The sequence below is a fragment of the Musca vetustissima genome, unplaced genomic scaffold, assembly GCF_032173495.1.
Source record: "Musca vetustissima isolate MV318-11 ecotype Yass unplaced genomic scaffold, APGP_CSIRO_Mvet_v1 utg8392, whole genome shotgun sequence".
NCBI lineage: Eukaryota > Metazoa > Arthropoda > Insecta > Diptera > Muscidae > Musca > Musca vetustissima.
Genome location: NW_026886187.1, coordinates 593,098 through 650,373, shown reverse-complemented (window position 1 = coordinate 650,373; position 57,276 = coordinate 593,098). Strand labels below are relative to the sequence as shown.

The following is a 57,276-nucleotide window of genomic DNA, read 5'->3' as shown; positions in this document are numbered from 1 at the left end:
GTAAATCCTCATTTAGAAGAAAAAAAAAACATGTGTGTATCCAGCCAGTTTGAAGATCAATGCCACACAAAAAAGATCCTTTCGAAAATATATGAAAAAAAAAACATTTTCGTTTATGGGTAGGTAGGTATGAATAAAGGATAAATAAACCACCCCTTAAAACAAAAGTACGTAGATGATGATGCTCAGGGGGATAAAACAGCACAAACTCACATGTTTCAAAGATACTACATCGAGCTCTAAAAACAGGAAACTAAATATCAAATTCCAACTTGTGAATGAATGTCTGCCTGTCTACCACGACGACCATAGGAAAAACGAAAACCAGTCGATGCCAGTTCAATGCATTTACGTATGGGGTGTGTACAAAAACACCATTATTGGGTGACTAAACGGTCTAGGCATCATGGTACGATGATCTGTGCACGTGTTTCTTTTTTTGTTCATAGCGGCGTGTGGATTCAAAATTGAAACACGTTGTCAAAATTTTGTTCAACAACAACCAGCCAGCAGAGCAGGCAGTTTAATGATTATTAAACAACAACAACACCAGTGCCAACCACCACCACAAACACCCTAGTACAAAAACCAAACACTCTCTCATTGGAATGCAGTTTTTACTGGCAAATTGGTGATAAGCCCGTTGTGTAAAAGCACATGGGCTGCTACAAAAAGCTTCTTTCTAGGCTATTAAAAATTAAAACACTCTCTCATTGGAATGCAGTTTTTGGCAACGTGAAACAAATTGGTGATAAAACTATCACGTGCTTTTTAAAACACATGCTACACCCAAAAATTTGTTTCTTTCGCAGGTTCTATTAATAACATAAATGGGTTTTTGAAAAAAGAAAAAAAATAAAAGAATGATATTAGAGAAGATATCTTAGGCAAGCATGTAAGTTACTATAAATTGTCCAGGCTAATTTTAAGTTTTTTAATTTTGGGAGGTGTGATATTGCAATGACCAGTAATGATTCCTGTCATTACTCTGAAATAAGAGTTTTGCTCAACAGGTTCAGCAGTGAGTGTGTCCTTTTGGTAGACAGAGTCGGCCAAATAGATCTTGACACATTGCACCTGGGTTCGTTGTGCCAAAGAACGTCTCAAAGTTGCGATAAAGATGACATAGTCGGGGGTTTGATTGAGCCATCAATTGCTAGATCTGTAGATGGAGATCCTCGTCTAGCTAATTCGTCTGCTCTCTCATTACCCATAATATCATGGTGTCCTGGTAGCCAACACAGCAGATAGCTGTAAGTAAGTTCTTCCAAAACTGTTCTACACTTGAGGACGGCCTCAGATTTGATGTAACAAGATTTGGTGGCTTTAAGAGAAGCTTGACTATCTACAAAGATAGTGACCGGTTCAACGTGATATCTGCATCCAGACTTTTTATCAATTCCGCTGCCTTCCAAAATCGCGAAGATTTCAGCTTGGAAAACACTACAGTTGCTATCCAGCTTTGTAGGTAAACTCAAGGCCAAGCCTTTCACAGTAGACCAGTAACCAGCTCTATACCTTCTTACATCTTGGATCTGTCTGTATCGAAAGACCGTCCAGAGGAGGGTTACTCCGGTTCCAGTCGTCTCTACTAGGAATGACGACATCTACACCGTAATATCTCAGGGCTCCAGATATATAGTAGCTTAGTTTTACGCGTTGGTCCAATGTCATACCTGGTTCGTTTAGGGTACAACCATGCCCAAAGGGGTACAACATCGCCAAAGATTTTATTCATGCAGCCTTAGGACACTATGCGCGGCCTGACACTTAATACTGAAGCGTTAAGTCATCCTGAACTTAGGGACTCTGCGTTCAGAGCTGCTTGTGGGGTGCTCTTCTTCGTGGCTCCTGTTATTAGAATCGAGGCGGCTCTTTGTTTGCTTGATATCGACTTGTGGCGCAGGCAGAGCCACCAAACCATAGGAAAGGATGGGCCTTACCACGGTGTTATACAACACCAGTGTATAGTCGATGGTTTTAGCCCTCAACTAGAGTGCAAACAGCCCTCTTCGCCCGTTCCACAGCGTTCCTTTTCCATCGTAATTGATAGCCCAGGATTGAGCCAAGGTATTTAGCTTCGGGTGATAGATGAATCTGCACTCCATCCAGTGTTGTGTCTTTGTTGGGTTTACACCAAGGGCGTTCGCCTTGGCCCAGCGTGACATCGTCAACAAAAATTAACCTCATCGACATATTCGTTTTGGAATCTATGTTTCTTTGGACCAAATCTGTTTCATACAATTGGGAGTCGATTTATAAGTGTCCGTCCGCCGTATGCCTGTCTGGGCGGCTGGTACGCACGAAAACTTTCGAAGGGGGCGGAAATACAATTGCTCAGTAGCTTTCCATTTGTTTTAGGAAATATGAATCGCTTCAAATGTCGTTGCTCTTTTTGGCGAACATATTCGAAAGAAAAAAAAAAACAGGTTTCCAACAGATTTTAGTTATGTAGAGGTTTTATTTACATCCTTTGTTTCGATTTGTGTTTTTTTTTTTTGTAATTTCGTAAACGTATTTGTCTTTAGATATTTTTTCATCATAATTTATATCGTATTGAATTAATACATATCAAAAATAAAATGTGGTTTTGTTTTTGTTGTCATGAATCATCATCATCAGGTATTTATTATTTTTTTATATTTACGTTTACTTACAGCAGCCACCGGCACAAAATGGAGGCACGGCCGAGGTACATGTCAATGGCATGAGCAACGGACACCACAGCAGTAGCAGCAGTAAACATAAATCATCCAGTAAAGACAAACATCGTGATAAGGATAAGGATCGTCACAAGAGTTCTTCATCTAGCAGTCACAAAAGCAGTAGTCGGTAAGTTTCTTGAGTAAAGCTCTTAAGAAGACAAAAAAGCTAATTTTAAATCTGTTTCCAGTGATAAAGAGAAGCATAGCTCCTCATCATCCAGCAGTGGCAAGGATAAACATCGCGATAAGGAACGCGATGAAAAACATAGCAGCAGTAGTTCATCATCGAAATCGAGTCATCGTGACAAGGATCGCGAAAAGGACAAAGAACGCAGCAGCAGCGACCGCGATAAACACAAATCATCTTCATCATCCTCATCGTCGTCGGGACACAAAAGTTCCTCCAAGGATAAAGAACGACGCGACAAAGATCGTTCTAGCAGCAGCTCATCATCAAGCAAAGACAAAGATCGTCACCACAAATCTTCATCTTCGTCGTCGAGTTCTTCCCGCGATAAGGACAAAGATCGCCATCATAAAAGCTCCTCTTCCTCCTCATCATCATCATCGTCTAAACATAAACATTCCAGTTCTTCTTCTTCATCGTCGAAATCTTCTTCAAAACATGATGTGGATGGTTTCGTTAAACCCGAACCATTATCACAGCCCCAAGAAAACGGTTTCAATAATGTCTTGGCCGACATTAAAATGGAAGATGTGGTGAAACATGAAATCAAACATGAAACATCATCATACACAAACTCGCACGACACCACCACCACAAATGTCGTTAAAAAAGAAGAAGTCAAACAGGAAATGTTTAGTCAAGATCCTCTCGATAGTAGCTACAACAATGGCTACCAAAAGGAACATTACGAAATGAATGCTCCTTTTGATGTATCGCAAGCAAGTTCATGTGATTATTCCATGTCACAGTTCAAAGAGGACGAACCGGCTTTTGTGGCCAAAGAAGAGGCCAGCTACAATGAGGAGGAAGATTCTCAAGAAATGGAACAAGATGAATCACAGGAACAAAACTATGATGACAATAATGAGGATGATGACGAAGATGATGATGATGAGGATATGCCATTGGCAGCTCGTAAATCCAAACAACAACACAACCATCACCAACATCAAGAAAACCACGACGAGAATGAAGAAGATGACGAAGAAGATATACCGCTAGCCAAGCGTAAAATCAAAGCCGAAGAAGATGAGGAGGATGATGAAGATGTGCCGCTGTTGGCACGTAAAAAACCCAAAAAAGAAAAGTCCAAGGAGAAGAAGAAGAAGCGTGTCAAGGAAGAAGATGACTATACTGAGGCGGTCAAACCGAAGAAGGCTAAAAAATCGGCGCCAGCTGCAGTGAAAACGGAGACAGCTTCACCCACCAAACGGACAAAGAAAGAAAAGAAGGACGAAGAGGAAGAAGAAGTATGGAGATGGTAAGTGAAGTTTTTTATTTATTTGTTTTATTCAAAACATTTAAAGTGGTTTGAAAGAGAAAAGACCTCGTCGCGGTTACCGAGTTAGACCGAATGAAACATTCACACAGTTGAAGGGATCTTGTTTTGGATTCATAATCATAAAATACGATCAGTCTCTGTATCATCTGTAAACCCCCGGCCGAATGCCGGTCACCCACAAACATCCATATTTCCGCAAAAAAAAACAACTATACCATTGTAATCAGGGCCCAAGGACTACATGTTGTAAACATTTCAAAACGATCCGCGAAGGGGCCCTAAACTATTTTCCCAAACAATCATTTCCCCAATCATATTTAAAACAAATGTAAGAAGTGGGTCCAATAATAATATGAGTGAAATATTCTCTGACTCATTATTTCTTATACCTCCACTCCCCATACATTCTTCTTATTCGCTTTAATTTTAATTTCCTGACAATTAAATATATCTCTATTGAGGTTATGTGCACGCTAACAGCTGTCAAAGCAGCTGTATTGCCGCTGCTGCTGTTGTGCTATCACTACATTGTGAATACTTCAAGAAAGAAGAAGAAAAAGCAGTTGTTCTTTTTTGTCATAACACACATGTAGCAGTAGGGTTATGTACGTCAAATTTAGTCCAGAATAAACTTGATTTGCGTAATGCATTTCACATTTCTTTTCATTGTTTTTGCAATGAAATATGGCAAAGACAATTGCATTTGCTGCATTAAGTTTGGCGCGAATAAATCGTCGTGTGCTACACATAGAGTTGGCCAGATTGTGTGACAGGAAATTTGTGTTAGCACCCACTGCCGCCACCACTGCAATAGTACAGGCAGGTTCTCCAGAGCTGTTCTTCGGTCGAACATTTGCGACAAAGGCAACAACAACTAATAAAAAGATCTCAAAACAAACAACAACAACGAAAAAGCAAAAAACTACAGCTAGCTCAACAAAAGTAAAATTAACTAAAACAAAATCCACAAAATCCCCTCGTTCTACTACATCTTCTCAATCTCCTCCTCTTAGGTGGGAAGAAGAAAAGCGTGAAGATGGTGTAAAATGGAATACTCTGGAACACAAGGGTCCCGTGTTTGCTCCTCCCTACGAACGTTTACCGCGAAATGTGCGCTTCTATTATGACGGCAAACCGCTGGAGCTGAGCGAAGAAACCGAGGAAGCCGCCACATTCTATGCCAAGATGTTAAATCACGACTACTGTACAAAGAAAATATTCAACGATAATTTCTTCAAGGATTTCCGCAAAACAATGACCAAGGAGGAAAAGGATATCATTAAGGACTTTGATAAGTGTAATTTCGAAGAAATGCACCGATACTTCTTGGCCGAATCGGAAAAACGTAAAAACGCCACCAAGGAAGAGAAACTCAAGAAGAAGGAAGAAAACGAAGCCCTGGTGAAGGAATATGGTATTTGTATTATCGATGGACACAAGGAGAAGATTGGTAATTTCCGTCTTGAACCTCCGGGTCTGTTCAGAGGTCGTGGTGAACATCCCAAAATGGGTATGATTAAGCGGCGTATCCAAGCCGAAGATGTGTCAATTAATTGTGGCAAAGATTCAAAAATACCCCAGCCTCCACCAGGCCACCGCTGGAAGGAAGTCATACACAATAACACTGTCACATGGTTGGCATCGTGGACTGAGAATGTTCAGGGCCAGGTCAAATATATTATGTTGAATCCATCATCGAAATTGAAGGGTGAAAAGGATCACATTAAGTACGAGACAGCCCGGCGTTTGGCTAAATCAATTGACAAAATCCGTGACACATATCGCAACGAATGGAAGTCGAAAGAAATGCGCGTCCGACAACGTGCTGTGGCCTTGTATTTCATTGATAAGCTGGCGCTGAGAGCTGGTAACGAAAAGGATGAAGATCAGGCCGATACTGTGGGTTGTTGTTCATTGCGTGTGGAACACGTATCATTGCATAAAGAGCTCAATGGCAAGGAGAATGTGGTGGTATTTGATTTCCTCGGTAAGGATTCCATTCGTTACTACAATGAAGTTGAGGTCGAGAAGAGGGTCTTTAAGAATCTGGAACTTTTCATGGAGAACAAGAAGACCGGTGATGATCTGTTTGATCGTTTGAATACCGCAGTGCTGAATGAACATTTAAAGGAACTCATGGAAGGTAAGTTCTAAGAAACATTCCATTTTTAAGAATCCAGATATAAATAACATTTTTCTTTTTCTTGTTATTACCACCACCATTTGCAGGTCTCACTGCCAAAGTGTTCCGTACCTACAATGCTTCAGTTACACTACAAAATCAATTGGATCTATTGACAAAAGACGATATGACAGTACCCGAGAAATTGTTAGCCTATAATCGTGCAAATCGTGCTGTTGCCATTCTATGTAACCATCAACGTTCCGTGCCCAAGAGTCATGAAAAATCCATGGAAAATCTCAAAGAGAAAATCAGACAAAAGCGTGAACAATTGGATGACGCCGAAAATGAATATGAGGTAATGACAAAATGGAAATTAACAATTTGTGAAAATTAAAAAATATCGAATTTTCTTTTTTTTTTAATTTGCAGGATCTTAAGAGAGCCGCCCGTAAAGGCTCGGTCCGAGAAAAGGTCAATGCCGATAAGAAGTTCAAACAAATTGAACGCCTTAAGGAACAATTAAAGAAATTGGAATTACAAGAGACTGACAGAGATGAAAATAAAACTATAGCTTTAGGCACATCCAAATTGAATTATTTGGATCCACGTATTTCGGTGGCTTGGTAAGTGTTAATTTTTTTTTGTGTACAATAGAAGCTCAGAACTTCGAACTGAAGTATATTGAGCAATCTGCAATTGTTATCGACAACTTTTCGTTATAGAAATGTTGTTATCGCAAATTTTCGCTAGAGAAAAGTTGTGGAGAACTTGTTATCGATAATACATCTTTATATTTTATTCTTTTTTGGTAATATTTTCTTATTTTATATTTATTTTCAGGTGTAAAAAGCACAATGTTCCAATTGAAAAGATTTTCAACAAAACACAAAGGACTAAATTCATGTGGGCTATACACATGGCTGATGAAAATTATCGTTTCTAAATATTAAGCTCTAGTAGAATACGAGATAGGGTAGACAGCAAAAAAATAATAATTAGACAACAATGAAAAAGTTATATATAGGCATATATATAGAAATAATAAGATATTAATCCCTTCTCAAAACAAAACAAAAAGAAAGCCCACCCAAAACAATTTAACTAATTTACATACTACAATACCAATATACCAATCAGGTATGGTGAAAAAAACAAACACATCCTTCCTCCAAAAAAAAAAAGAAAAATATTGAAAAATCAATATTATAAATGATGATGATTTGATATGATTTAGAACAGTGAGAAATTCAATTAAGCCATTAGAGAATGAAAATAATTATAGTGTTCAACATTTTATATCAAATGTTTGTATTTCAATTGAAAATTTGAAGGTTTACAAATTGTTTTTGCTGCCTTCATTTGGTTCAATTTATTTCTTTTGGTCTGTTTCATTCATCATAGTAAATTATTTGAAAACAGTTGAAAACAAAACAAAAAAAAAAAAAACTATTTGAACATTTCTATAGAAGATTTTAATAACACAATGGAAAAAATATATATATATATATATATATATTCGTTTTCAAAATTACTTTGGTTATGCAAATTGCATATCTTTGTAGTAACACAGCTTTGTCATAAGTTTATTTCAAAAAAAAAAAAATGTTTTTTTGAAATAATTCATAAATATTCTTATGACAAAGTGAATTTTTAATTTATATTTATAGTTTAATTTTATTTAAACAATTTTTTCTTAGAACATATATAATGAAGATTATATGCATCTGCAACAACAACACAGTAACAAGTTCATAAAATTATGTCATACATAAAGAAGATCTTGTTATAAAGAACTACATATATATATTTTATTAATCAAGATAAATTGATTATGATGATCCTTTAAAAAATAAGTTATAGCTCTATATATAATTATTATTAATATAATTTTAAACAATTTTATTTGAAAAAAAAAACATTTTGTGCATAAGAGTAATAATTAGTTAAAATGAGAATTTTGCAATAATTTTTTTGAACTAGACCCCCCTACCCCCACTAAACAAAAACGCCCAAACAAATTATATTTTCCTCTATCAATAACCTTTTTTGGATGCTTTAAGAAATTACCAAGAGTTTAGTTATTTTTTCGTTAATTTTCTCAACATTTTTATTTTTTATGTTTAAATAATCTTTTAAGTTATTTTTTTTTTCTTAACCATAATTTAAATATTTGTAATATTACTTTTTTCTTCTTATTATTATTTTCATTTCATATAAAATCATACACTGTGCAATTATTTTTTTATAATGGAAATTTAAAAAAAATGAAAAAAAAATTCTTATGTTTATGATCGATCACATCTTCCCCCTAAAATACAATACAAATATACCTAAAATAATTTAAATAAAAAATGTTTTGTGATTAAAACACAGAAAAAATATATGAAATTAAAAAAAATTATACACAATTTTAGTATCAATTATTTTGCCTTAGTTTATTATATTTTTTTAATTTTCACTTTTATTTTTATCTCAAAACTAATTTTCCTTATCCACATCTGTAAGGAAAACGGAAAGTGATGAAAATAGATTTATAAACAAAAAAACAAACATAGTGTTCTCTTCTCTTTTTGCAACAAAACAACAATTTTTAAGCATTAGAGTTAGAATAAACAAGCCACAACTTTACATTAAAAAAATAATACAAAAATATATAAGAATTAGAAAAGATAAATATTTTTTTCTTTTATTTTTTGGTATTTTTAAGTGATACAAACTACTGATATTTTAATAAAAAATATATAAAAGTAAATAATAATTTGAAGTAATTTCAAAACCACACAAAAACACACACATCCATATATTCATAATCTATAATTAACAAGACACATATTGACTTGTTTCAAAATAATAATAAAAAACAACAACCAAACATATTTCAATAAAAATAAGATTTTTTGAGAACAAAAAATATGTATCTGTGTACTTAATTTCATATTGAAAATTTATTGAACCAAATCAAATCATTTCACACTGAAATATATTGGCCAGAAGAAGCCTTAATTACTTAGCTGGCTTGTTACAGAATTCGTGAAGTCTTCAAGTGTGGAGAAATACTATGTGATTTCTCCTGAAATATTCTTCTTGTATTATTACGACTTCCAAAGATTATATGATTATATGCCGTTTCGGTTTCTCCGCAGTCCTCGCATAAGTTATCTGGTACCACATTCATTTTGGCTAAGGTGCTCTCTTGCAGAAACAGTGACCACTAAGGATTCTATTGATTTGTTTTTTGTGAAAAATAGTTCAAATTACAATTTTTAAACCACTGTGTTCTTGTCAGCGACGGAAAGATTTTATAAAAATGCTACTTGCACATAATCATTACCCTTTTCATCCCAAAGAACCTTAGCCATCTGATTGATGGCATCCGGCATTGGCCATTGTATTTCTAGAAGTGTTCCTTCATTGATTACATTTTTGGACGCCCTGTAAGTGTACGCAAAGAAATTTACCATGTTGATAAAGGCGTCAATCAGATAATTCATATGTTTTTAATTATTCATAGCCTGAATCCCACTCAAGCTGTCAGAAAGTATTGCACACTTTGTTGATATCATTGTTTTCGGCGTACTCCGCATTTTTTCCTGACATAGAAAGATTTAGTTGTTTGTGAATTGAGATGGTAAAAAGCAGCTCCGGTAATGTCTCCGGCCACTGATCCATCTGCGAAAAAAAGTTTATAGCCTGTATTTTCAAGATGATTTATTTTTTCCTTATCTTGATAGTAGATATAATATTGAAGTCCTTTGCCCTATGTGATAGGTCGCTGCATCAAATAATGGAATAATAATAATAAAAATGTTTTTGAAGTACAATGGTTCTTCCAACTGAATAGTCGTTGATAACATTAAGCTAATACACTGTTAGTTTTAAGCTTTTGGAGTAGTTTATATTTTGTTGTTTTTTGACCTTTTGGCCCTTTGGGCTAGCAATAAATTGAAATTGATTAGCCTTAAAAAAAAAAAGAACATCAGTACATATTTTAATAGATTTGAGCCCATGTACTCTGGTGGGAGCAATATTATAAAACAAGGTTTCAAATTTAATCCCTACTTTGGCATGGTTGGTGTTAATTTGTTGGGTATTTTTAATTAAAGACACACCTGGTAGGTTAAACCCAACACATTTAGATAGTTCCTTGACCGTAGCATGTTGGAACCTATAACTCGGAGGCAATTCCGATGCCAAGTTGTAATTAATGCGTAGGGGTTGACTTTATTAACCCTAAAGCTTTTCTTAAAGCTCTCTTGCATGCACGTTTTTAGTTTATTTTCATTTATCGATCTACGAGTCCCTGCATTTAAATGACTATTGCAATTTATACTTTGGCAACTCTATCAAAGTTAACGGTTTGCGAATGTTGGGTGATCGATCTTTGCTTTAAAGTGTTTGTTGAATGAAGATAAAGAACATAAAACAAAACTGTGTAAAATTTGTTATTAAAAATCAATTCCACAATTCTCATTGAAACAAATGTTTATAGAATTTTTGTGTGAAATGTAAGTTATTCGTGTGAAAAGCATCGTTTAAAAAAGGAGTGACGGCATATTTACGAATGTCGGTGATGGCGCTTTTACAAAATGGCGGCGCCGTGGCCAAAATACATAAAGAAAAACAAAATGCATGCATATTTTTGTCTATGTCGGTTTAAAAATATATAAGCTCTGGAGTGCATATTTTCGCAAAAGAAAAAAATTTAAAGATATCTTTTGTTTATAATTAAATTAAAATTTTTGTTTTGTTTTTAATTAAAATTGTTTTGTTCGTTTGGGCGACGACACCCGATTTCAATTTCGAAAGTTTGTGTATGATAGTATGTATGAATTGCGTATTATTGTTATTAACGTGCGTTACCTGACGGAAAAGAAAATTGAGGTAAGTAATTTGTGTAATTTATTTTTGATTTACTACACATTTTTCAATTTGAGAATTATTTCAATTGTAATTGGAACACGTCAAGATTGGGGTCTCCACTCGGAGTAGTCCTCTTTGAGCTGATTCCGCCAGTTCTTAAGACTTTCGTCTATGGACAAACGGAAAAATGACTACGCAATCCAAATCCTTAATTTTAAAATAAAATTAAGAGTTTTTAATTAGCCGGCCTTCAGTCGGGGCTTAAGACTTTTACCTATGGGCAGGCGCATACATGGCTACGTAATCCAATTTTTTTTTCAGTTTTATTAAATAAATCTTCATCTATTTTTAAAGCACTATCCCTAACTTTTAAAATGATACCCATATTGACTTCCTGGAAAACGTAAAACGGCTGATTTAAATAAAATATTCTACGATCTTTCAAGGCCCATATCTGGGGAACTTTGCATTTCCACCATATAAAGTAAATATATAGCTGTAAATTACGGTAAATATTTTAACGCGATCCGAGTGGAGCCTCTAAACTTAACGTAACGTAAGGGAAATATGGATTTTAGACACCATGTTTCCTTGGACCAAATACGTGTTAGAAAATTTGGAGTTGATTTTCTGTCTGTTCAAGTTTGAAAATGGGGAATATCGGTCAACTCCTTTTGGTATCACACACACAAAATGGTCAATATTGTGCTGAAAAATAATGAATTATCCCCTTTAACCATGCTTGCATAAGCCTGTAAGATGAGACTTACCGGTCCACTCCTTCTAAAAGTTCACCCACAAAGGGTAAATATTTGCAAATTTTATAAATCAGATATTAAGCGATTTGCGATGCGCAATTTAATACAAACATTACACATTGTAATATTTTTACCTAAATCATGTCAGAAGATAGGACTCATCGGTCCACTCCTTCTAGTACCTCCAACACAAATCGTAAACATCGTGAAAATTGGTTAATTCAACACAAAGCGAATTTAAAGTACGAGTTGATCCAAATCTTGCAAATCGTAATATTTTTAGCAAACCTGTGCGCAAATGGGACCTCTTGGTCCACTCCTTCTAATACCTCCCCAAAAAGTATCAAAATTTTGAAAATTAATTAATTCAATATCAACTGTATGGAATGTCAGATTGAATTCAAACTTTACACATCGTAATACTACTTCGTAATAATTTTATCAAGCCAGATCAAGTCCAAAGATGGTATCCATCGGTCCACTCCTTCTAGTACCTCCCCAACAAACTGCCAATATTTTGAAAAATTGTTAATTCAATACTAAACTAATTTAATGTTCGGTTTGACCCAAAATTTACGCATCGTAACATTTCTACCAATCCTGGATCGAGTCCTCTCCTTCTGGTATCTCCCCCACAATGATTCAACATTTTGAAAATTTGTTAATTTAATACCATGCGAATTTTGTGTATAATTATATCCAAACTTTGAAATCGTAATACTTTTACCAAATCTAGATCAAGTCTGAAGATGGTCGCAATCGGTCCACTCCTTCAGGTATCTCCCCCACAATGTGTTATTTGTGAAAATTTTTTACTTCTACACCAAGCGAGTTTAATGTTCGTTTTGATTCACTAAAAATGATAAATAAAGGTAAATTTTTTGGCTGCAATTTAGTTTGGTAGCAAATCCCTCCACTAAAAATTATAAATATAGGTCTATTTTTTCGGGTAGCCACATATAAGGGTATTTTTGGGGATCATGAGCGGATTTTTCAACCGGATTCGATTAAATTTGTGTTTTGCAGGGAAATTTGTTACCATATACGGTAACAAATCTCCCTCCCAAAAATTAATAATATAAATATTCGGCCCCAAGACCATAAACTCAATTTTCTATCAGAAAAATTGAATTTTTGGTATTTAATTTCTCGTGGAAAAAAAAATTAATTAAAAAATGAAACAATATTTTTTCATTAACTTTTTTCTTTTTGTTTATTAATAATCGTTAATAATCGGATTACTTTTGGCATTTTTAATTAATTTAAAAATTACAAATTTTCTAATTATACATGGGGATAGAGATTGTGGTAGAATATCGTCATGCTCTACATTTTAATGTCATTACCTAGAATGGCATTAAAAAAATCTCGTCATCTACAACAACAAATTAAGTAATTCGTAGGTCATTATTGCATTTTTTCATAAATTACAAAATTGTACTAAATGTCCACCACACACACTCAGCAGTCTCGTCGTCTTCGCCGTCTTAATTCCTCTAATATTGCTCCGACATTATTAATACAACCAAGGAACTCCATCCAGTGAAGGGATAACAACCTTTACCCTGACCCGTTGTATCATCATACTGTTCCCACAGGTAGCCAGTACGTTGGAACTCTTTGAAAATGTTATGTATTAGGTTTTCCCGCAATTCGGCATAAATATCACGAGCCAAGGCGGCATAGGGACCCTCCAGCATGCCATAGTAACGCAAAGCCTTAACTGCCAAATAATTGATATTAATCCAGATGGGACCTCTCCAATATGGAGGATCATGTTCGGTATTACGTTTTTGATAGAGGGGCGATGATTTCGATAGCGAACGTAGACCATAGGGTGTCCACAGCTTTTGTGGATCACGTATATCCTTTAAGAGTTTACCCAAATACGGAGAATCGTGATCGAGTATCTCCAATAAGAATGGGAATATGTTCACATAGCCAAAAGTGGAATCGACAAATTTATAATCCGGCTGTTTCAATGTTACCCTTACCATTTCCATTTGTTGGTGTTGATTACGTTGTAGATTTTTCTGTGTCAGCTGGGGACGTTTGAGTACCACCGAATCGGAATGCAAACCCCAATCGGCATAGGTTTCGGTGTAGGGACTTAAATGTTGTTCATTGAGGACATCGTTGTCTTTTAGATATCCCGCCGTTTCATAGTATTTATGATCATCTTTACCCAAAATGGTGGACAACTCAGCCATAACACTTGCCGCAAATGCCATCCAGCAACGGATATCAACATGTCTCTCCCGGCTGCTGGGATGGGAACTTCGTGGGAAATCATCCAAACCTGATGATAGGGTTTTGGGATTTAATTCCCTTTCCGTAGTGGCATCACGTCCACGCCATTGATATGTCCCGGGTATATCACCCCGCTGTGTTGTATTGTACCAGGCAAACCAGGCCTGCAGGCGTGGATAGATACGTTCCAATGTGTCCAGACGACTCTTTAAAGACAACTCCTGTTTGTGATGTTTTAGAATCTTCTTGAGGGTCAATAAAAACGTTGGCGGATTAGCATTGGTGTTACGTTGTATAACAAATTCATCAGGAACTTTGGCCAACGCTTCGACACCAAGAATTTGTTCACGTGGTATCCATCCCTCAATGTTCAATAAATCAAACCAATGACTAATAATGTCCAATTCGATGTCAATGTCCCACGAGGAAATCAATAGCCCATGGAAACCTTCATCCCAGAGGAAACCACGTGGAAAGAATGATCGTGACGGCACAGCTGTGTACAGGGCGGATTTCCAGTAGGGAACCGGATTGGTGGTGTAAACCGATTGAACCTGAAATCAAACAGAATTTGGTTAGCAGAAGTCAAGGTTGTGTACGATATGCGAAGGTTGTGTACGATATGCTATATGAAATGTTCTCTACTAACTAATATTGACATGTACGCAGAGGCTATCGAAACGGCTGTGAATATGCGGACGATACAGTGCCTATATGACTATATAGAAAATCTAGTGAGAGACGCACCCAATGAAGCGAAAGACGATCCGGTTGTTCCTGATCGGTGGATGGAGATGTTGGAGAAGAAATCCAATATGGCAGGATGGTTTAGGTCAGCCCAAAGGCAAATTGGTGGTCTTCAAATGGCATTGAAGGTGGCGCGAGGAAATCTTAGGTCAGCGAAGGTTGTGTCCGATATGCTATACGAAGATTATGAGGAACAATTGGAGGAAAAAATCGTGACGCGGCACAGTTACGTAAAAGAAATAAGGAGCTAGAAGCTGCTCTACAAACAACCGTAGACGCCAATGGTTGCCTTAAAAAAATGTGCAGTCGTTGGAGGCAAAGTTTGAAGAGCATAAAAAACAATTAAAAAATTAATTTAGGAACTTAAAAGTGAGTTGGTTGCGACTGCGTAGAAAGCCCAAGTAGCAGAAAAATTATGGGAAGAAGAGAAAAGGAAACTTTAGAAAGAACTGGCTCATTTGGAGAAGAGTAATTGCCGATCAGCAGAGTTCGAATGTGACGAGTTGACCAGACAAATGGGGTCGCCAATGCCAGTAAGCAGCGGTAAATGGTAAGAATATCCGCTTTACATCGCAGAAATAAGCTCCAGTTGTGGTGGCCATTGAAAAGAGCGATGCTGTGGCTGATGCGAAGGAAGCTGTTATGGAACAGGGTCGGGCTGTGAAGTTGAATCCAACGAACAAGAAGCATGCCCATAAAAGAATACCTGTTAAGAAGATTAAGCCGGCGGACAATGGCTAATGAACCAACAAGACAAGATAATTGAAATCACAATCGAAAGGGACGGTTGCGTTTTGGGAAATAGGAATGCTTATCTTCTGACTCTCGTACGTTCCTCCACTAATATATTCCTGATTTTGGGACCTAAACTTGGGGTGTTTTACCCTGCCCGGAGACCAGTTTGCACGCGCCGAATTGTCCACCTGTCTCTCGATTAATTCAAACACCATTTTGATTAAAAAATGTTTTTTTCCCAAAGATCCGTTTGACACTTTAAAGCAAGACTTGTATCAAAACCACCCTCTGACTTACCTTACTTGATCCATAGAAATAGCCGATACCGCCCAGCATATTACTCAGCGCATATTTGGCAAATTTAATTTCTTCGTTGGAAAAGCCCTTTGCCTTTAAATGGAAGGTATCCTCAAAACGTTTATCGAAAGCCGCAATGTGCGATTGCAGCGAATCAGTATAATCTCGTCCGGTTGGCGGCTTAGGTATCGTCTCACCCACTGAAAATCCCGAAGTCGATTGATATGTAATGTCCAGCGTAAAATCTACCTCTGCCGTTATTTGTATGGCAATGAAATTAGGATCTGCCGGCGCCTGACCATTGTGTGATATCATTTCCCCTGGCAAGCCGATATAACGATGACCCTTTTTATCGGTAAATGCACGGAAATGACTAAATACCGTTTCCTTTAGCTTACTGAGAGAAGGAGCAACTGTGGACAGGTATGATTTATGCAGTATGCGTCCCTTCACTGGATGGAAACGCAATTGGAATTCTCCAAGACCCAATGTTTCACCATACACCCCTGGCTCGGGACTTTTCTCATCCGACACATATTTAATATGACCATTGGTGCGTTCATCCAACGCCACATACCATATCAAAGATATCGAACGATCCCATGCTCGGGTGGTATTCTTAACTGAGATCCTGGCAGTCCAATCACCACCAAATTGTTTACCACTGGGATACTTTACAAAGGAGGTTTTCAACTCGAAGGGAAGATCGTGTATCTCCTGGACACCAAATGTCCGTCCATCATGATGAGTCCACCCGTATTTATCCAAATTATCACCCATATCACACCAGTGGCGTATACCCTTACCGCCGTGACCCAAATTGGAGGGTGTATACCACATTAGGCCCATTACCAGGGAGTGGGGATCTCTGGTTTTCATACCGAAATAATTCAGAGGGCGATAAGAGCCCCAATAACGTTCGGGATCATCAAGGCCAGCTCGTGTAACCATTTTCTGATTGTCAAATGGTGTATTTACACGTGTCTCCAAATAGCCCTGATAACAGAAATAGGCTGCCACCGCCATGCAGATACTGCCGGCCAATGTTTTCCATTTGTTCAGAACAAATTTCGATGTTGGTTCTTCGAATGTGGCCTTCTTGGGGTGCTTTCCCTTGGGCGGCTTATTTGTTTCCGAGGCCGCCGTGGAAGATGTAGTACTTGTCGTTGTTGTACTACTCGATTTTGTGGAATCGGCATTTTCAATAACATTGTGTTGTTGTTGTTGCTGCTTGCCACTTTTTTGTTTACTCGTCGATTTTTCACCTGAACTTCCACCCTTGTTATCACGCTGACGTGCCATCTTTTCAAAAGGAAATGAAAGAGAAACACAGCCGAAGACTACAAATTATCCACCACGCAGTGTTTATTTTTTACGAATGCCGCATTTATTATTAAATAATTTTTTAATTGTGTCTATTTTTTTAATTTTGTTAAGAATTTAAACATTTTCTTGTCCACCGAAAAAACAAGCTACAACAAATTTTGCAAACCGAAGCAAGAATGAACAAACTAGGGATAAGTAAATCGACTTTCGACTAATCGACTTTTTGTATTGAAAAGTCTAATACCATGTTCTGACGAACGTTCGAACAACGTTGTTCCTCTCACAATTACGTACATGCATAAACCCGTTCATACAAAACTATTCGTAATCCATGTCAACAGAGTTTATTGTTTCTTGTTTTACATGAAAAAGACGTGTTCACCTTTGCTTTTCGTATGCCCTTTTCCAGCAGGTTATTAACAAGGTCACACGACAAACTGTCACCTTGTCTGAATCCTCGTTCGGTATTGAAGGGCTCCGAGAGGTCCTTTCCGACTCCAACTGCTGGCATTGTACCAGTTAAAGTTATCCTGCATAGCCGTTAATTTTGCTGGATTGCCAAACGCCGACATGGTTTTAAACACCTCTGAACGGATAGGGGTGTCAATGCGGCTTTATAGTCGACGAATAGGTGGAATGTGTCGATGTATTTTTCGTGGGGTTTTTCCTGGATCTGGCGCAGAGTGAAAATCTGGTCAATGGTGGATTTGACAGGTCTGAAGCAGCATTGGTATGGTCCAACAATATCACTGACCATTGGCTTCAGTCGTTCTCACAGTACGCGGGATAGAACTTTATATGCGATGGGAGGAGACTTATACCTCTATAGTTAACACATATCGTCCTGTCATCTTTTTTGTGCACGGGACACAGGATGCTGATGTCCCATTGGGCATGTACTCTTGTAGCCAAATTGTACAAATGAGCTGGTGCATGCTCCTGACCAGCATCTGACCATCGGTCTTGAATAGATCGGCTGGTAATCCATCGGCACCTGCTGCTTTATTACTGTTCAGCCGATTGATTGCTATTTTGACTTCATCTTGGCTAGGTTGTATACATTCTATATTGGTTCTGAGGTACTATTTGATACCAGAAGTTTTTCAAAATGTTCCTTCCAGATCCTCAGCACGTTATCTGTATCTGTCACCAGGTTTCCTTCTTCATTTCTACAGAAGGTGTACCTGCGCCAAAGCCTTCGGTTTGGTGTTTTATTCGTAGGTAAAATTTACGGACTTCATTCTGACTCCTGTATATTTCGAGTTGGTTTTTGGTACCCAAGTGTTCCTTTTGCCGCAGTTTGTAGGTAATTTACTATTGTGCTTCTATATTATTATCGGGACAAGGAGAGAGTCGACGTCGAGTCTCCGTGTTACATTAGATCGCACCTTTGCTGCTACATTAAGACGGGTGTGAACCTGGGCTGCCACAAGGTAATGGTCCAAATCTATCTATCTATCACAATATGATCGATTTGATTTATCATTGTGCGATCAGGAGAAATTCAGGTGGCCTTGTGTATATTGAGATGCTTGAATCTGGTGCTGCTAACTACCATGTTTTTTGCTGCCGCGAAGTCAATCAACTTCATGCCGTTGTCGGATGTCGGATGGAGGCTGAATTTTCCGACGGTGGGAGAAAAAATATTCTCCCTTCCGATTTTTTCATTAAAATCTCCTAGAAGAATTTTTATGTCATGGTCAGGGCAGCAGTCATATTCAGTTTCTAGACGCTTTGTCTTTGGTCTGTTCATCATTGTCCTCCGTCGGACCATGGGCGCAAATAAGGCTGATGTAGAAGAACTTCGCTTTTATAAGGATTATAGCAATTCGCCACTCTACTGAAGTGAATCTGGAGACGAGGTCTTTTATTCACCTATTAACTATAAATCCGCAGCCAAATTCATGTCTCAGCTATAATACAGGGCGTAATCTGATTTACTTACGTCAGTCCCTTTCCATCGCATTTCCTGTAAGGCAATAATATGGGCTTTGTACTTCATGAGTACATCTGCTAAGGCGAAAACTGCGTCTGTTCTGTGCAACGTACTCACATTTCAAGTGCAGATTCGAAGATCGTGATCCTTTATACGTTTGCGCGGGACGTCAACATTGGGGGTTATTGGTTTTCTTTTTCGTTGCTTTTTCATAATAAGGGGGATTTTCCGTTGTTTTACTTCTTATGGGTGAACTCGGGGCACATTTCAGCTCACTATTTCAATGGATGATGAAAATAGTTACCCCAGGTGACACCGCGGGGAGCTCAGTGTACACAATTAAGATGAAAGTGGGACCATGATAAGCCTGGGCTTCGCCATGTTAAAGCCCAAATTAATTTAAATACTAAATACTCTCAATTGTTTGGGATGGGACAAATTCCTTGGTTATTCATCTAGGGATTCGAATTGAATCATTGTTCGCTCAGACAATTTTGTAGGGGGACCAAGTAATTACTTCATAATTAAGGGTCGAACAACGAATGAGGGAGAGAACAACGCTCGTCTGCACATGGTATAAATGAACTTAGAAATTAGGTTACCATAGATCGACTTTGATGTAGCAAAAACAGTGGTTGGAAAATAGAGATACATAGATCGATTTGCATTGGAATGAATACTGATTACTTCGTCTAATGCTACATTTACATGTTGAAATGTGATTTATGGAAATAACATTGGGTATAAAGGGGAACGACATACGAGGATTCAGGCCTGGCATTGACATATCAAACAAAGCCAACATAACATTGTTTGAGATGTCAATTTATAAAGGATTATCAGAGACAAAGTTGATTTTGTACGCCGTTCTCCTTTATTCTTTTAAAGTAATAGAATCCAACATAATTTAAAACAAAAAATATTGTATTCCTTGTCGATTCACACTTTGTTTATTTAATAATAAATAGCAATATGTTTCATTTAAAAATAAATACATATACATTTACACAATAATAATATTAATAATATATTTCAATTACAATATAGTCTTATATATAAATATTTAAATGATCATGTTTTGGCTACATTTCAAATGTAAAATGATTTTTTTTTATTTTTTATTTAATAGTAAAAAGCTAACTTGCAATTCATATACAACGCTAAAATACAACTCGAATTATTAGTATAGAAATGTTTTACCAGTCTAAAAAGAAAAGTCACGCTGGCTATATAAAAAATATTGCCAAAAACTTTAAAAAATAATAAAAAAATAAAAACAAAAATTTTTTTTTTTTTTTTAAATATCAAAAGTTCATTTTAACCAAAAAAAAAAAAAAAAAAAAAAACGTGTCTATTCCCATACATCATAATAATAGTTCTTATAGATAGAATACTTAATATTTCTTTTTAAAAAGTTAACTACAACCAAAGTTTAAGTACATTCTATCGCCTAGCCAAAAATAATAATAGAAGACGAAAAACTTCAATCTCATTCGATATTAGAATACATTTTTTTCTTTGAGAAATTAAAAAAAAAACATGCTGCTTATTAAAGAAAGAAATTATTAAAAAAATTAACACAGTTATGAGATTTCTAAACTTAAAATTACTTTTTTGTTTTGTTTTAATTGTTATGAGGTTTGTTCTTGTCTTAAAAGGGGGGGTTTAATCCTTTTTGCTTCTAAATGGCGGAAAACGATCGAGCAATGCATGAAATATGCTGCCGGGTAGACGTTGATGTTTGTTGATTAAATCTTCTAAAGCGTGAGCGACCTGAAAAAACATACAAATATAAAAATTATTTTTATAATGCTTCACGCATCAATAGCCGTATAGAAAATATATAATTTCAAGCATTTATATACCATATATATATATATATATATATATAAGATTATTTTTTTATTTTGAAAATTTACTTTAAATGTTAAAAATACGCTTAAATTGTTGCTGATTTTTTTTTTTAAATCTGCTGTATTCAATGGGAAGATTACTGGACCTTGAGATAATAAAATTATAAAATAATATTCAAATCATCTGTCTTAAGCTCATCTGTTTGAAAGTTATTCCAACATAGTGATAATTGGTGATTTCAATTGCAATTTGTTGGATCCACATAGAGATGCATGTGTTCGTAGTGTTTGTTTGCGTTTAAATCGGTCTATCATACATAATTCACTTTGATGTATCTCATGGTTTAACATCTTTGATATATTTTGTCTTACTTAGTGACAGTTCTATGGTGTATCTATCAGATCAAGCTAAATTTCCCTCAGTTTCTGATCATTGCATTCTATGCATGCAAGAACTCCATTGGGAAAACTGGGGGCTAAAACCATCGACTATACACTGGTTGTATAACACCGTGGCAAGGCCCATCCTTTCCTATGGCTCTCTTGTTTGGTGGAACTGTCTGCGCCACAAGTCGACATCCAGTAAATTAGATAAGGTACGCAGATCAATGCGTAAACTAAATTTTATATCACTAGTCCTGAGATTTGACGATGTAGATGTCGTTATTCCTAGTAGAACCCTGGAACCGAAAATATTCATTAATAAATCCTGGCTTCTATACAAGGACCCTAAGAAGGTAATGTCTACTGTTAAGGCTAGGCCTTGAGACTAACCTACAAAAAATCTGTAGTGTTTTTCAAGCTCCAATCTTTGCGATTTGGAAGGCAACTTAATTTAAAAGTCTTTAATAAAGGTCCTCCCGGTGACTATCTTCGTGGATAGTCAAGCGGATCTTAAAGCCATCAAATCTGAGGCGGTCCTCAAGTGAAGAACAGCTTTGGAAGAACTTACCTACACCTATCGGCTGTGTTGGGTACCAGGACACCGTGACATCTTGGGTAATGAAAGAGCAGACGAATTAGCCAATCGAGGATCTCAATCCACAGATCTAGGAACTGATGACTCAATCAAACCACCCATATATCATCTTTATCGGAACTTGAGGCGTTCATGATGCAATTAATTGATGTAGACTCTACGTTGACGAGGAGGAGACAGAGACAATTGAGCATCTCCTGTGGCCTACAGACGGCACAGACTAGTGGGTTGTTTCTTCTCAATAAAACCACAGCATAATTAGAAACCTAAAGTGGTTGGGAAAGTGCAACCTTGACACGTAATATATCTTCTGTCCGAACTCTAAAGCCATCGATACTATTTCAAATTTACTTTCTTACATTTTCTTGTAAGCATCTCTCTTTATCTCCCCTATAGATCTCACCTTATCTCTCTTCTGTTCGTGGATGATCACTATGGACCTGACGGTCTTAGAGTGCTGTAGCCACATAAGTGACTGCACATCCCAAACCTAACCTAATAGGAATCCCCAAAAATGTATTTAATAAATCTATGCTTCTGTAGGACCTTTAATCTTTAATATATCCACGCTTCTATAGCACCCTCAATATTATCTTTAATAAATCTACGCTTCTATAGGATTCTTAAATAATAGTCTTTATCAAAATCCACGCTTCTATAGAACCCTTAAAAATTGTATTAAAAAACCCAAAATAATATTGTTTAATAAAACCAGGCTTCGAGAGGAGCCCTGAAAAATATACACCTAAGTCTGTTTTTACACGGTCTTCATGTACACGGTTTTGATATAACACGGTTTGAAAATTGAATATTTTTAATTTTTTTAGACGATTTTATTCCATTTAGCACGATTTGAAATTTTATGTACTTACATTTTTTTTGTCAAATTTAATTTTTGCGAAGTATGTTCATATCACAAAAAAGTATTTATGAAATAAAAAAGTCTGAAACCATCGAAAAAATAGTTTGCGAACACTAGCTAAAGATTTAAGTGAATACCCCTTTAGCGCGTACAAACAATTTTTACTGGTCAAAGCAAATGTGAATAGCACTAATTTAGGGGAATTCCCTTTATGTATAAGATCAATGTCTTTTTTTACACGGCTTCTTCTGGAACCAATCTACCGTGTAAAAACAGACTTAGGTGTACTCTAATAAATACACGGTTCCATAGAACCCTCAAAAATAATCTTTAATAAATCCACGCTTCTATAGAACACTGAAAAAATAGTCGTTAATAAATCCCTCTAAAATAGCCGATACCTGAAAAATAGTCTTTAAAAAATAGATTATTTTAAAAAAAACTTATTCCACATACCTTAACTTGCAACTGTTCCGGCGTCAAGTTGCCATCATGTTCAATGGGTTTACCCAAATATGTACGAAACTTGACGGGAAAACCACCATATATCGGATACACCGGTATCCTAATGGTATTATATAGTTTCATAAAGAATGTCCGAAAGATACCGACTTGTCGAAATCCTTCACGTAAATTTTGTGTAAAACATGGTATTATTGGCACCTGAGCCTCTAAGGCCACTTTGGCAAATCCCACACGATTTCGCCACAACAGCTCATAGTAGTTATCACCAAACTGTGCTTCGTAGACACCACCCGGTGATATGGCTAGCAGATTGCCGTCACGTAAAATATTCACACACGACTGCACTGTGCCGGGACTTATATGGAATGCTTCAGAGATGGTACCCCAACCGGGTAATTTGAATAGGAAACGATCACCAATAGTGTAGATTAGACGATTCTCTTGCAACATCATTCGTGAATTCAAGTAGTACATATCAATCGGTATGGCACCATGGTAGTACACAATTAAGGCTGGGCCATCTTTTGGAATGTGTTCCATACCAATTACCTCGTAGCCATGATAGATGCGTGCATGAGCATCCCAGACGGCGGCCACCAGTTTTCGGCCAACTTCCCAGAATTTACGATCTGATCGTACGGAACGTAATATAACTTCTCTGTAATAAAGAGAAATAAAATAAATCCAATTATGAATCATTTAAAAACAAAAATAATAATTATTGCTGTTTACAATCGATTTATGACGTGTATCGTATGATTTTTTTCTTTCTGTTTTTATCACCAGTTGTAAATTACGCAAAAGATTGCCTGCTGCTTATCATTTGTCGCCTGTATATTAATAATAAAAAAAAACACAAAACATTCTTCAATCCAAATCACTCTCTGATGTACATACGTACGAACTTGTGTATTTGTTGTTTCTATATAATATTAAGTACGATCCGATATCAGTGAATGTCAAATGTTTTTCATGTCATAGCCATTGATTACACTGAAATAGTTTCTCAATGACCAAGCAAGATAGGTCAGACCCCCCACACTTATATGGCAAAAGATTGATATATATTTTTTTCATTATTGCAACAATGTTGATAAATATATGTTCGAACTAAATTTTTTTTCATTGGTGGTGTATATTAATGGATTTGCTTAACATTAAAAAAAAACCCTGAACTAGCATTGATTTAAAAATTTATATTTGCTTTTCTTTCACCTTAGAATTGCTTACAATTGTCCATAGTCTTTAATGACTCCACGCTTCTATAGGACCCTCTAAAAAATAGTCTTTAATAAATCTACGCTTCTATAGAACCCTCAAAAAGCATTCTCCAAAAAATCCACGCTTTATATATAAAAATAGTATTTAATAATTGCACATTTCTATAGGACCCTCTACAGAAATAGTCTTTAATAATTGCACGTTTCTATAGGACCCTCTACAGAAATAGTCTTTGATAAATCCACGCTTCTATAGAACCGTCTACAGAAATAGTCTTTAATAAATCAACGCTTCTATAGAACCCTCTAAAGAAATAGTCTTTAATAAATCCACGCCTCAGTTGGCCCTTGAAAAATATTCTTTAATAAATCCACGCCTCAGTTGGCCCTTGAAAAATAGTCTTTAATAAATCCACGCTCAAATCCACGCCTCAGTTGGCCCTGGAAAAATAGTCTTTAATAAATCCACGCTTCTATAGGGCCCTCTCATAAAATAGCCTTTAATAAATCCAAAAATAGTCTTTAATAAATCCCCGCTTCTATAGGACCCTCTCATAAAATAGCCTTTAATAAATCCAAAAATAGCCTTTAATAAATCCACGCTTCTATAAAACCCACTCATAAAATAGCCTTTAATAAATCCACGCTTCTATAAGACCCACTCATAAAATAGCCTTTAATAAATCCACGCTTCTATAGGACCCTCTCATAAAATAGCCTTTAATAAATCCACGCTTCTATAGGACCCTCTCATAAAATAGCCTTTAATAAATCCACGCTTCTATAGGACCCTCTTATAAAATACCCTTAATAAATCCACGCTTTTATAGGACCCTCTCGTAAAATAGCCTTTAATAAATCCACGCTTCTATAGGACCCTCTCATAAAATTGCCTTTAATAAATCCACGCTTCTATAGGACCCTATCATAAAATAGCCTTTAATAAATCCACGCTTCTATAGGACCCTATCATAAAATAGCCTTTAATAAATCCACGCTTCTATAGGACCCTCTCATAAAATAGCCTTTAATAAATCCACGCTTCTATAGGACCCTCTCATAAAATAGCCTTTAATAAATCCACGCTTCTATAGGACCCTCTCATAAAATAGCCTTTAATAAATCCACGCTTCTATAGGACCCTCTTTAATAAATCCGCGCTTCTATAGGACCCTCTTTAATAAATCCACGCTTCTATAGGACCCTCTTTAATAAATCCACGCTTCTATAGGACCCTCTTTAATAAATCCACGCTTCTATAGGACCCTCTTTAATAAATCCACGCTTCTATGGAATCCTCAGAAAAGTCTTTAATAAATCCACGCTTCTATGGAATCCTAAAAAAGTCTTTAATAAATCCACGCTTCTATGGAATCCTAAAAAAGTCTTTAATAAATCCACGCTTCTATGGAATCCTAAAAAAGTCTTTAATAAATCCACGCTTCTATGGAATCCTAAAAAAGTCTTTTATAAATCCACGCTTCTATAGAATCCTCAAAAGAAGTCTTTTATAAATCCACGCTTCTATGGAATCCTCAAAAAAGTCTTTAATAAATTCACGCTCCTATAGAACACTCAAAAAATAGTTTTTAATAAATCCACGCTTCTATTGGGCCCCCTAAAAAGTAGTCATTAATAAATCCACGCTTCTATAGGGTCCTCAAAAAATAGTCTTTAATAAATCCATGCATTCTCCAAAAATAAGACGCTTCTATAGATCCTCAAATAATAGTCTTTCATCTACAAAGACTCCATACAGCTCATCTATTATGAATTTACTTCAGCTCATCTATAAAAACGTCCCTAAGAGCTCATCTATAAAAACTCCCTTCAGCTCGTCTATATAAAGACTCCCTCTTCAGCTCGTCTATATAAAGACTCCCTCTTCAGCTCGTCTATATAAAGACTCCCTCTTCAGCTCGTCTATATAAAGACTCCCTCTTCAGCTCGTCTATATAAAGACTCCCTCTTCAGCTCGTCTAAAGACACCCTCTAAAGAGCGACTATAAAGACTCCCTCTTCAGCTCGTCTATATAAAGACTCCCTCTTCAGCTCGTCTATATAAAGACTCCCTCTTCAGCTCGTCTATATAAAGACTCCCTCTTCAGCTCGTCTTTATATAGACTACCTCTTCATCTCGTCTTTATATAGACTCCCTCTTCAGCTCGTCTATATAAAGACTCCCTCTACAGCTCGTCTATATAAAGACTCCCTCTACAGCTCGTCTATATAAAGACTCCCTCTACAGCTCGTCTATATAAAGACTCCCTCTACAGCTCGTCTATATAAAGACTCCCTCTACAGCTCGTCTATATAAAGACTCCCTCTTCAGCTCTTCTATAAAGACATTTCAGCTAGCCTGAATAGCACATATCGTTTCCACGACAGAGGGGTCTACGATCCGAAACGACCCGAGTCTTACTCGGCCAACGTCTGTCACCTCAGTCCATTGTGTAAAAGCAATAGGGCCGCTACAATAACAACTAGCACATATAATTTATCGACACTAGAAGCTTACTATGACCCTCCGAAAATATATGAGAGCCATTCATTATGATATTTATTAAACAAAATCCGATGTGCTGAAAACAAAATTAATTTTGGGGGTTCTTTTATCGATGCATCAACGTCAATAACAGAAATTTTTGTTGATACCCAAAAAAAATTGCGGAAGTTAATAACATCTGTTTATTTTCCACTCAATGACGTTCGAGAATTAATTCTAATGTAGGGAAATAACTAACAAAACCTGTTCTTAAAAAATCGTTTAATATGTCAGTGAATTAAAAGAAACTGCAAAATGCAATAAAGTGAATTTCAAGTTTTCTGTTTAAATAAAAATTTAAAAAATATTCCTTATGATTATGTGCATTCCTAATAAGTATGAAATGTCACACTTATAGTCCGATGTAATTTGAATAAATTCGAAATAAATTCATTTTGCAAAGCAAAAACGGAATTATAATATAATAAATCAAATTTATATTATTCATTGTACGGCTGTTGTGGTAGGTAAGGTATGCTGCTGTGTTTCGGTTATTAATCTCCTCCATATATGGGTTTAACAATTATAAACGAAAAAAATATTATCAGTAATTGAAAATGTTCCACGGCGACAATCTTAATGAATTCAAACAACGTAAAACACATAATATTATCGCGTACAAAAAAACGAATTGAAACAAAAACAATAAACTATAATAACTAATACCGGTTATTTTAAACACCGGCAATGATAGCCAGCCACTAAGATGACCTCCTAATGTGTTTTGGGGTACTAATGTCAGTCACTTGGATATGAAAGCAAACTAAGCGGTAGGTCGTCAGGCAGCTACTCTGACGTTTGACTTTTTTTCAATATTCTAGAAACTTGATATGGAGAGTACAAATTGGATATAGGGGTATTGGCACATGGCGAACTACTTACCTGTGTAATTTGTAGATAAACAATATTAGGAAGGATATATAAATTAAGGCCACAAATACCAGCGGCAATAGGAATGTTACAATAAGTGGGGTCAATAGACGATACAGCCACAGTGAATAATCCAAATCAATGTATGAAGCTAAAAAGAGGCGAAAAACAAATAAATATTACAAAAAAAGAAGAAACGTGTTAACCATTTGGCAATTGCCACTTACACAGAAATTCTAGCAGACCTTTTGTTATGTTTTGTATAAATTCCATGGCGATGGAGAAGAAGGTGATGACTATGAGGAAGGAGGGCTGGCTAAAGAGGGGATGGGAGATTTAGGTCGTAATGTTTTAACACTGTACTCGACAACGTATTGACTTTTTTGATTTTTGATATGAATCCACTTAAAATCCAAAGAAAAGACTCGAAACCACCTTCTCTTCCAAAACTTTCTTTGTTGTGTTCAGTTTGCCAATGTTGGCTTAATTATCATAAAACTTGGATTATTATGATTATTTTGTTGTTGTTTTTATTGTCAATAATGATAATTTTGCTTCTTCTTTTTTCTCTTTTGTTGGGGAAGAAAGACGAAAAAACCTGATTCCGCGGTGTTTTATTTGGTTGTTGTTGTTGTTGTTTGCGGCTGATATGTCCCAGTTTAAGTTCTTTTACTTTAGGCTTAGGCGGTCAGTGCAAGCTTTTACTTTTCTTTCTACGCATTCCATATACAAAATTCATAAAATATCGGCAAAATTCTGAATTATGTTGTCGTTTGTTTATGTTTCGCATTTGTTTTGTTTCACTTATTATTATACTTATTTATGAATTCTTTCTTAACCACCACCATTACCACATTTATCATCACTTTTTTCATTTATCCCCAAAGTGGTTTTATGGATTTTCTTATGTTTCTTTGTTGTTGTTGTTTTTGGATTATATATTCTTTACTTTGTTGTTCACAACCAATAGCAAATAAATTTAATTGTCTCACAAATTATTAACGGTTTTTTTATTTGTATAAAAGTTTTCACTTCAATTTTGATATTTCCTCTCGAATTTCATAAGGTTTTTTTTTATGATTTTAGGCGATACAATCGCCCACAACCACCCTTTCGGTTAAAAAACAACTGACGTTTTGTTTTTGCCAAATACAAATCAACTGTCTGTCATCCACACATATGATAATACAATATTTTGATTACTTTGTTGTTGTTGTTGCAGCGGTCATTTGCAAGGGATATATAAGTTGACAGTTGTCAAACAGCAGTGTGATTAGTCGGAGACGTAACGTACACATTTGGCAAATCTTTTTAAATGGAATATAAGGGAATGAATAAGAGAGACTTTATAGAGGTGGTTAAAGGGAAGTATGGAAGGAACGAGAAGGGGTCTTCATAAGTGAGCTGTGGGGAGTTATTTTAGAAGTGCTGAAGGGAGTCTTTATAAGCGAGCTGAAGGGATTTTTTATAGACAAGCTGAAGGGAGTCTTTATAGCTGAAAGGAGTCTATATATAGACCAGTTGAAGGGAGCCTTTATATAGAACATCTGAAATTAGTCTTTATATAGACCAGCTGAAGGGAGTTTTTATAGACGATCAGATCTTTATAGATGAGCTGAAGAGGTGGTCTTTATAGACGAGCTGAAGAGGGAGTCTCAATAGACGAGCTGAAGGGAGTCTCAATAGACGAGCTGATGGGAGTCTTTATATAGACGAGCTGAAGGGAGTCTTTATATAGACGAGCTGAAGGGAGTCTTTATATAGACGAGCTGAAGGGAGTCTTTATATAGACGAGCTGAAGGGAGTCTTTATATAGACGAGCTGAAGGGAGTCTTTATATAGACGAGCTGAAGGGAGTCTTTATAAACTAGCTGGAGAGGAGCTGGATGAGCTGAGGGAGTATTTATAAAGAGGAGCTGAAAGTAGTCTTTATATACGAGCTGGAGGGAGTCTTTATAAGACTAGCAGCATAGAGTCTTTATAGACGATCTAACAGGAAGTCTTTATATAGGCGAGCTGAAATGGAGTTTTTATAGACGGGATGTGCTTACTTAGCTAGCTTGTGTCATTCAATTTGAGATACCATGTTCCGAGATGTTATCTTCTACTTGATCTTTCCATCGAATTCGTTGCCTATCCCTTTCTGTGTGAATCATCACTTGGCTTACTTTTATATGTCTACATATATATATGTCCTCACAAACGTAGTCTCAGCAGCTAGATCCGTTTTTCGTTGCTTTTTCATAGTAGGAGGGGTTTTCCGACTGTAGGCAACTAACCCGACGCCTCAACCTATTCTGTATAGTTTTTATGGGTGAACACATATCAGCTCACTATTTCAATGGATGATAAAAAATAGTTACCACAGGTGACACCTCGGGGAGGTCAGTGAGATGTCAATTGAGATGAAGGAGGGACAAAGATAAGCCTGGGCTTCGCCATGTTATAACCAATCAGAGCCGTTGCTTGGTATCTATCAGCCCCAACGTCACTCATAAGTTCGATTATATTCCGTAAATCTAACCGCACTTTTTAAGTTTCTATTTATTTCATTCGTCCAGCAGTTATGGAGCGAACGCAGCAATAGTAATGATACTACGGATATTATTATCAACATTCCGACAATTTTACAGTTCAGTTTACGAACAAGCACTACGGATGTTTTCTTTATATTTCTGCCGGAACCGGAACTAAATGTTGGACCCATGTCACATATAACTTTACAAACGGGTCATCCCATTATAGATTTTTTGAAGCACCTATCCCAATTTTCAAAACTGAGTGTCAATAACTTGGTATTTCGTATCTCATGTTTCAACAAGGAGAGTATATAAAGTCCGATCCGTTCAAATTTAACGACATATTTACTTGATAGTGAATTTTTGATTGAAATTCTCTCTTAAACCCTATGCATTAATTTTTTCTGGCTCAAAAAAGTACAGCTTCAGGACGAACACTACGGAATCTTTCTTATATCTCTGCACGATCCTGAACTAAATCATAGGCCCATGTTTTGACAAATCCCTTCTTTGAAGCTGCTAGCCCAATTTTCAAACCTGAGTGTTAATAATTTGGTATTTCGTTGTTCGGAAGGTAAATGTTGGTCCTTCTTTTGATCGATTTTAATTATTTCGAATATGCTCCCATAGAGGAGAGAGTATAAAATATTTTTATCCGTCCAAATATTAATTTTACTTGTTAAAAAATTATCCAATTTAAATGCCATGTTAGCATTTTTGCCGGCGTCTGCATTCTAATAACGACCGGCGTTAAAATGTGAACATGTTTCGGCAAACAGCTGATCTTGTTTACATTTTCTTCCTTGTCTAAGCAACAACAAAAGTTCATTGCCGGGGGCATCAACAGCAGCAGTGGTGGTGGTGATTGAATGTGTTTTTGTTGTTGTTTTTTGTATTATAATATAGCGAATACTATATTGTGTAAATTTATATTTACATTTTATTTATTTATGGAAAACAAAATATTGCAATTCTGCAGACGTCAACATTTGTGTGGAGTGTGTGTGTGCATGTGTTTTTTGCTATTTTGTCTACATGTTATTTAGCGCACTGAGATCGTTCATTTTGGATTTAGAAACAAGGCGGTTGACTGGGTGGTGGACTGCTGCTGCTGCTGTGCTTAGATAAGTGGTGATAGCAAATTATAACTCTCCCGATAAGAAAGAAAAAAGGCCCATAATTTATGTACAATAAGCAAACAAACAAAGGCCATAGTAGAGTGAGCATTTAAACAAAGGTCCCCACAACAAAAGGGAGGAGTAGTGAATGTCAACGCTGTGAATTATTAAAAGAAATTAAAATAAATTAGAAAATGTGTGTGATATTTTTTTATGTCAACTCAAATCCCGAAAAGGATGGCTATAAATTGATTTTGGCCTCCAATCGTGATGAATTCTATGCTCGTGATACCAAAGAGGCCTGCCAGTGGTCGGGTGTGGACAATTGTTATGGCGGCATTGATATGGAACCGGGACGTGAAGGTGGTACATGGTTGGCCATATCTGGCCAGGATGGCATATTCAAAGTGGGTGCTCTACTCAATTTGACGGGTGAACCTAAGCCACGCAATGCTGTGGGTAAGTTGGTGAAAAAGTATCTTCTTTTTGGAAAACAAAATTGTTTAACAAAATTTGTCACTAAAAGTTTGTGATGGAGGCGGTAGTTGTTTGGCTTACAATTTTTTTGTGCTTTAATTAATTATTTATGTAATACTTATTGTTTTTATGAAATTAACTTAATTTTATTTTTCCTATTCTACACACAAAATGCTGGACCGACCGGATGTTGTGTTTGACCTACACATATATTTTCTTTTTTCACCTCATCCATACCATTCCATCATTCAAAAAAAATTAACTTTATAGTTGTAGACCTTACACCCCATCCACCCCTTCTTAATCATCAAACACAACAAAAGTCTTCCAATTTATCTAATAATACCCCAACGAATGGCTATAAGGTATCCTCCTCACCCTCCAACAACTATAATATTAGTACAACAACAAGAACACCACAAACTAATAGCGACGATTTTAATCATCATCAACATCATATCGATCTACATCAGATAACAACAACAACAACACCAATAAATACAACACAACACAATAATAACTCTTTGTTAGGACGCGGTATGCTGGTCAGTGATTATGTTCGGAATTATGGTGCGAAATTCGATAATGTCAATTATAATCAACGTCTGGTGGAGGATTGTACCAAATATAGTGCCTTTAATTTTGTCTCCATTGAGATAGGGTAAGTACAAAAGAAAATAAAAAAACATAATTATGTTCAGCGAGATCGAACTTTTTATACACTTCATCATGAGGTGGAAATTTTAAATACATAAAATCGATGCCGACTTTCGACTTTGATAGGACCTTGAACAAGTTTCTCAATTCGTTTGAAAATTATGACCAAAATACAGAATAATGGAGTTACTGTTATATGGGGGCTATGCCAACAAATGGAACGATATTGACAATTTTTGGCAGGTAGATTTGACACCCAATGAGAACCAAATTACAGCCAATTCGGTTACAAAAATTTAGCCAAAATCGACAAAATTGGAGATTCCGTTAGATGGGGGCTACGCCGAAACGTGGACCGATTTTAATCATTTTTGGAAGCAAGCCAAAAACCCAAAATACCAAATTATAGCCAATTTAGTTACAAAAATTTGACCAAAATCTCCAAAGTTCGACATTCCGTTATATGAGGACTACCCCGAAACGTGGACCGATTTTGACAATTTTTCGTAGGAAGACTTGACACACAATGAGAACCCAAAATACCAAATTACAGCCAATTCGATAACAAAATTTTCGTGATTCCGTTATATTTGGGACCACTCCGAAACGTGGACCGATATTGATTATTTTTGGTAGGAAGACTTGACACCCAATGGGAACCCATAATACCAAATTACATTCAAATCCGTTACAAAAAATTTACCAAAATCTCCAAAATCCGTTATATGGGGACTACCATAAAACTTGCCCCGATTTTAACCATTTTTGGAAGGAAGAACTGACACTCAATGAGAACCCAAAATTGTCAGAATTGGAGATTCCATTATATGGGAGCTACTCCGGAACTTAAAACGATGACAATTTTTGCAACTTTAATAATAATATTCCCCCTTATCATGGTTTTGGGTATACAAATTCTCTCCTTATTATCAAAAAAATATATATTTGTCCTTCTTTTTTAGCTCCCCCACATCACCAGCCTTGGTAACACTTTGCAGTAATGTACCACCCGGTTTAATACACTACAAGGAGAATTCTTGTTATGGCTTCGGCAATAGTCTACCCTCGGCTCCCTTTGAAAAGGTACGTTATGGACGTAATCGTTTCGAGCAAATTATCGGAGAATATGAAAAACGCCCCCAAACGGAATTGGTTGAACAATTAATGCACCTGCTCAAGTGTAAAGAGAAATTTTGGCCAGATGCTGAACTGCAACGTAGGGCACCCAATTGGGGTGAATATTTAAGTTCGTTAAATGTTTATGTACCTGATTGTGGCTATGGCAGTCGCACCCACACCGTCATACTAATCGATGCTAATAATCGTATGCATTTTATTGAGGAAACAATGCGTTCACAAGATCCCCACCAAGGCGAATGGCATCGGAATCATATTGAAAAGCAATTTCCATTTTAAATGGTAGGGACCAACAATAACAAATTCACATGGAAATTATCGAAAAACAATTTTGCATACTTGCTTTTGCCTATATACGTAAATTACTCAGGTTTTTTGTGGTACTTGTTTACTAGAGGCCAAAGTATTTTCTTTTAATTTAATTTTCAATTTGTTTTTTAAATTGCCATAGCATTTTTTCAAACATTATAGATTCAAACCCAATTTATTTTATTTCTAAGTGACTCAATTTAATTTTTTTTTTTTTGTAATTCAATTACTCAGTACTCAGGTCATTGTTTTTTGTGTTTAGTGTGTATGTATGTTTTTCTTGTTTATTCAAATAACTATTTTTTTCATTAAATACAAAAAAAGAATATTTTAACATAATTCAACTATAATGAAAAAAGTATATAGCCTTATAAAAAAAGCCATAAAATCTATATAGATTTCTCTTTTCAGGACTTCATTGCAAAATAAATATACAAATAGTAGTAATATGCCTTTGTTTCATTTCAAAACCACATTCAAATTATTTCTTATACGCCTTGGCGACTTTACTTTTAACACCCTTGAGGGCACCTTTACGGGCAGCCGTAACAATATTTTTAAATGTACCAGCATGTTTGGCGCGTTTCCTGAAAAACACAATAATATTTTTTTTTTAAATTTGTTGTTTAAAAAATCGATTTGAACCCACCTCTTATTCAGCGTATTCCTGCTCAATGGTATATAAGCATATGGATCTAATTTACCCTTCTTCTTCATATCACCCTTGGCCTTTTTGTGTGAGTACTCCGATCCAGTGTGTTGTGATTTTGAGGATTTACCAGATTTGGCGGAATAACCGGATTTCATGGATACAGCATCACTGCCGCCACCACCCGACAATGGCCTGTGAATACCCTTGCCACCGGCTGTGTAGCGTGAGGCAGATGTTTTACCCGAACGCATACTCATTGCATCGCCAGCCTTACGTTTGCGATTGGGTGCAGTGCCCAGTTCTTCTTCTGCAAAAAATGGGAATAAAAAATCGAATTATTTAAAAAAATCGATTTTTTTAAACAAACAACAATTTTTTTAATAAAAAATCGAATTTAAAAAAAATTATTTTTTACAAAAGCGATTTCTTTAGTATTTTGGGTTCTCATTGGGCGTTAAGTATTCCTAAAAAAATTATAAAAATCGAACCAAGTTTCATGGTGGCCCCCCATATAACGGATTCTTCAATTTTGGAGATTTTGGTTATATTTTTTAACGGATTTTGGCTGTATTATGGGTTCTCATTGGGTGTAAAATGTTTCCACTAAAAATTACAAATATCGGTCCACGTTATGCGGTATCTCGAAGTTTGCAGATTTTGGTTAAACCGAAACGTAGTAGATTTTCTACTCAACGAGACCCGAAAATACCAAATTACAGCCAATTCGACTGAAAAACGTAACCAAAATACCGAAAATCGGGGGTATCCTTATATGGGGGCTATATCAAAACGTGAACCGATATTGATAATTTTTAGTATGCAGATTTGCTATCCAATGAGAACCCAGAATACCAAATTATTGACAGTTCGGTTGAAAAACGTGTCTAAAAACCTCCAAATAACGAAAACCGGGGGTATCGTTATATGGGACCTAACCCAAAATGTTGGGCCAATGTTGATAATTTTAGGTAGGAAGATTTGCTAGCCAATGGGAACTCAAAATACCGAATTGCAGTCAATACGACTGAAAAAAGTGTTTTAAAATTTCCTAATACCGAAAATCGGGGGTACCGTTATATGAGGGCTAACCCTAAATTTAGGCCAATGTTGATAATTTTTGATAGGAAGATTTGCTACTCAATCAACGAGAACCCAAATTTCCAAATTACAGCCAATTCGACTGAAAAACGTGCCCAAAATACCGAAAATCGGGGGTACATTTATATGGGGGTTATACCAAAACTGGAGTCAATATTTATAATACTGGGTAGGAAGATTGGATAACAATCCAATGAGAACCCAGAATATCAAATTATAGTCAATTTGGTTGAAAAACGTGTCAGAAAACCTCCAAATAACGAAAACCGGGAGTATCGTTATATGGGGCCTAACCCTAAATTTTGGCAAATGTTGATAATTTTTAGTAGGAAGATTTGCTACCCAAATAGAACCCAAAATACCAAATTGCAGCCAATTCGATTGAAAAACTTGTCTTAAAAACTCCAAACACCGAAAATAGGGGATACCGTTATATGGGGCCTAATCCTAAATTTTGGCAAATGTTTATAATTTTTGGTCAATTTTTATATTTTTTGGGAAGAAATTATCAAATTAGAGCCAATTTGGTTAGAAAACTTCTCTGAAATTTTCAAAATTCCGAATATTGGATGTACCGTTATATGAGGGCTATACCAAAATGTGGACCGATATAGCTCATTTTCAATACCATACATCTATTGTAATATATGGGCAAATATTAAAAGCTCTATGTTAAATATTGCGATATTTTTCAATACCAAACATCCTAGGTGATGTGGTAACGTATCGTAACGTATTTTCCATTTAACTCACCATCACTGGAATCTTCTTCCATGCCACGTTTTACCGCTGTCTTTGAGCCATCCATTTCATCATCCATGTCATCATCATCACTATCATCATCGGAATCACTGTCACCGCCAGCACCACGTAAGGCTTTGTCATCGATAATAAGGCGGCCATCTTCGGCGACCTTAAAGCCACGATTGGGATCTTTGGATTTTGTTCTGCTACCAGATTTCTCCGAGGCAACTGAGGGGCGGTTGGCTATACAAAAAATAAATAATTAATATGTGTATATGTACGTATATATTTATATATATGTATATATGTATATATATATATGGTCATATATATATGTATATATATGTATATATAAATACATATTATTCTGATATATATATATATATATATATATATGTATATATGGGTGCTATACAAAAAATAAATAATAAATTAATTAAATATACAATAACAAAAGTTCGTCTTGAACCTACTTAAAACATTTCCAATTGATTTTATATCTGCCAAATCCACAATATCCTCAGGATCTTCACGTATATAGGTGTCGCGATCTTTTTTCGATTTCGATTTATCATGGGCGGGTGTGTCATCTTCATCCATATCTTCGGGTAAATCAGAATCAGAGTCAGCCAAAATGTCATCAATTCTGTAGAATGAAAAACAAAAATAATTAATAAAAATATTCTATTCCAAGAGGGGGAAACCTACGTAACACTCTTCTTCTCCAGACCACTGACAAACTCTTCTTCCGAAGCCTCATCATCACTGTCTTTGCCAGCCTCTTCGGATTGTTTCTTACGATTATCACGTCTCAGCTGCTTGCGAATCTTTCTGAGGCGACGATGTGTCACCTCATCATCACCGGGTACAAATTTAATTAAATCTTCCGCGGTAAATCGTTTGCAGAGTTTCTTCAACAAATAACCGATTTGTATGCGACAATAACGTTTGGTATCCTTGACCATGGCCGAAAGAGATTTCATCTGTAAAGGAATTATGGGGAATTTAATTAAAAAAAATCTCATTTTATTTCAATAATAGACTTACAATTGTCTCCAAATGATTGGCCACCAATGGTGTGGGCATAACCTTAATGAATGTGATGAGGAAAGCCACTGAGGCCTCTGCCTGAGATCTGGATTTTTGTACCAAAAATACCGCAATCTGTTCCATAATAAATTCCAATGTACTAACAGTTAAATGTTTGCCATGTGTTGCCAATACTGTACGGAATGCCAATATGGTATTGGTGATTAGCGATTCATCGCCAGCAAAGCCAGCAGTTAAGATATCTACAAAATCATTGAGTTTTTCTGCCTCCTGATAGAGATTTAAAATAAGTTTAAGAATTTCTTCTGAAACATTTTCTTTGCGTGTTGAAAATTCTTTGTAATTGAGTATGGCTTCGGGCAGGGTCTTGGTGACAATTTTATCGCTATAGGTGAGACCTTTACGGGTTTCAATGAGGATTTTCAGGCACCTGGAAAAAATGAAAATAATAAAAATGAAATCTTTATCATCGACCTGAAATTTTTTGTTATTAAAAATCTTACTTCAAACGTGCTGCCTGACACACAGCACAACTGGTGGTAAAGGCCTCAATGAGTACCTTCTGCAAGGGTACCAAATTTTTCCTTGTGAATTTTTGACATGAAGCAGCCTCTGAGGTGAGAATATCACGCAATAACCTAGAGAATTGAATGAGAAAAATGAATACAACTTAACATTGAATTTCAATCTGAAATCTTACTCATAGGTCTTGCGTTGTTGCTTCTTCAGTTTCTGTTCATCCTTGGTAACCAATTTGGATTTTTCAGCTTTCATTAGCACTGGGACAATATAGCTCTCAAAGAATTCACGTATCACTTCACAGGTTTGGAATAGAACCAAGGCGGCTGTTATATCAAAAATCGAATCATATTCAAATGTTCCCACTGAGGTGTGGCTTGCAATTGTTTATAGGCTGTTTCATAGAGTTCTTTGAGCATATCACCAGGGGTTTTGGTCAAATAGAGCTGAAAAGGATCGAAGAAAAATATTAATTTAGCTTTTAAAAATTAATTTGGGTGGACCTACCTTAATAACTTCCAATGATTTCTTACGCAAGTCCTGTTCATAGGTACCATTCGGCTTCTGTGTATAGATATTAAAGAGTCGTGGCAAAAAGTTTTTGGCATATTTTCCCAAGAGCTCATGGACCACTGTTTGTTCCTCATTTTGTATCAGCTCAATGAGACCATCAAATATTGGAGCCCTAAATTCAGGATTATTATCCAATGCATTACCCAATGTGGGGGCGATCAGTCTAAAGTTTTCTGGATCTCTGGGTACACGACAAAAACCAGGAAACAGACCCCATAATTGGCAACACAACAATTCATAGGTATGGGCCATGGGTACATCTTTTTCTTCGGCAAATTTATGCCATTTGACATTGCAGTCCAAGGCCAAGGCTAAAATAACTTCTTTAAAAAATTTAAATGTAGCTCCTGTGGCACCCTCGCGCAATAATGGCAAAAGCCATGACTTTTCCAATACCACATCACCCTTGGCATTGGTTAGGGGTATGGATTTTAAAACATGCTCCGGACCCATTGATTTAATGGCCGCAATAATGCTGTGTTCAATTTGTATACGCAATGCACTTTGGGTATCATAACGTTTGGCCAACTCCACCAGGGATGGGGATAATTCTTTGCTGAAATATTTTCCGCACACCTCAAAGATTATGGAGAAGGTCAGCACCACATATTTGGCAACTTCACCAAAGGGAGCACTCAGTACTTTGTGCACGGAGGCAATGATTTTCGTGATGGCCACTCGGTAAATGTTGGCCAATTCTTCTGTCTCACAGGCAGGCTTGACACATTCATACAGCAGCTCCTTAATGGCATTTGAGACACCATTAATTATTTCACTTCGATCCGAAAGCCAGAGATCGCCACTTAAAATCTCCACCAGGCGGGGTAAAGCATTAACACACAAATTCAAATCCAATTGGGCCAAATGAACATGACCCTCCTTGAGTACGGTAATCCAGGCAAGAGTTTGCCTAAAATCGGAACGATCGGGACGATATTCATGTATGGCTGCCAGTAGTTTGGCACACATGACACCATTCAAATTTGTGGTGCGTGAAAGGAAGAGGGCGTGTAAAGTCTGAAGGCAATTTGTGCGTACCAAAATATTAGATGCCGTCATAATCGATAGCAGATGTTCGCAGACATTACGAATATCATCGGTTTTAAAACCGCTAATGGTTTCTTTTAACAGTGACAGGGTATGCAAAACTGTGGTTTGTTGTTGGGCCAAAACTTCCGGCTTAAATTGATTGAGACAGAATTTGGTTACACGATTACTGGCTGGATGGGCTTTAATTTGTGGCTGTTCGGGTTGGGTTTCGGGTTCGCCATCTTCTGCCTCATCATCTTTGGGTTTGGGTGGTAACATAAATGAACTGCCATGTATAATGGAGACAATGGCATGTTGGGCTGCTTTGCGGATCTAATGAGAAATAATGGGTTTATTTTTAAATAACAAAAAATTAATATTTGTTGACCCACCTTTGGCTTAGAATGTATGCAAAATGATAGTAAAGTATCAATATACTGCCAGGTGGAGGAATATGTCCAGGTCATGTAATCCTGGGCCCTTAGCAATACCGATAAGCAGCCAATTATCTACAAAACAAACAAAAATTAAATTGTAATAAATCCCATCCTCAATCCTCCTCCTAATCAACTTACATATTTCATTATATTCTGATTGGGTGAATCGATGAAACGCTGCATACACGACATCAGTGTCTGGGCAGTTTCACTGAAACGTTTTCTTAAAACAGCAGCCGGTACCGATTTGATCCCCATACCCAATAAAGAAATTCCCGCTATAATATCTTTATCCTCAGTACTGGCTTCAATTTGTTCCATCAACAAGAGGAAATATTCTGTTGATGATTCAGTGCCGCCACGTTCTTTAATGATTTCCGTGAGTGCGGTTAAAATAGCCAACATTTCTTTGTGTAAATCCGAAGAGGCCCGAAAGCCAATCAACAGTTTTTTAAAACTCATATTACTACAAGTACTGTAGTTGGAGGCAAATGTTTTAAATGTCTTAAAGGTGCCACCACCCTGTGACTCGGACATTAAGTCTTCATCTTCATCGGTTATGCTGAACGATTTCAAACTACCAGCAACATCATTAACTGTTGTCGTTTCGGCATTATAAGCCAAACGTTGTTCATGTTTTAACACGGCTTCCAATGTCAGAGAGTTGGGATTTTTCTCCTCCTCTTTGGGGGCTGAAAATAAATAAAAATGCATTTAATAATATATTTCAATCACTGAATAATTTTCCCCTACCCAAACTCAAATTTGGTTGAAAAAATCTCGACTTTGCCTTGAGACGATGTTTCATCTGCTCGGGATTTGAGGTGGACGAATGTCCTTTGCTCCAATTTTTCCCCTTGGAATGGCGCTTTAGTTTTGAACGAAATTTTCCCATTTTCTTTGTGATTATTTATTGAAAAACCGTTGAATTTCGATGTATAATTTCCTTGGAAGACGTTTTTTATTCTAATGAATGCAACAAACACGTGCGCACAGCACAACAAATCTTTTTTGACATATGCTTCTTCTTATTGGCTATTGTGAAGGCATTCACAGTGTGTTAATTGCAACATATGTATTTAAACCAGGGTTCACTAGATCGAAAATAGGTATATTTTCGTAAAAGTACATTGGTTGCAAATTTTTGAAGTATTTTTTAATTGAAAATATTATAATACAAAAATATTAGATAGAGCAACTCCCTTTAACATAATAATGGAAAAAATTCTTTATTGAAAATAATTAATTTATAAAAAAAATTATTAGAACTACTGCGTTTAAAATTTGTATAGAAAAATGTTAATAGTGCAAGATTTTTGCCCCTAGTCAGTTCCAAATAAATTTAAAATAATGTTCCACAGAGTTGAGGCAAAAAGTTGTTGCCATATTTTCCCAAGAGTTCATTGACCACATTCTGCTCCTCATTTTGAATTAATTCGATGAGACCATCAAATATGGGCGCCCTAAATTAAGGATTATTATTGAATGCTTTACCCAATGTAGGAGCAATCAATCTAAAGTTTTCTTGTAACTAGACCCGACAAAATAGACCCCATACATAATTGACAACACAACAATTCATAGGTATGCGCTATTTTGCAATCGAAGGCTAAACTTTGAAAATGTTAAAGGTAGCTCCAATACCACACCACCATTGGCATTGGATAAGGGGTATAGACTTTAAAATAAGCTCCGGACTCATTGACTTAATGGCTGCAATAATGCTATACTCTATTTGTATACGCAATGCACTTTGAGTATCATAACGGTTGGATAGGATAATTCTTTGCTGAAATATTTCCCGCACACCTCAAAGGTAGTGGAGAAGGTCAGCACCACATATTTGGCAAACTTCACCAAACTTCAGCCTTGACGTTCTCAGACTAAACCGCCACAATTCCAAGGTAGCAGACTTGGGGCTTACAACTCAACAAATAAATGTGTGTGTATTTTTGTAAATGAAGGGACTTTTTATTTCGCCTGCTCTGAACACTTTTGGAATGTTTCGGATTTCGGACACCCCACCCTCCAAAGATAAATGTCGTTAAGGTGCAATGTGTGTAGAGAAAGGGGTCATATTCATCATGCAGCACCTAATAAGAAAACGACCAGAAAAAGACATCGTTGATGGTCTAATTCGCAGCACCGGCACAATTTCTATATTCTTAGCACAGCTCAGACCAGGATTGTCTTAGTTCCTCTTGGACAAGAATTGATGTCTTGACACATTCCACATGCCCAGTATAGGACCAAAGACTCGTTACATAATTTACTGTTCAGCCAAGACTACTCATCTGTCTCCAAATTCCCTGTGGTTGATATAGTCAAAAAAAAAGTTCTTTATATTTATTATATTACCAACTGATTATTATCGAAAAGTGTTGTGTGTTCTTAATGTCGGTACACCCAATCATTCTTTAATGACAGTTTGGTTCAAATCGATAAAGAATCTGACAGTCCAAGCTGATAGTTTGTACTCGCCTTTATGAGCTTCCACTTTTAGGGTACGTTTAAATTTACGAAATCCACTCGATCTCAAATGTCAATTCCATAGCGTATACGTCAAATATAATTCACTGGATTTGTGAAAAGGATTAACGTGACGTATACGCAATGGAATTGATGTTTGAGATCGAGTGGATACACACTCATTTTTGATTGTCAGTTTTTGAATCTATTACTGACTGCCCAACAACCATGAATATTTCCGTAGCTGTATGAGGAATGACGGACATTAGAGCCAAACTATCAAAGAAGCTAAAATTGGGCAAGACTGTCATTCAAATAGTTAAAGTGTGTACACGGCTTAATGCGAGTTCACATTGTCTTATTTGATTGCCACTTTTTTATTTCTTACTGTCCACTAACCATGAATACGTCTGTGAGTTTCTGATAAATGACGGATAGTAATGGACGCATGATCAAACAAGCAAAATTTCGGTCCAAATTGTCATTAACAATTGACAACCCTACGCTCCTGTAATTCATTACAAAAAATTGCGCGCAACAATGTCAACGTCTGAATTCCCTCACTGTGGCGCACAATCGTCATTATCGACGACGTTATTACATGACCATGGCTCAACTCTGTACTGTGAACCAGTTGTTGAATGTGTCGTATCAATTGCAATTGCGTGAAGACAGGAATTTTCATATACAATGAGTTTTCAATAGAAACACAACAACAAAAGCAAATTGGACAACATAAGCATATTAAAACAATTAAATATTTTATAAATTTTATATTAACAAATGAATTCGGTGCAAGAGAACGTGTTACGGATTGACAATTAAATCGTTTACAAATTTCCAAAGGAATGTTAATATCGTCTGTCGTGTACGTTGTGTGTGCGCCTATTATTTTCACGTGTATGTATGAGTGTGTGTGCTTTTTTCTCGTTTTGATCGGACTGGCAGAAAAAACGAGGAGTAGCAGTAAAAAATACATTTCCTAGGTGGCATTCAAATGAATCCTACCAACTTCTAATAAAATTCCTTTGGCCAGGGAGGAAAATACGTTAGCCTTTCTCTCTACCACCCTCCCCCCATACCCTTACTCAATAATAACAATATGGAGATATTTTGTTGTTATTAATTTTGCTTCCCCCCCCTTTGTTTACCACTATTCCTCAATTCCATAGTAAATTATTTCCTATTAGATTTCTTTGTCGCTCTCGGGTGTTTAATTTATTTATTTTTATTTCCTTATTCCCCTTCTCTTCGTTATCCCTTAAATTTTGTATCCTTATTTTTAGTTATCGTTTATTTTGTAATTACTATTCCTCAATTATTATTTTTTGCCATTACTTTCGAAATTGTTTTGTTTAAATTTCTCTCGTTTTTCTTGTTGTTCTCTCTCTTTCTCTTTCCCCCTCCTTTTGTGTATAATTTTCATTACAAAAATATAAATAACAGTGTGAACGAAATACAAAAAGAAATATCAATCGGTTATTGTTACGAACAAGTTTGAAAGCAGAAAACAAGTCAATAATATAAATAAAGAAAAATAAAAATAACAAAAACACGGCATAGTGTTGCCATATTCATCAACTAACTAACAAACAACTACAAGAAGTGAATAGTGAGCGAGAATTTTTGACAAACAAAAAAATACCCAACAAAATCAGAGAGTACCAAATCGAGCAGGACTGAACAGAAAAAGTGTGCGTGCAACAGTTAGTTTATTTTCTTATCGAGTGCAATCAGACAGAATAAAGGACAGGAATTTAAATGCGAAATACAATGCTGTTGAAATTTACAAAAACCAGTAATGGTACTGGAGCTGGTTCCAGTTCGAACACCACAACATCCTCAATGGCTGGGACATATATTGTGCGAGGACCAGGTAAGTTTTATGGAAAGGAAAACAACAATTTTTCTTGTTCATGATTTTGTAAGTCTTCATTACAGCGAGTGTGAATCACAAGTGATGTGAGATGTTTGTTTGTTTTGTTCGATCATGTTGAAACCGGTTTAAATTGTGTTCTCGAATAAATCGTTGTAATTATTGATGATATAGGCAGAGATTAAAAAAGGTTATATTAACCGGTATGAATGTGAATGCACGTCATGAGACGGGCACATACATACATACCTTAGAAAGGATTTTTTAGAAAATAAATGTTAAACAATAGGTTTTTTTTTGGATTTTTTAAGGACCATTTTTTTGAAGACAGAGGCGTGGATTTTTTAAAGAATATTTTTTCAAGGACCATCCAACAGAGGCGTGGATTTTTTAAAGAATATTTTTTCAAGGACCATCCAACAGAGGCGTGGATTTTTTAAAGAATATTTTTTCAAGGACCATCCAACAGAGGCGTGGATTTTTTAAAGAATATTTTTTCAATCGACCATCCAACAAGGCGTGGATTTTTTAAAGAATATTTTTTCAATCGACCATCCATCCAAGGCGTGGATTTTTTAAAGAATATTTTTTCAAAGACCATCTATCCAAGGCGTGGATTTTTTAAAGAATATTTTTTCAAAGACCATCTATCCAAGGCGTGGATTTTTTAAAGAATATTTTTTCAAGGACCATCCAACAGAGGCGTGGATTTTTTAAAGAATATTTTTTCAAGGACCATCCACCAAGGCGTGGATTTTTTAAAGAATATTTGGAACAACTCTAGTTTAGTAAAAACGATCAGATTTTTCTGAAATTTTTTCCAGAGGTAGGTATTTTTACCCTAATTATGGGGATATCTTTTTTTCTTGGGGGACGTACCCGGTTACCCGGTTATTTGACCCGGAAGTTCGGGTACGGGTACCCGGTTATATCCGGTTCTACGGATCCGGTTTATATAATATGGGTATCATTTTAAAGGTTATAAAAATACCTTTCCATTGAGTGGTAATATGATAGGGTTATCTCAAACCATTTTGGAGATATATTCAAAAAACTTGGTTTTGGTCCCCGATTTTTTTGAAAAACTCCCTAAAAGTCGAACTTGGGTCCATTATAGTCCTTCTCCATCCCAGACTCAAATGATAGACCACGATTTGTCCTTTCCAAAATGGTGCGATATGTGGCTGTATCTATTGTGGATCAAAAGATATGGGCCTTAGAACCCTATAAAAACAAGGAAAATCTTTCCACATGACAGAAACTCCTTTTAAATAGCATGGTGTTTTTTGGGTGACCGGCCTTCGGCCGGGGATTTAAGACTTTCTCCTATGGACAGATGCCAACACCGGCTACGCAACAGAATCTCCTTCTAAATAGAATATTTTTTTGTGTAGCCGGCCTTCGGCCGGGGATTTAAGATTTTCTCCTATGGACAGATACCAACACCGGCTACGCGACAGAATCTCTTGTTAAATAGAATATTTTTTTTGGGTGACCGGCCTTCGGCCGGGGATTTAAGACTTTCTCCTATGGACAGATGGCAACACCGGCTACGCGACAGAATCTCCTTTTAATTAGAATAGTTTTGGTGGGTAGCCGGCCTTCGGCCGGGGATTTAAGACTTTCTCCTATGGACAGATACCAACACCGGCTACGCGACAGAATCTCTTGTTAAATAGAATATTTTTTTTGGGTGACCGGCCTCCGGCCGCGGGTTTAAGACTTTCTCCTATGAACAGATGCCAACACCGGCTACGCAGCAGAAACTCCTTCTGAATATTTTTTTGTGTAGCCGGCCTTCGGCCGGGGATTTCAGACTTTCTCCTATGGACAGATACCAACACCGGCTACGCGACAGAATTTCTTGTTAAATGGAATATTTTTTTGGGTGACCGGCCTTCGGCCGGGGATTTAAGACTTTCTCCTATGGACAGATGCCAACACCGGCTACGCAACAGAAACTCCTTCTAAATAGAATATTTTTTTGTGTAGCCGGCCTTCGGCCGGGGATTTAAAACTTTCTCCTATGGACAGATACCAACACCGGCTACGCGACAGAATTTTCTTGTTTTTGTAGGGTTCTAAGGCCCATATCTTTTGATCCACAACAGATAGAGCCAAATATCGCACCATTTTGGAAAGGGAAAATTGTGGTCTATCATTTTAGACTAGGTTGGAGAGCGATTATAATGGACCCAAGTTTGACTTTTAGGGAGTTTTTCAAAAAAATCGGGGACCAAAACCCAGTTTTTTGACTTTATCTCCAAAATGGTTTGAGATAACCCCATCATGTTACCACTCAATGGAAAGGTATTTTTATAACCTTTAAAATGATACCCATATTATATTAACCGGATCCGTAGAACCGGATATAACCGGGTACCCGTACCCGAACTTCCGGGTCAAATAACCGGGTAACCGGGTACGTCCCCCAAGAAAAAAAATATCCCCATAATTAGGGTAAAAATACCTACCTCTGGAAAAAATTTCAGAAAAATCTGATCGTTTTTACTAAACTAGAGTTAAGCCGAATATTTTTTCAAGGACCATCCAACAGAGGCGTGGATTTTTTAAAGAATATTTTTTCAATCGACCATCCAACAGAGGCGTGGATTTTTTAAAGAATATTTTTTCAAGGACCATCCAACAAGGCGTGGATTTTTTAAAGAATATTTTTTCAAGGACCATCCAACAGAGGCGTGGATTTTTTAAAGAATATTTTTTCAATCGACCATCCAACAAGGCGTGGATTGTTTAAAGAATATTTTTTCAAAGACCATCCATCCAAGGCGTGGATTTTTTAAAGAATATTTTTTCAAAGACCATCCATCCAAGGCGTGGATTTTTTAAAGAATATTTTTTAAAGACCATCCATCCAAGGCGTGGATTTTTTAAAGAATATTTTTTCCCAAGACCATCCATCCAAGGCGTGGATTTTTTAAAGAATATTTTTTCCCAAGACCATCCATCCAAGGCGTGGATTTTTTAAAGAATATTTTTTCAAAGACCATCTATCCAAGGCGTGGATTTTTTAAAGAATATTTTTTCAAAGACCATCTATCCAAGGCGTGGATTTTTTAAAGAATATTTTTTCAAAGACCATCTATCCAAGGCGTGGATTTTTTAAAGAATATTTTTTCAAAGACCATCCATCCAAGGCGTGGATTTTTTAAAGAATATTTTTTCAAAGACCATCCATCCAAGGCGTGGATTTTTTAAAGAATATTTTTTCAAAGACCATCCATCCAAGGCGTGGATTTTTTAAAGAATATTTTTTCAAAGACCATCTATCCAAGGCGTGGATTTTTTAAAGAATATTTTTTCAAAGACCATCTATCCAAGGCGTGGATTTTTTAAAGAATATTTTTTCAAAGACCATCTATCCAAGGCGTGGATTTTTTAAAGAATATTTTTTCAAAGACCATCCATCCAAGGCGTGGATTTTTTAAAGAATATTTTTTCAAAGACCATCTATCCAAGGCGTGGATTTTTTAAAGAATATTTTTTCAAAGACCATCTATCCAAGGCGTGGATTTTTTAAAGAATATTTTTTCAAAGACCATCTATCCAAGGCGTGGATTTTTTAAAGAATATTTTTTCAAAGACCATCTATCCAAGGCGTGGATTTTTTAAAGAATATTTTTTCAAAGACCATCTATCCAAGGCGTGGATTTTTTAAAGAATATTTTTTCAAAGACCATCTATCCAAGGCGTGGATTTTTTAAAGAATATTTTTTCAAAGACCATCTATCCAAGGCGTGGATTTTTTAAAGAATATTTTTTCAAAGACCATCTATCCAAGGCGTGGATTTTTTAAAGAATATTTTTTCAAAGACCATCTATCCAAGGCGTGGATTTTTTAAAGAATATTTTTTCAAAGACCATCTATCCAAGGCGTGGATTTTTTAAAGAATATTTTTTCAAAGACCATCTATCCAAGGCGTGGATTTTTTAAAGAATATTTTTTCAAATACCATCTATCCAAGGCGTGGATTTTTTAAAGAATATTTTTTCAAAGACCATCTATCCAAGGCGTGGATTTTTTAAAGAATATTTTTTCAAAGACCATCTATCCAAGGCGTGGATTTTTTAAAGAATATTTTTTCAAAGACGCTTCTGATATTAAAGAAAAACCAAAAAATTTTGAAATCATTTATATACCCAAAATATTTTTACTACAATATTTCGCCTAATTTAACTTTCATTCAATTTCATTAAATTCTAAGGATTCACTCATATTTCATTAACGGCCACTGCAAACCAAAGCAAACATACTCATTCGTTTTACTTGAAATTGCCCATCCCTTTAGTTTCCTCCAACGAACCCTTACACCCAATCTCTGAAACACATGACGAATCTCTTCGAAGGACAAAACTTTAATTATACCCCTTCATTTTGAATATCATTAGGATCATTTAAGTGTTCAAAGTTTTTGATAGACCAAGAAAAAAATATATTTCAATTTCATATTTCGAAGTCGAATAGTCGATTTTTTTTCAGGTAAAAATAGGAATTTTTTTAAAAATATAACATTTTCGAAGACCTTTCGAAGTGAGTATTTTTTTAAGAATTTTTATTTCGAAAGCTGTTAGAGCATGAATTAAAAAATTCTATTAAAAAGCATTGCCTACTTTTAGGCGAATGCGAATATTCTAAATAAAATTCTACTCTACTAAATAATTTAAAATAAAAAATTATTATTTTTAAGAAAAACCACAAATCTCAGTAAATGTGTTTCAAAAAATCTTACGCGCTTTGGAAGCCTCAAGATTTGCCGCAATTAAAATTCAATCACACCATCGAAATATGTAAATTATCTACAACACTTTTGTGTGGTTTTTGGATGTCACTCTAAAAATAAATTTCAATATTTACGATTTGTATCGTCGTCGACGTCGTCGTCGATATGATGATGATGATGCACATTCGGTTAACCGTACATACTACTCGTACATCATTTATGGCTAATTGAAATGAATCGACGACGAAGTGGACATTAATTAGAATTTAGTTGTGGTTTTTTCTGTATCTGTTTTTTGTCATTAAATTTAGTTGAGGGAAGAAGTGAAAATAATGAAGAGGAGGGATTGAAAGGAGGATGAAGATAAATTGATTTCTTTATGCCGACTTTCGCTTTTACTCCAGTTGTGTGTTCAGTGATACCTACTTCCTAGGATTTCCTTAATTTCTATAATGCCTGTCCCCGAAAAATAAACAAACAAATGGAGAATAATTAGTTAAAGTTTTGTCCTTCGTCATGTCGTTCAATTTCAAGGAAATGCGTTGTTCATGTCTATTTTAGTTTTGTTGGTGTTTCATCGAAATGAGTGAATCCTTAGAAAATAATTAAATATATTCTTTAATAAATCCACGCCTTGTAAGGTCCTTAAAAAAATATTCTTTAATAAATCCACGCCTTGTAAGGTCCTTGAAAAAATATTCTTTAATAAATCCACGCCTTGTAAGGTCCTTGAAAAAATATTCTTTAATAAATCCACGCCTTGTAAGGTCCTTGAAAAAATATTCTTTAATAAATCCACGCCTTGTAATGGTCCTTGAAAAAATATTCTTTAAAAAATCCACGCCTTGTTGGATGGTCGATATTCTTTAAAAAATCCACGAAAAAAATATTCTTTAAAAAATCCACGCCTTCTTAGATGGTCGTTGAAAAAATATTCTTTAATAAATCCACGCTTTGTTGGATGGTCGATTGAAAAAATATTCTTTAAAAAATCCACGCCTTCTTAGATGGTCGTTGAAAAAATATTCTTTAATAAATCCACGCCTTGTTGGATGGTCGATTGAAAAAATATTCTTTAAAAAATCCACGCCTTCTTAGATGGTCGTTGAAAAAATATTCTTTAAAAAATCCACGCCTTGTTGGATGGTCCTTGAAAAAATATTCTTTTAAAAATCCACTTCTTGTTGTATGGTCGTTGAAAAAATATTCTTTAAAAAATCCACGCCTTGGATGGTCGATTGAAAAAATATTCTTTAAAAAATCCACGTCTTGTTGGATGGTCCTTGAAAATATTCTTTAATAAGTCCACGCTTTGTAAGGTCCTTAAAAAAGATTCTTTAATAAATCCACGCCTCAGTTGGCCCTTGAAAAAGAATCTTTAATAAATCCACGCCTCAGTTGGCCCTTGAAAAAGAATCTTTAATAAATCCACGCCTTGTAAGGTCCTTAAAAAAATTCTTTAAAAAATCCACGCCTTGTTGTCCTTGAAAAAATATTTTAAAATCTACGCCTTGTTGTCCTTGAAAAAATATTCTTTAATAAATCCACGCCTTGTTGGATGGTCGATTGAAAAAATATTCTTAATAAATCCACGCCTTGTTGGATGGTCCTTGAAAAAATATTCTTTAAAAAATCCACGCCTTGTTGGATGGTCCTTGAAAAAATATTCTTTAAAGAATTCATGCCTTTGGTTCTAAATAATATAGGCGCCTAATAGTATGCACCACTCAATAATTTATTTAAAAAAAATCTCTTAATTTTTCCATATGATTAATCTTTTTCTATGGAGATTTTTTTTTTCAAAATAATTTCTTTACAACAAATGTTTAATTCCTATAATTTTTTGTCTAAAATCCGCAAGTCATCGTTTACATGAATCACTTAATCGAAACTAATACATTATTCCAATGTCATTGTTTAGCGCAGTACAGACGCTAAAACCAGCCACTAACCATAACCACCCTCTCTTCCAGCTGGCCTGCCAAGCTTTTCAATCTCTCTTCTCGGTGTAATGGTTTTATTCCATGGGTCTCGTGACCGATTTAATTGACTGGTGGTCTTGCGATTACTGTACACCAGACTAGTCGGCAGATTTCCATAGAAAAACATTTTTTGCAACACAAAATATAAAAAATATCGAACTGTCAAATACCCCGCCAACATGACTGGGAGGTGGTAGGCAGGCGGCAGCAGGTGTATGTGGGGGGTAGCACACACGGCCATACAACAAATATTCCAGCATTTGTAATGACGTTATTTGCATTCTCAGCTTCATTGATAGCCAGTGTAAGTATCTCCCCAGGCCCCCTAGCCACCGATCTCCACTCTTAAATCTCTCTTTCTTCCTCCCCACTCCCCTTGCAAAAACGGGTTAATGCCGTTCATTCGAAGGCCGTTTGATTATTCAGAATTTATTTAATTTGTAAACTAAACGTTTAGTTAGATTTCTATTTTTTTCATTTTTATTAATCACGACATGCTGCTCGCTTGTCGACAGAGTTGCCATGAACGAGATGATTAACCATTTATTTTATTACCCTTCGTAATTGGATGGCGGGGGAAAATTATTATAATGCCCTTCCTATATGGTGACTAAGATCAGTTAGATTTAATTTTTTTTTAATTTTATTCAAATGTCTGGGGAAATTTCTTTATTTGCTATGGCGCCATTAGAAACTGATCGATCACTACCCGGAATTTTGTCTTTGTAATCGAACACAGAAACTTCCGTAGTTTTAGGAACTAAGATTAGTTGCGGATTTCGTAAGACTATTCTATAGGTACTTACATACCTCCCAAGGGGCTCCTATATTTCTGAGAAGGTTTTTTTTAAATAGCGCATTAATTTTTTAAAGAATATTTTTTCAATGACCCACCAGGGGCGTGGATTTTTTAAAGAATATTTTTTCAATGACCCACAGAGGCGTGGATTTTTTAAAGAATATTTTTTCAATGACCCACAGAGGCGTGGATTTTTTAAAGAATATTTTTTAAGGACCATTCAAGGCGTGGATTTTTTAAAGAATATTTTTTAAGGACCATTCAAGGCGTGGATTTTTTAAAGAATATTTTTTAAGGACCATTCAAGGCGTGGATTTTTTAAAGAATATTTTTTAAGGACCATTCAAGGCGTGGATTTTTTAAAGAATATTTTTTAAGGACCATTCAAGGCGTGGATTTTTTAAAGAATATTTTTTAAGGACCATTCAAGGCGTGGATTTTTTAAAGAATATTTTTTAAGGACCATTCAAGGCGTGGATTTTTTAAAGAATATTTTTTAAGGACCATTCAAGGCGTGGATTTTTTAAAGAATATTTTTTCAATGACACACAGAGACCATCCAAGGCGTGGATTTTTTAAAGAATATTTTTTCAATGACACACAGAGACCATCCAAGGCGTGGATTTTTTAAAGAATATTTTAGGCGTGGATTTTTTAAAGAATATTTTAGGCGTGGATTTTTTCAAAGACCATTCAAGGGGTGGATTTTTTCAAAGACCATTCAAGGCGTGGATTTATTCAAAGACCATTCAAGGCGTGGATTTTTTCAAAGTCCATGTTTTAAAGAATATTTTTCCGGAGACCAACAGAAAAGAGAATTTTTGAAGAATGTTTCTCTGGAGACCACCAGAAGAGAGGTGTTTTTTGTAGAAGACCACCAGAAGAGAGGTGTTTTTTGTAGAAGACCACCAGAAGAGAGAATTTTTAAAGAAAAATATTTCGCGCATTAATGGTGATTGAAAATCCTTCTGTAGGTTTCTAAAAAAGTTCTTTAAAAATTCTCGCTACTGATAGCCTCCCAAAAATATTCTTTAAAATATAAAAAAATATTCTTAAAAAAATATCCGCTTCTGTAGTTCTCTAAAAAAATCTTTTAAAAAATACAAGCCTCGGATTGTCTCCAAAAAAATATTCCTAAAAAATCCAGGCCTCTGATGGTCTCCAAAAAAATATTTTTAAAAAATCCAAGCCTCCGATTTTCTAAAAAAAAAAAATCTTCGCCTCTGTGGTATCCAAAAAATTATGGTCTCTTTAATATTTTCATTAAAAATCTGATGGTTCTCGAAAAAATATTTTTTTCTTTAAAAAAATTGATTCCTCAGTTGGTGTTAGATCAATCCTAACTTCCCTCACAATTTGAATTTATTTTTTAATTTGGAAACTAGTCGGTCGCTTACTTATCTCCTACTCTAGTCGGCATCACGCCACATTTATTTATCTACAAAAAAACTTCAATTCAATTGAAAAATAAAAACGCAAGGTTTACTTTATTTTGCAATCTCGTATTAATCTTGTGCCAAATGAGTGGGAGTTTCTGGCAAACGAGGTAAGGATTTTTATTGCTGGAATTTCCAAACAATTTGTGTATTATTTACTTTAAGTTTGATTTGAGATTGCGTGCTAAGGCAATTGAGAAACGTATCTTTTGTTTAAAATAGATTTTTTTGGTTTCACATACCTTCTATTGTAATGACTTTTTTGATATTAGGGTGGTTCTGAATTTTGTAATTTAGTATCTATTTAATTTTACCCTGTTTCTTTTCGAAGCCTTGGGTATCTTGTTATAAAGCCGCTTTATACTACAACCCGAATCTAAATGTGGACAACATTTTTCTTGATTGAACAAATATTCCTAGAAAAATCACAACTATTTTATAAAGTAAGTTTTAATAACTTGCATGTTTGTGCTGGTCTCTGAAAGAATATATATTTTTTTAATCTACGTTTAGCTTTCCAAAAAATATACCTTAGGAAATTCACATCTATGACTCTGAATAAGATGGCGCCCAATAGTATGCACCACACACAACCTTAATTATTTAGTTTTCTCATATTAGTTCAAATGTACTATTCACTAAATGGAACGATTGGATTAAAAAAATAAAGTCGATCAGTCGCACTTAATTCTTTTCGATACCCAAAAGTCAAATTGGACTTATTATTACCAAATTCGACTTATTATTAATCGAATGTCGACTTGAATAATGCAAATGAGTATACTTCGATTAATCAAAAATGTTGAAAACATTCGAATTTCTTTCTTCGGATCCCCCGTGGACCAAAATGGATCGGAGTAGTGCCTTAAATAAATTAACTGCGATGGGAAAAAGAAGAAACAAGAATAAAGTTACGGTGCAGGGAGTTAATAACCCAGTACCGGCGGCAATCGTTGGCAATCACAAGCCACGTGTCGTCGAGATCAAGCGTTTGTGATCCGGCTGTTCTAGGTGTGGATGCCTTGGCACCTACATCTGTACCTGCTACAAGTGCACCAATTCCAAACCAAAACGTTGACGAACCGGCTACTCTTTTGGCAAACGAAAATGTCAAGACTGATGAAATCAGTCTTTGGCTGACAGGACTGTAGTTCTGGGAGGGGACGACCTACATGGAACTCTACGCGCTATCCGCGATAGTCTAGAAGAAAAAAGCAAGGAACTCTTCGACAGTTAGATAGACTGGTACCAGAAGAGCAATGTGGGGACACGCTTTCGGAGGAACTGCTATTAAATCTTAACCTAACTGATGATGAGCTGGACACCACGGTGATCCCAGCCAAGTCTACACAGGGGGATAGCCATAGCAGTAACGAAGGAAGCGTGGACCCTATTGTCCGACCGACCTCCAGTCTGACTTCAACAGGTCCTGTGTCGGCACCAGCCTACAAACTTCAGAGGCAATCTGCAACATAGGTGATGTCTGTTGATCCCCCGGAAACGGATAGTGCACGAAAGTTGGGAAGGCCCGAGAAGCGACCGATGCGAAGCATTACAAACGTGCTGTTTCGTATCTTCGCAAATTCGTGGTTCGAGACGCGAATTTGATCTCGGAGAGGGAGGTTCACCTCATCAAGGGTAAGATGAGATATGTGAAGAAATTCGAGAGAATTTATCCTCACGCTCTCCATCGCGAACTCGAGATGGACAAGATCTCCCTCCCGAATCTCCGACTTCTGACCTGAAGCCCAGTTCTTATCCGAACCCGTGTAAAAATGCACAGGAAAAGGCAATTGAGAGTATTCCAAAGCAAAATGTCACCCATAAGGGTGATCAACGTGCGGAGGGCTCTGTCTCAAAGCCCGATTCTGCGCCTAACGACAAGTGTGAGTCAAAAGCTCTAGGTAGATCCAAAAGTGGTCGAAGCAGGAAGAAGAGGAAGTCAGTAAAGCAACCATCGCCTCCTGGGGGAGCAGATGTCGCCCCACAGATTATATTGTCGTATGTACTCGGATGTGGGAGTTACACTTACACTTACATTTACAGATGCTTACGTATTCAGATATTATTTAGTAACTCATTGCCACACTGGATGGCTGAAATATAGCGCTGATCGATTTGAAATGTTCCATGAGGTTCCAGTTATGGTCAAGGACAACGTCTATTATTTTCGGTGATGGTCAGATATAAAAATTTTGGGATGAAGTGGACCGAAAACCTATTTTTTTTTGTTTTTTCGTTCTATAGGCCACAATTGAAAGCCGAACATCACAATACAACCCACGGTAAAGGGAATCTGGGCAAGAAATTAGAAAGACTATACAGAATATTAGTAATATTCGGAAAATGTTGAAGATGTGCTGCTGACTTCTAAACGGGTAACAGCGTGTATATATCACGAAGTATTGCCCAGGCTTAGAATAAACATCGGCAGAAATTTACAGTTCCCTGATAGTTGTGTAGGGTATGGGATGGTCGGCACTGTCCGACTATACTGCTCCGCTCACTGGTTTTATGATATTTTTGTTTGTTGTTGTTTTTAACAGTGCTCGCGAGCATTTGCGAACATTTGTTTTTTGAGTTTTCAAAAGAATGTTCTTCAGCAACAAAGGCTCGCGAAAGAACGGCCCGTCCAACTATACTGCACCGCTCACTGGTTTATGTTATATTTTTTTAGTTTGTTGTTGTTTTTAACAATGCTCGCGAGCATTCGCAAACATTTGTTTTTTTTTTTTTTTTTTTGAGTTTTTCAAAAGAATGTTCTTCAGCAAAGAATGCTCGCGAATGAATGAATCTACGACGCTTGCAGCGATGTTTTATCGTTCGTGAATTTTTCGTGCAATGCGAACATTCGCGAGAGATTGCAAATGCTTGTTCATTCATTGTAACTTTATATCATTCGCGATAAATTGAAAACATTTGAATTCTCATCCGTGAGCATTCGTGAGTAAGAGCGTTTTTTTGTTTGTTGTTGTTTTTAACAGTGCTCGCGAGCATTCGCGAACATTTGTTTTTTTTCAGTTTTTAAAATGAATGTTCTTCAGCAACAAATGCTCGCGAAAGAATGATCGGCGACGCTTGCAGCGAAATTTTATCGTTCGTGAATTTTTCATACAATGCGAACATTCGCGAGAGATTGCAAATGCTTGTTCATTCATTGCAACTTTATATCATTCGCGATAAATTGAAAACATTCCAATTCTCATTCGTGAGCATTCGTGAGAAAGAACGTATCTTAATCATTCTTCGCACCCTGCTTTTCGTTAATCTGTCCAAAGATATTATAGTTGATTTTTCTTCTAACTAACATTCCCAGAATTCTCTCTGCATAATCGAAGTTATTCTGAATTCAATTCGATTGACATTTATTTCTTTATAAAATTGAAAAAATAAAAATACAACAAATCAATTCTTAATAAATCAATAAATTAAATAATTACAAAACGACCGTTTCGAATAAAGAACAAGAAAAAAATATGACGTCAAATGATTTGATTACTTTATCTACCCTCCAGCCCTCCTCATTACTTATAAGCTAGGAGTAATACTAATAGCGTGTCATAGAACCATTTCGTTCATTGATTCATTCACTCATTCATTACTTAATCAGGTACTTGGCCGTACACAGGAACAGGCGGTAAGGTGTAAACA

General features: G+C 36.1%; 5 protein-coding genes across 5 annotated transcripts; 2 read left to right on the top strand and 3 right to left on the bottom strand.

Moving 5' to 3' along the window:
- The first annotated feature begins 3,499 nt into the window (after positions 1 to 3,499).
- Positions 3,500 to 7,242, top strand: LOC133333697 (DNA topoisomerase 1). The gene is made up of 5 exons (XM_061541983.1): positions 3,500 to 4,153; positions 5,188 to 6,317; positions 6,404 to 6,654; positions 6,729 to 6,922; positions 7,140 to 7,242. The coding sequence occupies exons 1-5, from the start codon at positions 3,522 to 3,524 to the stop codon at positions 7,240 to 7,242; spliced, it is 2,310 nt and encodes a 769-aa protein (XP_061397967.1). The 5' UTR covers positions 3,500 to 3,521.
- Positions 7,243 to 13,401: 6,159 nt separating this feature from the next.
- LOC133333677 (mannosyl-oligosaccharide glucosidase) lies at positions 13,402 to 17,248 on the bottom strand. Its single transcript, XM_061541966.1, has 2 exons — positions 15,947 to 17,248; positions 13,402 to 14,721 (listed from the first exon to the last, which is right to left on the bottom strand). The coding sequence occupies exons 1-2, from the start codon at positions 17,246 to 17,248 to the stop codon at positions 13,414 to 13,416; spliced, it is 2,610 nt and encodes an 869-aa protein (XP_061397950.1). The 3' UTR covers positions 13,402 to 13,413.
- Positions 17,249 to 20,873: 3,625 nt separating this feature from the next.
- Positions 20,874 to 28,290, bottom strand: LOC133333685 (monoacylglycerol/Diacylglycerol O-acyltransferase). Its single transcript, XM_061541973.1, has 4 exons — positions 28,230 to 28,290; positions 28,015 to 28,153; positions 23,359 to 24,025; positions 20,874 to 20,981 (listed from the first exon to the last, which is right to left on the bottom strand). The coding sequence occupies exons 1-4, from the start codon at positions 28,273 to 28,275 to the stop codon at positions 20,874 to 20,876; spliced, it is 960 nt and encodes a 319-aa protein (XP_061397957.1). The 5' UTR covers positions 28,276 to 28,290.
- Positions 28,291 to 31,829: 3,539 nt separating this feature from the next.
- Positions 31,830 to 34,189, top strand: LOC133333676 (transport and Golgi organization protein 2). The gene is made up of 3 exons (XM_061541964.1): positions 31,830 to 32,098; positions 32,648 to 32,777; positions 33,736 to 34,189. The coding sequence occupies exons 1-3, from the start codon at positions 31,834 to 31,836 to the stop codon at positions 34,187 to 34,189; spliced, it is 849 nt and encodes a 282-aa protein (XP_061397948.1). The 5' UTR covers positions 31,830 to 31,833.
- A 511-nt stretch (positions 34,190 to 34,700) lies between these two features.
- LOC133333675 (RRP12-like protein) lies at positions 34,701 to 41,220 on the bottom strand. Its single transcript, XM_061541963.1, is given in 13 exon segments — positions 34,701 to 34,806; positions 34,869 to 35,178; positions 36,723 to 36,956; positions 37,187 to 37,359; positions 37,422 to 37,696; positions 37,761 to 38,193; positions 38,267 to 38,401; positions 38,464 to 38,654; positions 38,657 to 38,728; positions 38,790 to 40,217; positions 40,277 to 40,393; positions 40,460 to 41,013; positions 41,075 to 41,220. Coding segments are annotated over 13 exon segments (4,170 nt in total). The 5' UTR covers positions 41,217 to 41,220.
- Between the last annotated feature and the right edge of the window lie 16,056 nt (positions 41,221 to 57,276).

Bases quoted from the DNA above. Each gene is read 5' to 3' on its own strand.
- LOC133333697 (XM_061541983.1), top strand. From the start codon at position 3,522: ATGTTTAGTCAAGATCCTCTCGATAGTAGCTACAACAATGGCTACCAA. The intron at 6,655-6,728 runs GTAATGACAAAA...TTTAATTTGCAG, and splicing joins ACGCCGAAAATGAATATGAG to GATCTTAAGAGAGCCGCCCG. The intron at 6,923-7,139 runs GTAAGTGTTAAT...ATTTATTTTCAG, and splicing joins CCACGTATTTCGGTGGCTTG to GTGTAAAAAGCACAATGTTC.
- LOC133333677 (XM_061541966.1), bottom strand. From the start codon at position 17,248: ATGGCACGTCAGCGTGATAACAAGGGTGGAAGTTCAGGTGAAAAATCG. The intron at 14,722-15,946 runs GTAAGTCAGAGG...GTTTGATTTCAG, and splicing joins ATTTCTATGGATCAAGTAAG to GTTCAATCGGTTTACACCAC.
- LOC133333685 (XM_061541973.1), bottom strand. From the start codon at position 28,275: ATGGAATTTATACAAAACATAACAAAAGGTCTGCTAGAATTTCTGT. The intron at 24,026-28,014 runs GTAAGTAGTTCG...TCTTTATTACAG, and splicing joins TTTATCTACAAATTACACAG to AGAAGTTATATTACGTTCCG. The intron at 20,982-23,358 runs GTATGTGGAATA...ATGTTTTTTCAG, and splicing joins CGGAACAGTTGCAAGTTAAG to GTCGCTCACGCTTTAGAAGA.
- LOC133333676 (XM_061541964.1), top strand. From the start codon at position 31,834: ATGTGTGTGATATTTTTTTATGTCAACTCAAATCCCGAAAAGGATGGC. The intron at 32,099-32,647 runs GTAAGTTGGTGA...ACTCTTTGTTAG, and splicing joins TAAGCCACGCAATGCTGTGG to GACGCGGTATGCTGGTCAGT. The intron at 32,778-33,735 runs GTAAGTACAAAA...CTTCTTTTTTAG, and splicing joins TTTGTCTCCATTGAGATAGG to CTCCCCCACATCACCAGCCT.